General features: G+C 41.2%; 1 protein-coding gene across 1 annotated transcript; it reads left to right on the top strand.

Moving 5' to 3' along the window:
* Positions 1-20667: 20667 nt before the first annotated feature.
* Positions 20668-67366, top strand: LOC114443886 (matrix metalloproteinase-17-like). Its single transcript, XM_028418234.1, has 10 exons — positions 20668-20984; positions 38832-38964; positions 39071-39206; positions 48988-49274; positions 57789-57965; positions 58591-58693; positions 60180-60262; positions 60989-61141; positions 61482-61739; positions 67041-67366. The coding sequence occupies exons 1-10, from the start codon at positions 20850-20852 to the stop codon at positions 67364-67366; spliced, it is 1791 nt and encodes a 596-aa protein (XP_028274035.1). The 5' UTR covers positions 20668-20849.
* The last annotated feature ends 4723 nt before the right edge of the window (positions 67367-72089 follow it).

Below are 72089 nucleotides of genomic sequence, written 5' to 3'. Positions count from 1 at the left end.
AAGACGAGCCCTCTCTCTGTGCTTATGGCTGTACTCTACTGTAACTGTTCCCATTGTGTTGAGAAGTACTTCTTCTTTTTATTGCTTTTTCAACCTAAAACGTATTGATTTTGGACCAGCAGGTAAATTATGGACAAATTAAATAACAGGTAGAGAGTCATAAATGTTAATTGGTTGGCCTTTTGTCCTGGGATGCCTCTGTGATTTATGTTGTTGGGTTTTGGCATTCTGGTTTGACTCTTGGTGTGATCTAGGTCCCAGAAGGTTGAGAATAATGACAGCTAGCAGAAATGTCAATGAGATGAAAAAGCGTCCCTGAAGGAGTCCTACTGCTGTAATGTTCACTTATTTTTTATTATTTATATTATTTCCTGCTACATGCCTAAACTGTAAATCTCAGAGGCGGACCACATACTCTTTAGTTTGACCACACACACATAGTTGCAGTATGTTTACTAATAACCTTTAAACACATTTTCTAACATTTCCCCCCTGTGTTTTTGGGTCCTTCTTTTAAGTGTTATGCAGTTAAAATATACCTAAGTGCCTTCAAGTGCATGCTTCAATTGTTTCACTCCTCTTAGTGGAGGGTACGCAGTGGGGACATGTCATCTCTGGTGCTTTTAAAACCACTTACCAACGTGTGCGCTCTGTTCACAAATGTGAATTACTTAGCCATTAATTTCAGCTGTTCAGGAACATGCTATGCGGTTGTCTCAATCTGCACTCATCATCCCATGTTTTTCTCTCTTTCCCTTCTTTCCACTGTATGTCTTTTCTATTTTTGGTTTGTCATATAAAACTGAAAAAAAAACAGATATGGACACACAGAGAATGGTGAAAGTAGGGAGACGGATAGGGAGAAAGCTTGAAAATCACAGAGTGCATTCAGTGTCTTATAGTCATACATAGAGCAGAAAATAATCATTTCAGTCAAACTGCCTTGTGTTTGCGCACAGTGTTTGTGCAGGAGAGCGTTTTCCCTCGAGGTCTCAGCTGGATGTTCCATGGTGCATGCAGGAATGCCAATCGGCCAATCAGACTGTGACAGAGCAGCAGTTTTCGCCTGAGTCAATGGGCAGCATCAGCGGTGGTGGCAGCATCTCGCTTTTTACCCAGTCTTCTGTCTCCTGGTGTGTGTTGGTCTCTCTTGGCCTCTTGTCACAGACAAACAGCCCAGCTTCTCTGCGCCCTATAAAGAGAGGAACAGCTTTTATTCCCATAAAACATAAACTCCCTTCGCATTTATCCTGACAGGCTCCAAAGTCTGAAGTACAGGCAGAGCTCTTTACACAATGGCCCCTGAATAAGTGTTCCATTAAAAATGCAGACAGTGCTGCTGTAATTGGAAAGGCTTTTAATGAGGTGGACCACGAAGCCTGAAACCTGGAGTATTTTTTTAAGAGTTTCCATAGAGGAAATTGCAGTGTAATTTAACTTCTCATATTCTTTGTGTGCCATTATAGGATGTCACAGGTGAGCTTTTCTATCGGTGCAGACGTTGAGATGCACCCTGTGTCCTGTTCTGCTCAGTAGCAGGAGATGAACGCCTGTTAATTAGCAGCACTTTTTTCTCTTTGAGTTCCTGCGACCTGACTCTTATTGCAGGCATTTCCATCACTGCCAGATGATGTAACTGACACACCAACAACGTTTCTTAAATCATCCCTACTGTTCCCTCCTCTCCATGTTCTCCCTTTTTTTTCCCTGCCAGCCAAAGCAGAGACCGTAGTGGTCTCCCGCTTGCTCTGATATTGCACGCCAGCTGTGCCACATTCAACAAAGAGTGAGGTCGAAACCTGTCTGAGCCTCATCCTGACTGGCAGGCATGATGGCCCTGCTGGGTTTCCTTTGGCAGGAGTATTCTCTGTTTAATCTTGGTATGAAAAAAGCCAGGCTGTGAATACACAATTTCTGGCCTAAATAAGATGCAAGCGGCAAAAGATAGCTGAGAAATAACAGAGCTCTGACTCCTCTGTGTTTTCAAGAGACACATAGTTATGTGTTAATTAATGCAATAATCTATACTAATATTACTACTACACTAAAAATGTAACAGCTCAACAGTGATGGTTCACAACATTATCAACCCCCAACACACCTCCATATTCAGCCTTTCATGGCTTTATTGATCCCATGTAACGATGACATTGGCCAATATGATGATATATTCCATTAATGCAAACATATTGTTGTTTGTCAGGAAACACGTGCATATGTTCCGCTGTAACCCTGAACTGTATTTGGTGGGTGAATTATCGACCAAATTGTTTCTTTTGGATGTGTTGATAATAATATTTGAGCCATCTTAAAATAAAATAACTAATGTTACAATGTCAAAGCTGACACTGGCAACAAACTACCAAAGAGGAAACACAACAAGGCTCTGAGGATCTTTCAAGGTTAGGTAGTTTTTTTGGTAAGTTTTTTGTTTTTGTTTTTGTTTTTGTTTTTGCAACAAATTGATGTAGAGACACCATAATATGTAATTTAACTGGCCCTAGAAGACACGTTATACAAATGTTGACCCAGCACATCAAAATCCCGATAATCCATGCAGTTGGTATTATGACAAGGCTGCCATACATCATAAAATGTTTCAGTGAGTGTTTCTCAGCTGGCCGTTTAATTCAAAAGACTTGTAGTATTACAAGTTTGAGCTGGGATTTAACTGCTACAGATCTCAAAATCCTTTTTTCATTTAAATGAAAGTAAGTAAACTACATATGGCAGACTCCATAAATCATGTTTCGCCAGTGTGAGGGTAATTCCAGGCGACAGATTTATTACTGTTTTCAGAAAATTAGGCAGAAGCACCATTGAGCACTAGAAATGTCAGCAGCAGCAGCAGCAGCAGTGTGTGAACAGTGAAAAATTAGATATCAGCATAGGCAGTTCACAAGTGAAGCATGCACTGACAGCAATAATAGCCTGAAAGGTAATAGGTGATGTGATCTAATATATAACAGTTTTAGAACCAAGTCTGCATTCTCCTCTATTCCGTCTCCTCTTCTTCATCTTTCATATTTTTATCAGTAGGTTTCACAGTATGTCAATATGTTCTCACGACCTTAGTGAGAGCAAATTAAACACTTTCATTATTCATCAGAATTCAGGATATTTCCTTGTGGAGATGTCACACAGCTTGGGAGGTGAGAGCGGGATCTGTGCCTGCCTGCTCTCAGCTGGTGAGTGATATAAAAATGTCAGAACTAATCAGACACACTTATAAATCATAATGATTTTTTTTAAAGACAGAGCTGTGTAAAAACATTTGCAAGATTGATTTATTATAGACACACAAGACACACCAGCCATTTGCCACCTCTGCAACATAACGATTGGATACGGATTCAATGCCTTCAGCAGCCATAAAATACTTCCATTTTCATTAACCCCGAACTGAACCTGGAGAACAAGGAAGAAGGGACTTCAGTATGACAGCTGAGTGGACAGTGAAATTTATAGTTACAGCTTTTGGATGTTTTATTACTCTAAGTTTTCCCTCAGACTTCCAGTTGTAGTGTTCATAACAGTGATGATCTTTTTTTTTCCTGTGCAGGATATAGCCACACAAACACAGATGCAGGCATTAGAGAAAAACATGAACACTTATATATAACCTGAGTTCATCTTCCCTCCGCTCCCAATGACACTCCATTTAGCTGTTCCATTAAACACAAGTGGGCCTGCAAAACCCACTGATTTATTCATAACCCAGCTTCACTGAGGCTCAGTTAAAATCTGCTCTGAGAAATATTTTCCCAAACTATGGGCTGCACAAGGTTTTTAGATCCAAAAAGCAAAGTGGGGATTTTTTTTAAATACTATGATACTATGAAAGGTTTTTCATTGCATTTTTTTCAGCAAACAAACAAACATCATCAAATCAAGATTTAAAGCACCACCGCAACTTGTAAGAGATGAGGATGTTAGATTAAGGGTGGATCAGAGTGAGAGAGAACTCTTACATTACATTATATTACAGCAGGTTTGGTGTCAGTTTTCAATGTGCAAGGGGGTCCAACAGACTTCAAAGCAGCCTGTAGGATGCCACAAGACTCTATCCAACTCTTATGGCGCTGCTACTGTCACTGAATATAAAACTGTACTTCATATTGCACAGGACTTGTTACCACAGCAACCAAGATCTGAACTCTGATCCTTTCCTAAACCTATAGAAAATGATAGAAAGTGTTAGATAACAAAAGCAACCAGTGAAAACGAATGTTTTTACATGAGAATAAAACTTCTCTGGGGTCCTCTGGGGTAGGAGAGCTGTGCAGTGCAGGGTCACGGGGGAGGGGGGCTGGAGCCTGTCCTGAGCAATCTACAGATGACAGGTCAACCAAACAACCAACCACACTCACAGGCAATTTAGTGAGTGACCAAATGACCTCTTTAGAATATGGGAAGAAGCCAGAGTACCCTGAGAAAACCCACACAGGCACAGGGACGATGTGCAAACTCCGCATGAAGGCCCCAGCCAGGATCCTCTTGCTGTGAGGCGGCAGTGCTAACCTAAGAATCTTGAATCTTAAATGAGTCTCTAGTACTGAAAAGTGCATTATGACCATACTCCATACTGAAACATTTCCATGGTAGAAGTGAAGTTATTATTTCCACTCATTGTTAATCATGTTAGCTATCTGGCTGTATAAAAGTATTAGTAGTAAGAAAGTATTAATAAGAGTATGAACGAGGACATCCCCATTTTTCATTTTAACTGGATTATCATCTTCTTCAGCTCCATGAAATTGCCTAAGCTGCACAGACTCTGATACACATTTGTCTACAGGCACTCTCGTGGCCTCAAGTGAGCAATAGACAAGAGCTGAGTTATTTCTCTTTTCAGTCCAGACTTTTCTTCTTTTTCCTCTTCTCCCCTTCTGTTTATCATTTACTCGTTTACTTCTCCTCCTCCTCTAAGCAACCCATCCTCCATCGCCCACCCTTCCGTCTTCATCCACTCTCCCGAATTAATCTGGTTAATGGATCAAGCCCTTGTGCAACTGAGCAGAACAGGACCCTCTAAGATGCCCGAATGTGCACCAGCAGAAACCGGAACAAACGAAGTTCCACGGATGTACTGTACACACTCAAATAAATGTAATGCACACAAGCGACGATGTGAAGATCTGAAAGCCTTCTAAAGAAGAAGAAAAAAAACAGATTTACGTGTCCTGTGGATGAACTGTGTAACCCTGTCATAGCACTCCCTTAATTAGCAACAAGATCAGTGAGTGGCAGGGCGGGGCATTATGGGATTGACTATTACTCATCTGCTAAAACTGGCATCAGGGGGAAGATGCAAAGGAGAATGGAGCACCGAGGCTTTCTGCTTCTCCTGGATTCACAAAGTTCTTTCCATGTGTCCTTACTTTTTCAGCAACATTATTATCACCATGATGTCCAGTGGTCATAAAATGCTATTGGCCACAAGCAGTATTTTAAGCATTAATTCTCCATCTCCATTATGTCATGTCAACCTACAGTATTTCAAACTGCTTTGATCTTCAGAAAGAGTGTGAGGGTGGGATCACATCAATCATTGTATCATCAGCCTCAGTGTGATCTCTGTCTAATGAGCCCAGAAACAGCTGCTGACACATGCTTTTCTGAATAATAGATGTAATGGGCCGGTGCTTCTACCACTCATCATCTCGTAGGTTTCATCAGATTAAATTGGAAGACAAAAAAAAAAAAAAAAGACGACACATTACTGTTCAATGGATGCTTTGTGTGAATCCACGTCCTTCTTCTTTGGTCTTTAGTGATCCTTGTCATGCTATTGAAAATCTATATGTACATTTCCCTAGGGGGAGTGTGAATCATCTAGATCTGTGGGTGGATAAGTGCAATAAAATTATACAGTTATATGCACAGAAATGTAATTCTTCTGCACTATTTAAGTACGACTGGCTAACCAAGCATTTAACTTTTCATGGATGTCCAAGAATATCCAAGAACCGTGTACATTTGATGTACAGAAACATCTAGTCCTTTACAATCAAACCCACGTTCAGCATGTACTGCATCAAATGCGTCTTGTATCACATGCTTCACGCCACTTTATTAAAGAGACTCAGGGGTAATTTATGACGTATTGACTATTTTCATATCTGTCCTTTTAGAATAATGTGTTCCTGCATTCCTATACACTACATTGTCTTGCCCACAGGCTCTAAAGAACTCAGCAGCCTTTATCCTCATCTCTGGCCTTGGCTCTGCTAGCATTACTCTGACTCACCCTGGCTTCTTGTTGCTGTGATCACTGAGCTCTGATCATGTCCCTTTATCCGGTGTCCTCCAGCAACTTCAGAGCCACAAAATCCCATGTACTCACAAACTGAAAAAATGTATGTGTGCTTCAGTTGATAGGGGGCACTTGGGGCCATGCATGTTTGTATATATTATAAGGAATTTTAGTGCTGATTAAAGCAGTTTTTTTACTGTTGGGTAGGTGTAAGAAGAGACCTTGGATTGGATAAAAACAAGCCCGGTGCCTTGGTTACATCACTGCTATGTACTACTATGATATGTGTTCTGCATGCACAGACACACAACACTCATTAGTGTAGTGTTGCTGTATTAATGGTGATTTTGGTTGGAGTGTGTCTCCTTTCCCATTAGCAACAGATGAGTGTTAGAACCCTTTGTGTTATATGAACCATTTTAGAGACTAGCAGCTCTTTGTTTTGGTTTTTATTGCCCGTAAATTAATGTTGCTTTTTTCCACTTAGAAAATTACAATTTCCCAGCTTTGTTTAAATTGCAATGCTTTTACAAAGTGAAAACATATAGCACTACACTGCTGTAAATAGTGTAATGTATCCTCTTTCATTAAATGAAAGCACTTTGTTTAATTGACAGCAGTCAGTGATTTGTGCTGTCTGTTGAGCAGCATCCTTCAGGGACCGTTAGTGCGAGATAAGTACATCTTCTCTGACTGGCATGAATAAATTGTGCATCTCAATCAGCATTTCCACAACATCAGCAAACTGCAACAAACTCCCCCGGTCTCCCAAAAGCTCTGCATCATGTTGTTGTTGTTGGCTAACCATGAGAGCGTCAGCTGGCATCACAAGCACGCAAACATCCCGAGTCTGCTCAGCATCTTCATGCTGTTTGCTTATTACTTCATCTAAATCTCGAAGCTTCTCATGAGGGATCAATATTAAAGGAGTTTCGACTCTTGTAAACATCGGGACACTTTGTTTATTTCCTGTTCGTCTTTGATCCGTTCCATGCTTCTCAGTCCGTTTAAGGCAAACAAACAGAAGTTGATGAAGTCATTCGACCAAAATTACAATTGATCTGTTACAATGTTGATGGCAATGTAACGAGACCCAAGGGAGTAGAAGGTATGTCTTAGAATAATTGTGTTCTGCCTTAGAAAGACATGAAAATGAAAAGCTTCCCCTTAAATATTTGCAAACTAGGAAGGAGTGAGCATTTAAGGCTTTACTTGGAAAACATGGTCAGATCGGAGAGAGACTATTTAACATATTTAAACCTCAAAATAAGCACAACTAACCCGTAGGGATGTTTTTATTTAGTTATGATGGTACACAATAATTTGCTTTATATATTATTAGACACTCACAGGCAGATGTGATGCACATTTTTACACAGCTACAGCAAAGCACATTATTCTCATTCAATGGCTCCAATAACCCTGGTTGCTTTCATCTTCATTCCAACTAGCCGTCCAACTAAAAGCAAAACTGTGGACAATAATGCAATAATGTAGACAACACAAATTACAAGAAGGACATCTGTATACTTCAGCTCAGCTGTAGAAGAAGTAGTAAAAAGAAAAATATGGAAATAAATGTCATGCTATAAATGATAAAGCAGATTTTTCTTGGCTAAGCACGTAAGCGCTTACCTTGAGTCGTGTAAACCTGTTTAACTTTCAATTCCATTTTTCCTTCATTTTATGAAGTTATTGACATTATGCAGGAAACTCTCACCCTGAATTTTCATGACTACAAGAAGATGTCTTTATTACCTCCCTTCAACCCACAAGCTTGGTGTGTTTACTGCTATTATTAAGCTTCACTTTATCCATCTTCCATTATGTCAGTATGGATTTACCCATCTTGAAAGGAGTAAGTGCATTTAATACGTTGTTCCATTAGGATGTTATATTTGCCAGGTAACACAAATGAATTTCATTGACTAATTCTAAAGGAATACAAACAGTATTGTGTAGGCAAAGAGACTAACACTGGTAGATACATGTTTTGAAAAATCCTCTTCAAAGTTCAATGAGCTGAGGATTCAGAGCTCTGAATGTTATCAATATCAATATGAGGAAGGTGCACAGAACTTTAGTGTTGGGTCTAAACCTCAGGCTGAATTTAATTTCTCTGTGGGCCCCAGATGGTTGCCTTGAGCACAGTGTCTGATTGCAAAGAGTTGAAAAGGTCCTCCAGCCAACACCCCCTCCACCCCATGCACCACCACCATCCACCACCTGACTTCCCATGTATCTATCGTCGGAGTGAGAGGTCACTGCACATTGTCTCAGTCTCAAAAACTGTACAAGTTTGATTCTCATGGGAAAGTTTCTAAACCTTAATACCTGCGGATAACAAATATGTCCCACAGTTGAGGGTGCCTGGCTAAATGTCACCGAAAGTATGTGTGGAGAAAAAGAAAAATTTCAGCCTCAATCTGTCGTAGACCTGAACCAGGTGCAGTGAGTTCTGTACCTTTGCTGCCACGAATAAATATTAAAGAAAAGCAAACACACATATGTTGGCATTGCCCCTGCAGGTCATCAGTCTAGGTTTAAGTCAGAAATTAGAAATATGTTTTTGCAGCATTTTCTGCATCCTATCCACAGATGGTGTAAAACTCAGTAACTCGCTTCAGTGTTTTTGATTTTTGAAAAACTTTTGTGTTGTTTATTCATACAGTATTTGCACTGTTAGCAGCAAGTACCTGTATAAAACATTCAGTCAGCAGCCTCTTTAAAACTGCCTATTCGTGCAATAACCCTGCCAATCGTGACAGCCCTGCAGTGCATAACATCACGTAGATAGAGGTCAGGAGCTGAAGGATTATGGGAGTTCAACCATTGCAGCCATAAGACACCTCTGGGTGGTAACCCTATTCGTAGGTTGAATGCTAATTTGCTTTGCAGTTGGCCTAAACAGGAAGGTAAGAGGAGGAACATCTAGAAGTACTGCAGCGCCAACATGGAGGTGTGAAAACAACTTCTGCTTGCTTATTAAAACCTTGTTTCATTCCACTAAAAGTCCGTGGTCTGGTCTTTAGGCAGAGCTAAAGGACCAACAATTGCATAAAGGCAAACAAGTCTTTTACATTTCCAGCCTGATTACCGGTGCAGAGATGGTTTGAACTCTCTATACTTAAAAAAGGTGTGCAAACCAACAAAGCAGCAATTCTTCAAATAGATTCTTGATTATATAATCATTGGAGCTGACAGGAAACAACAGTATACCCGCTCCTTACAACAGTGGAGAGCAGCAGCACCTCTCAGAAAGCGCAACAGGCCAACCTAGAGGCAGATCTTAACTATGGGAATAAATTCGAGGAATCAGTGGGCACAGGCTTACCGAAAAACCGGAGCAATAAATCTTAATTTCTGCTCAGGAACACAGATGGTTGGTAAGAGTTTGGCATCAATAGCATGTATCCATGGACCCAACCTGTCTTGTGTTAACAGTCCAGGCTGGTGGTGGTGCTACATTGATGTGGGGGATGTGTTCTTGGCATGCTCTAGGTTCCTTAATACCAACCAATAATGATTTGAATGCCACAGCCGATCTGTCACAAAGCAAAAAATCACCTCCAACTGGATTCATGGCAAGGAATTCAATTCACTTCAATGGCCCCCTTCAGTCAAAAGAACTGACTCTATTACATAAATAGGACCAATTTTTTTTTTTTTCAGGCGGCGGAAAACCAAATACAAATAGAGCCAAATTTTATGTGCAATGACTGACAAAAGTACAATTTGTAAGAGCAGTGCTACAAAACCATGCCAAGACTGGATTAAACTGCAAGAAAATGTAGACATAGTGTGTTTAACAGTAGAGACCATACACTTCAGACCTGACACAGGTATGAGAGAAAGCAGAGGCTGAAATGATGTCGCTACAAATGGATAAACACAAAATTGCAGTATGCTGGAGGAAAATCTCTGGATTTCTCAGAAGATGGACACTGAAGCTTCACAATAGAAGAGTGCTGAACCAGATTGCACTGATGGTTGAACAGGCTCTAGTCACAAACCTGATCAGGAGGTCATCCACTGGCACCGGAGAAAGCAGGGGAAAGAGAGCAGAGCCAGATCACTCTTACTGTTGCCTCAGGGACCAATCAGTGGAACTGTTGACTCATAGATCAGATCTTATTTTGAAAACTGCTCTCTGAATCCACTATATCGGAGAGCAAAAATGAAAATCTCCCCTTTAGTTTCCGATATTGCGCAAATCTGAAACCTAAAGCTTAGTACTGTGATAGGACCCAGACTTACACTTAGTGGGCAGTCAGCTGTAACCATAAACCAGAGAGGTCAGAAAGTTCACAGTGCAAAGACACAATGTTATATGTCAAACATTGTGTCTCGAATGAGGAAATGGAGTATTTGGAAAGCTCAAAGCAACGCACGTTTATCTGAACTGTGTTCCTATGAATACATAATCAGGAAAAAGGGTAACAACAGTTATTAGTAAAGTCACGGCCTGAATCTCCTCGGCTTACTTTATGTTGCCTCAACAAATCAAAGCCATTGTTATTTGCCTACAGCTTTGAGAGAAAAACATCTCAGCAATGTCAACCTATAGGAATAAATTACATAGAAGTACAGATCACAGTGTTTGTATGAACAAATGACATCTTACATTCAGTCGGAAGGTGTAATCACTTCTTATGACCACAATATTTAAAAAAGACACAAGCTTTAAAGGTGACAAAAAGAACTAGTTAGCTTTCATTGAAGCTACAGCAGTGATAATCATTTAATGTCATCTCCCACTCTACCATTCCAGCTTCTGACGTTTACACCCAATTAATGTCTCTGTTAAACAACTGCAGTTGGACTAACATGCATAAATTCTTCTCTCCATCTTTCCTCTCAGCATCTCTAATGCTTTGTTATCTATACCGTAAGCTGAGAGCCAGCCTGAAACGGCCGTCGCGTTACCATTGAAGTCACTGGCTGCCTTTAATTTGTCTCGGCCATTCAAATTAGTGCAGGTCAGCACACGCTCATGCCTCAGATTCATACCTTGCATCATTTATACATTGTTATAGTTACATGCGTTTGGCTATAGGTAACATTTTCAGGGCTGGAAATGAAGCCAAAAAAACTGTAATTCAAATGTACTTCAAATGGCCACTGGAGGCTGGCTGAGTCAAGCTCCATTTTACAGCAGAAACACACTGTGTTTATAGTGTGGATGTTTTAGTCTTAATTAATTTAAATAATATTAAGTGTGTTCACAATATTAGGCCTTTAAATGACAGCCTATCGCACTGCTATAATAGTCACATCCGAAACTTCAAAATTGGAAGCACATGGCTCCTGTCACCATCTATGCAGTCTGTTGTCTGTGCATTTTCAGCAAGCTCATCTCGGCTGATTTGTACTTTGCAATCCAATTACCAGGTTCCAGCTACCCTCATTACAGTGTATAACCACAATTATTGTTCCTCATTTTGGAACTTTGGGAGTTCCCTGATAATTAATCGTACACTCATGAATTGGTGCTTGTTCTGTTTCATTATATACTGAGATTAATGGCTCACAAATCACAAGTACACAAACTATCCAGCAGTTTTATGCGTATTCAAGGGGTAATTGTTGCACAGAGACCTGAAGCGTGTGTAAAGGAAAAACTTGCCAAAATAGCTTAATGACAATAAACCCTGTTAGACACAAGGCAAAAATAGCTGTAAGTTGTTTTGAGAGCCGAGGTCTTTGCAGCCACTACAGCCTGTAATTACTTGGTCAGCATCTCAAACAGTGAGCTGGAATAAATGGCCATAATGGGACTAAAGGGAGATTAATTTAAGAAAGTAATCCCATGTGACACTAATCTTCTAAATATAAAGTACATGTTGTTTCATTTTACTTTAACTTGTTATTATTGTTTTAAAGGTCAATCTATCATGCTGAAAATTTGATGCACACAACATACACAGAGGGGAAAAATAGAAGAGGTTTGGCAAACTCTCAGGTCTTGAATCCCCTTCAAGTAGCCACCAGTCTACACAATGTCGTCATGGTGCATAGGCTGTGTGTTTTTATGGCAGGGCCTATAATGATTCTGTCTCTTTTGTTTAGCTTATTCTTGTAAAGTGTATTATTCTCATATTATATCCACATCTTTAATATATATATATATATTCATATATGTTACGTCTGAGGAAAGGCTGGGGCATAACAAGTCAGAAACTGAGATATTAAAGTTGATGTTAAATAGGTTTCCATACGTATTGTTTTACACTATTTCCATCCATTATCCATTCAGCAGGAAATATAATATTGTGAGAGATTATGTCATTACTTGGCAACCTCAGCTCTGACCGGATCAACACCACACTGTGGTCTTAGGATCAGAATTGAAACTTTATAAAGATGGTCTTGCCTCCTCCTTTCGCTTGTAATTTTGCTTTAATACTTTCACCCTCATTCTTGAGTCATTCGGTGAGATGACGGCCGTGTAGATGCTGGAAGCCAGATGTTCAGGCTCTCGAACAATTTCGTTCCTTATTGGCACTGCGTAAATGAAATTTAATTAAGTTCAGATGAATAATAAGCAAGTTTTATTTCATGAGCACGAACCGCAGCTTCGGTAGGGAGCAAGTGTGATTTATTGTTTATGAAGGACAGAATGCATATGGATCGAGGTGGGTGAGAGGCTGTGGTAAGGCTTCTCATACTATACGTGAGAGGGTGGTGACGGTGGCAGTAGTATGGAGCGTGCAAAAGGAGAAGTGGGTGAAATGCATCACTAAATTAGTAATATTTAAAAAACTGAGTAGTTGATTTTTCATAATACTTCTGTGAGGAGTTTAGTTCAGCTGGGTCGGTGTGTTTTTTTTTCTTAGACTATGGAAAAACATCCTCCTACACGCATGACCTCTTGTCAGTGTTTTGTTTTTCTAGGATGGCATTACCACACAAGCAAATGCTCCTCCTCCATTTTCTTCTGGACCAGTAATGGCAGAGTTCAAAACGAAAATCCACCAGTATTCCATGTCTGTATTGTAAATAATAATAGCAGGAAAGAATGGTGTGTAATTAGCAGCTCATCTGTGTGAGCGCCTGCTTAGTGCTGTAGCTAATGCGAATTCACAGCCTGACAGGTGTTATCCTTGACAGATATGTGAGGAGGACATGAAAGGCAAGACAGCATGGTGACTAGAACATCGAACCCATGATGCATTACTTGGCTGCTCCCTCTGTGGAGCAGCTCTTTATATTTGTCAAGGTCACGGCACCGTTGAACTGCGAGAGACCAGGCGATACCAACTAGCCCTTCCTATGGTGACACTTATTAACATTGGAGAAAAGTGAGGCTCACCCCATGCTGCCCTATCAGTGATAATAAGATAAAATATCATAAAGAACAGCCAACTCAGTAATGCTTTCCAGTAAAAATCGTTCAAGTAGCACATGTAATGATTCCTGAGGCATCTCTGAAATATTTGAAAAGCATTTTTTGGTTGGATCTTAGCTGGACTCTCATAGCAGTGAGTGTATTGCCATATTCAGAGGCTAAAGCGACTGTATGGACACACGTTTTTTTTAATCTGATTTGAGGCACTTTAGGATATGGTCCTAAATGAGATGACTGATCTGATCTGATTTGTGGCTGTGGAACATGAATGAGAACAGTCAATCCATGCAGCTTTTTGCTAATGTATCTTCATCAATCTGCACCCAACATGTGGTATCAAACAGTGCAGTAAAGAAGCACAGCAGCGCCAACAATGTCTCCCAAGACAGCTAACGTCAACAGTCCTGATCACATTATCTGTTCATTCCTGTTCGTCCGACTTTCCGCTTGACAGACATTCATTCTCATTTTCATTTTTCCTGCTATGAACCGCACTTGACAGATCTTAAGCGATCTCACAAATGTCACTTTTTTTCCTTCTTGATGAAACAGAAACCATGTGTGAGTGGATCGATGTGCACATGGATGGCGTTGCACAGTGACATTCACAGGTGCAAGACACTTTTAATTATGAATGTGAACCGTCAAGATGGGCAAATCTGATATCTGTGGCTTGTAATGTGAACAAGACCACTAATTCTCACTTTATCAGTTAGCAGCTCCATCGCAGTTCAGCAAGTAAATGACAGGCTGTTCAGCTTCCCTAATCACTGAGGCCTTTAGTGGTCACCTGTGACCTTCTTCACTGCCTCAGTCAAGTGTTTCTATTGTTACCTCAAGCCCATGTGATGTTGTGAGTCAGCTTTCGTCCACACACTCGAAGAACCATCATTAGGAGTGCTCAATGCCGTGTCTCTGCACAGCACCACGTATGAGTTACCTGACAGACAAACAAAATATTTACCTGTAGAAAGATATGATTTTGTTATTTTTTATGCTGATAGTGCCATAGTGTGCAGCTGGACTGACAAGGAGACTGAGAAAAAAAAAAGAATAACCTCAGGGTAGGTGTAAAATGAGCCCCAGGCAAAGTTTCAGAGAACCACTTCCAATCTAGGACACAACTCAACAAAGCCTGCGGGCAGGAGGAATCATCAGGATTACTCTCCAGTCTGATTAACATGGAGGGAAGAAAGGAAAGGTGTGTGTGTGCAGGCTATTACATGTGCAACTTCTTGGCCTCTCATTTCACCTTCCAATATATATATACATATATATATATATATATATATATATATATATATATATATATATATATATATATATATATATATATACATACACACAAGGATACAAGGAGAGGAAAGGAAGGAGACAGTAAATGTCAAACCTCCTGACATTCATCTTTTTTTTACACCCGTGATGTAATTTGTCTGTAGACAGCATACCCCCCCCCCCCTTCAGAGAGGACAATCACATTTCATTAAACCCTGCTGCAGCTTGCTTGTTACAGATTAAATCAAGGGGTCTAATCGTACGATCGCCACTAATCACAAATACATCTCAAGATCAATATGTATTTCAGAACCTCTCAGCAGAAAACACTGCAAAGTGTGTTGCATCTTGCACAAAAATCATATGCTGCTGGAAAGAGTCATGAATTATACATGAATATCATAGTGGTACAACTAAAACCTCCACTTTTCTTTCACATGAAGAACAACCTGCAATGAATAATGTATGATAATGCTAGAAACTATGCTTAATTGAGAATAATTGCCTCATTAATAGATAGATAGATAGATAGATAGATAGATAGATAGATAGATAGATAGATAGATAGATAGATAGATAGATAGATAGATAGATAGATAGATAGATAGATAGATAGAATAGTAATTTTTTCAACTGCTGACATCTAGACTCCTGCTGTACAAAAGCTTTTGAGCACTTCTCTGTAAAATTTAATGCATAACATATCCAGATACTTGTTAAGGTTTTTTCATAACTAGATTGAGATCATGAAGTCTCAGAAAAGGTCCGGACCCAGTGCTCTCCTCCTGCCTTTACTCTGCTACTCCTCATTAATCATCCATCAAATCCCTGAGCAGAGCAGAATGGAGCGGTTCACAGAAAAACAGCTTGATTGAGTAGGTTTAATCCAAAAGTTTATCAAAATTAGATTATGATGGCATTACATTGCAACCAATAATTGACTTACCATTTCAATCTGCTGTTGAGGAAAGCTGTATCAGCCATCTTTCTCTGTTCATGAAATACTCCCTACAGTCACTTAGTAGTGAAAAAATCTTTTACATAGGTACTGCTATGTTTATTTTTTGTGTCTAAATGATTAATAGAGACAAAATAGTTAACCACAAAAAGACCACAATGTCTGCAGACTGACGGTGTTTTTGTTTTGCCATTATCTTCCATGCTTTTGTGAGTAGTAATGGCAGGTCAATAAAAATTGATTTAGCTAACCTCATTAGCATCAGTTTTCTTAATGATGAGTGATCTGGTGTATACATTTCGCCTGGCAGTAAGTAGCCATTCCTATAAAAACGGTCACTCCAAACACAGGGTTGTCGTCATCCATTTATAGCATGACGAGCCATCTGATGCCTTCACATCAGTAAGTCCCCTTGTTACAGTAACTCAGCCTTTTATGTCCCTATTATTTGTGCGTTTTTACTTCAGGATCTGTCCTATTTAGTGTTATCTCTGTCTTTTGTGGAGTGAAACTATGTGTGTGTGTACTCATGCAGGAGAAAACATACAAACTTCTTCTCACTACAGTACATTGTCAGCTTTGATTTTGGCCATGCACATGTGCACTGGATGCACTTTGTCTTTTTTGTGACAGAGAGTTAGAGCTCAACTCACTTGACTTGAAGGCAACAAACTGTAAGCCACAACAGCAGTGTGAGCAGAATGTCTGTCAGCACACATGGCAAGTGTGTGTCTCACACACACACACACACACACACACACACACAGCCTATTAATACCTTCACCCTTCATGAGGAGGGCCTCCCACAGCTGTGCGTGTAATTGTAGTGAAGTGTTCATGAGTCAGGATCGGTTTGGAGGGCATACACGTGATGTCACTGTAAGTACAATCACCACAATCTCAGGGCAGCACATAAACACAACAGTCAGCATCTGCCTTAACTTATCAGTATCAGAGTATCATCTGAAAGTTGTGTTTTAGTTGAACTTTACAATTGTTCTGGGCTTCTGGGCTTCTTTTGCTATCCCTTAATTTAAAAAACACAATTATATGAATTATGGATTATGTCCCAAAGCAAATTCGACCCACACAAAGTGTGCATAAAGGGCTGAGGAAGACTGCCGGACGACCTTTTGTGTGTTCTTACTGTAGATTTTATGGTGGGCAGCTCTGAGCTCCTGTGGACTTACAAGAACTATACATCAAAGCCTGTGAGTGTGTGACAGTAAGATTGGCTGAGAGAGAGAGAGAGAGAGAGAGACGATGGAATTCATGCATTTGAGGCAGTGACACACGCCCCATGTAAGATTGATTAATTGTAACTCATCCGTTGCTGTTATTGATTTTACTGTCCGGGATTGTATTGACAATCCTCTAAACTAGAAACTAAACATTTTTTACAGTGAAGCTTTTGCAGGATATAAATGATTTTACTACATTCACCCATCCCAGGGGTGAGCATTTGCATTTAACCAGTTTAACGCTGTGTATTATTTATGCATGGCAGCGAACCCACGGGGGAAACAAAAACTTACGTGTTAAATGCACATAAAAGTATTTCTACAAGTCAGACAAAGGACACATGGCTCATTCCTCACTGCTCCACATAGCAGCAGAACCTGCTCAGAATGAGAAAAGCAACGTGATAAATGGACAGTGTTTGGATGGAATGAAGACTTTAGTATTTTAGTATAAATCCTGTACTGGCCCTGAAAGTTTAGAAGTAGATTTTTTTTTCTTTTTGCTCTTTTAAACTAAAACAAATGAAAATGTGGAAATCCTCGAGTCACTGTGCCAACAATCTGGGCAACACGCCATTGTCCGATGACTTGCCTCTTAGGGCCACTCAATGTTTCAGGGCTCCTAGTGTAGCCTGTGGACATTTGGATGACAGATAATAGATATTCAGACCAGGACTGCCTGTTCTCTGTGACTGAGTGATTGTTTACAGTCCGAGCAGTCACTTTGAAATGCAAGAACAGAGTTGGAGTTAAGTTTCATATCGTGCACTCTAAATGAAGAACCGTCTCTGTTCATCTGTTTAATAACAGCGTTACTTTTGTCAATTCTTTCCCATATATATGTTAATGGATTTAAATAATTGTGGCATTAAGAAATATTATGTGATATTTGTACGTAGCTTAGCTTGGCTTATCACAGACTGCTCCATCAAGCATTAAACTACATGTGTTACAATAGCCAGCCAACAAATTCAATTCAGCCCACGTCCATGCTGGCCGATGGGTTTTCCTATAATTACACGATCTGACCAAAGAAAATGAGCTAAACTTCTCTGGGAAATAGTCTAAATGGAAGATGGTGAAATACTCCAGGTGATACGTGCACGGCAGACTGAGATGAGTAAATGGATGTTTTAACCCTTTGTTAATATGAAAGTGAACGACTGCCGCCTGTGTTGCCAGCAGACGTGCTGTGAGGCACAATATGCACATGCTACAGTTATTAACTGTGTGTTATCTGACCGGTCTGAGTGGAAATGGAAGCAATAACAGCAAAAATATATTTCGCTGTCATGTGTTTGAATTACGTGTGTGTGAGAGCATGTGAACTATTAGAGCATGATGAATTAAAACGATCACATTTTCAACATACAATTGATCCGTCTCCCTATTAAACGGTTAAATATGCCACAGGGAGCATTTATCCTGCCTGTCTTTGCACTCTCTTGTACTTTCATTACCTGGTGGATATAAATGTTATGCAATGTTATTCCTTTTTTTTCTCTGTAGGAGAAAAGAGACGCCTGATACCACTGTTTCATATAATAATTATCTCTGCAGCTCAGCAAATTGTTTTGTGTTTCCTCTAATATTTTCTCAAATATGGTGAAAATAGGAGAGTGTAATGAGGGGTACAAAATAAAACATCTTTGCATATCAGAGACACATGCAGCTTCTCTGCTTCAGTGGCCTAGCTTCTTCTGATATTTATATTTCATTCTGTGTAATTTCACTTTATGAACATTAACTGCCTACATTCTAATTGGAAATATTTGAAAAAATATATTATGATTGTGGGAATGGATTTGACTGACACCTTTACATGTCCTTGTAGGGCACAAAGATGATAAATGATGCATAGATGATTTAGATTAACTGAGTTTTGGACGTAAAATAACTGAATGACCTTTAGCTGTGATCTTTTTGTGCTCACGATGCAGTGAAAGATCAACCGAGACACTGAGCTGACTAAAGTTTCAACAAAAGAATTGGCTTACTCTGTTTCTCCACTCACTGTACTGTACACTGTACATACATATGTTTAGTCCCCCTCAATCAAGTTGTAGCAGTGCAAACACTGTTTAGTGCAATTAAACAATTATCAAACACTTCAGCTTATTACCCCACAGTCATGTTCATTTTGCTGTGTCACGCTGAGTATCTAAATCCTTGTGCATTTGTGAATTTCAATCATAATTCTAAACAGAAACAACAAAGCCGGCAGAACAAACAGCAGTGTTAGCTCAGACTCTCCCCTGTGTTGTTATTGGCAAAAACCATCAAACCCAGTGCATTCTGGGTGTCGAAATTTTACCTCTTCAGCATATGGGGATACCGAAAGCCCCTTTTTCTAGTCATCAAAACCATTATTTTTCACCTTTTTCTACGCTATGGTGTCATAATCTCTAGTCTTTTGTTGTATTCTTGGTTTTCTGTCTTTAAAATAGTTTGTTATTTTTTTCTTGTTTATTTAGTTTCTTGCTTTTTGAGTTTTGTTTTCTTTGTATTTCCTGTTTTATTTTGAAAGCCTTGTTTCTGTGTGTCTGTTTTTGCTTTACTTCCTCCTATGGTTCCCTCCTTGTTGATTGCCTGATCATTCTCACCTGTGTCTTGTTAACCCTTGCCTTTGATGACTGTTTTTGGGTCCTCCTTATTGGAAACCCAACAATACAGGCCATCAGTTATTATGAATGAATAAAATAAACAACAAATTATGACTTTCCCAACAATGGAGGAAGTTCATTGAGTTTACTGTTTGAAGTAATGTTCATTCAGTATTATGCTGTTGCTAAAGAAACATGCTCACAGAGGAAGATGTCTGAGCATTGCAGTCCTTCCACTATGGCATCGCCTCGATAGCAGGATGCTGTTATGATGGTTTGCAGGGTATGAGCATGGGCCAACATGTAATTAATGCCCGAGGGGCCCCTACAGGCTTCTACCCACCATTGCCTGTGTGACTCCTATTTTTTGGAACACGTTGGTACAGCATGAAAAGTGAAGGCATTGCTGCTGTTGATCACAATGAGGTTAACTGGTGGATAGGTCCATGCTGCCCATTCAGGTCCTCAACTAGTCCAGCTATAAAAATCCATATGGCTTATATTATATTATTATTATATTAGGATGAAGATCAAAGAGAATCCAAGCTCCAGTCCAATGCAGCTACACACTTTTCCTCATGTATTGATAATGGGGGCAACGCTGATACATTATGATTTACGTTTACGTCCTAACCCCAGCTCCCCTCAAGACTCAAATTACGCACGGCGCGCGTCATGAATTCAGTAGTGTCCAAGTGGGCTGAGAAAGCCCCCCCCCCCCTCCTCTCCCTCCCTCCTCCCAATCCTGTGGGCCAAACACTCTTCTCTCCACTCGCACAGTGTGCGTCAACGAGCGCTCTCCTCTTCTGCTCGGGACAAAACCGCACGCAGCTGCTCCCATTCTCCACTGCTGGAGCCTGCACAGTCAGGAGCGGACATGCTGGGATATTTACCTCTGATGGACTTGCTGTAGGTGAAGAACACAACCAGTTTCTACTGATTATGACTACTTAGGCGTTAATTACAAGTGCCGTTCCGTGGACAAACTTGTGAATCTGATGCGTCCCCACCGCCGCCGGTTTTCATGTGTTTTATGTGTTTGCGCTCAACAGTGAGGTAGACACCTTCGGGAATATCTTACCGTCTCGGCGTGTGAATTGTTTCCCCGTGGATGCGGCTGCTGGGGTCGGTGTCTGAGCCCTGCAGGAGCAGCCTGTCATAGGGCATCATGATTTCAATGGTTTCTCACAAGTGGATGAGGAATATTTCTCCTGAGATGCTGCTGCTGGTGCCGCTGCTGTGGTTTTTACCTCTGAGTGGAGCGGCTCCTTCTGTGACTACCGAGCAGCTGGACATGGGGGTGGTAAGTTTTCTCTCATTGTTTTTTGGAGGGGATGGGAAGTTTTTCTGTCGGTTTCGGACGTGGAATATATGAAGTTTTGTGACATATATTTACCTAACTCATAGAAATGTGCAGTTTTACCACAGTTTTGGTGAGTCTTCCATCTGATCTGATTTTTAACCCCTCACAGCAGCAGCCCGGTGTCCCCAGGCGGGCAGACTGGGTGTGATTGGAAAATATAATAAGAAGGGTCGGAGCTGGAATGAGAGTCTCTGTAATTGGCTTCAATAAATAAATGTAAATGTATTTGCCTTGGCGGAATATCGACCTCCTGCACAGCGTGCTGACAGTGTATATATAACCTGGAATGGCAAACGGGGCTCGCTTCCAACACAGTGACACCCTACAAGCCCTATAAGAGGTTATTTCCTTTTCTCAGTCATGCCTGTGAAAGAGTACTCCAATAAGTCCCGTGATGCCAAGTTTGAAGAATAAAACAGGGTTAAAATGAGAGGAGAGGGAGCAGCAACATCCTGCTGAGCCAATTAAATAAAACAAGCAATTTGAGACAATTAGAACAGCAAGATATGAACCTTAAACAGGTGTGAAGGTTATTAGTGTTAGTAGTAAATAACACTGATGCTGCCTTGCTTTGTGTGTTGATAAATTTAAAAAATAGATCATCCTTCCAATGTGTTTAAGGAGAAGTAAGTCTTGAAGAAACACTCCAATCAGTGTGCTACACCAATGGCTGTTGGTCATAATGTTTCTTGTTGTATGGTTCTAAACATTGATAGATTCACTGTGTTCCAACTCTGTCTCCTTGCATCTGTCTCTGTTGTCAGCTGCCTTTTTGTCCTGTCTCTTTTAATTGAGAATTAATGTCGCAGATACTAATGCAGTCAGAGATATTGAAGAAACACGTCTCCAGCTCCACATATTCACCAGCATACAAAGAGACAACCATTTATGAATACCTTCAGACTTTGTGCACGGATGTGAGGTTGTGTTGGGCTTTGTTGGCTAATTATCGCAATGTTGCTTTATTCCCACTTTAATCGAGACACTCTCCATTTTCTGCTCCCTGTTGAAGTCCTCCTCATGTATGTTTACATTGGCTTTACACCCCATCATGCTCTGCAATATGAGCCTCTGTATTGGGAGCAGCTGTCCACGGTGGGGTTTTTTTAGGAACCTAAGAACCTAAACAAGGGGATTAAAGCAGCTCAAACCTGCAGAGAGTTGAATTATTCTTCAGCTGTGACCTTGCCAAGAAAATTTTCCTTATTGATTTATCTCTGAAATCTCAAAATAATGAAGAAAGTACTCATTATGGTGTCTCAGAATTCAAGGTGGCATCTTCACAAATGTTATTTCACTGCTCATCATTACAAAAACACAAATATTCCACTTACATTCCTGAAAAAAACAAGAAGATCCCCACATGACTGTGTTGCTTGAAAAGATGGTGATGTGATTTCAATATTTAAGTCAGAAGAATAAGCGGCTGGTAGTCGTATCAGTATTAGTGTTTTTCAGATACAAACGCTGTCAGTTTAATGAAACACAAACAAACAGAATTAATAATAAATGGCATTACTGCAACTCTAATGCTTTTGTTTGAAGAGCAGCTATATTGGATTTTGACTTTGGGAGTGTTAAAAAATTCTACTGGGAACGTGGTAAGCCAGCTCAAATACATCAGTATCACCTTAGACCCACAGTGTGTGTGTATTGTGAGGCAGCTTGATCTCAGGTTGTGGATTTGGTTTGAGAGGGGTTCATGCTGATCACCAGGCAGACAGACAGATGAGGGCCCTGCTCCCTTGCGACTAGCTGATTGACTTTTAAGTAAGACTTCTCCTGCATGGATGAAATCGCCCTCAGCTGTTGAGAACAGGTTTAAAATTGGTTGTCAAGGAGTTGAGTGGCTCTCCCATCTCAGCCCAGTTGTGGTTATAACTGCTTATACGTTTGGGAATCGTTCCTCCAAAAAACAAAAAGAAAAACGGGTATCAACCCACAGAACCGTATCCTGAGCTCTGCTACTCCACAGTCCCATCACACTTCAGAGCCATCACTCGGCTATTAGACAAGCCTGAACGTTGCTGAATGCATCCGTCTCCCTGTTGTAACTACTGTACAGAATGGCCGTAATTAACTGCAGCACAAACTTAAGCACAGCTCTGAGCCATCCACTTTCCAGCTTTACTGTTATCTCGCCCAGTACATCACTGCAGAGCACCAATTTGCAGTTTCAGCATTTGAGGGAGCTGCTACACAACAGCTACAATGTAATCTGCACAGTGTTTCCCCAAACATGCTGTCATTTTACTCCTGATGGCTGCTCTGCCACAGAATGGAAGCGCTTGTCTCCAGAAACAGTACTATATACTTGCTGCACATGACAGACAGACAGAGTGAAAGCCCAGATCAGCTGCTGCCATAATCACTATGTAATCTTGTAGAACTTCAAAATGTCCCTTTGTAGCATGTAATCTCCTTCGATGCATAATTTTTTTAATGTGCTGTAACAAATAAAACCACATGTGTGTGGTGTGGGCCTGATGGGACAACCACTCCCTGGTCAGTCTGCTTATAATTCTACTTTTGCTTCATAATTTACTCAATGAGAAAACCATCTGGTCCTGTGTCCACTGTGCTGAAAAAGAGAAAAAGAAAAGGAAGAAAGAAAACGCCACCCTCCTCCACCTCTTCTTCTCCCTCCCTCCTAAACCTCATAATACTGAATTCTAATGCAACTAGCCTACCCGGCTCCACCGACGCCACCACCACCACCACCACTCCTCATTAGCTCTCTCTTTGCCTCTCATGAGCGCACGTCTCACCAGTATCATATTCTGTCCCCTCAGTCTTTCAGTCTCCCTTCCTTTCTGTTTTTATAGGAGGCTTTCTTTCTATCATGGCTCCTCTGATTATACCTAGATGCCCAAGGATAGAGATGTGGGCTCAGAGAGAAAACGAGCAGAAACAGACGAAGGATTGCTGCTCTGAAATCTGTAATCAACTGGACCCGGCTGAGACAAGATAGCACATACAAAATAAAAAAGGAAGAAGCTACACTTCATCTCTGGGATGTGATGACTGCCTTAAGCTGTTGTGCCACAAAAAAAAACATATATTTCTCTTCCTGTTGGATACGTTTCGTTCTGCTGTTCCACCTCCATCATGCTGTGTGACCTATCTGTCTGTGTAGCACATATCACAGGGCTTACATCCAGGACAAGGGCACTTCTCACTCACACAGAAGGGGAGAATATTTCATTGTGTAATGATTGACCAAAGAGCACAAGAGGCAGTCAGTGTGTAATACATCACACATTCACAGCTTCTCAGGAGGATGGGAACACTGTGGAAATCTACCAGTCCTTCAATTTTGGACTGATCCGATCTGTCATCGCAGCTTCACTAAGTTTTGAAGTTCTCCCGACACTTCTGAGCAGGGAGACTGTGTCAGGGTTTATAATATCTTTAGAGCCCAATTCAGCAAGAATCTGAAGGGCCCTGACACTTTATGGGTCACCATGGCAGCAGCTGCAACACTTCTGCATGATAGTTTTAGACACTGTGACAACACTTGCGACATTTAGATGGATTCGAGGTTGAGACTTGTTATTATTGACAGGAGAGTTTGTTGATTAAATGGAACCTAAGCTGCAGTTGATGGATTTCTGGTCTTGTCTTTTCAAAGTGGTAATTATGTCTTACTGAGGTTGTGAGTCTGGCTGACCTGGGGGCCAACAGACATCGATTGTGGCTCAGATCTGATTGATTGCATTTCAGAAGGATGTCTAAATCAGTTGCTTATGCTGTAGCTGGGCTGTAAAAACAGGAGGAATTTCATAAGAACAAAGAAATATTTCAGCTAGGCATGTAGGAACACAAATACATCAGCACAAAAAATAATGGTGCTGCCAGATTTAGGGTGAGTTTTGCCAAGCTCTGAGTTCTCAGTCTGTTTGCTGACGTGTTTTGAGTTTTTGTTTAGTGGTTTGTTACACCGTAATCCATTTTACTAATCTCCCAAAAACATGGATACTACCCAGCCAGTGTACTGTGAAGCAGTTACTAGTTTCTGGTTTGATGACAACAGTAACCAGAACTGATGTGAATGGCTAAAATCAGCCTGTGATCGACCGATGCTTAAATACAATCATTTATTCTAAGAATACCAGGTTCCATGTTGTTTTGTAAGCAAATGATGCAAAATGCATTCAAACGGCTGCTGTTTAAATATAACATTTAGGTTTAAAGTTGCTATTTTTCGTTAAATCGTCTCAGCCTTTGTAAAACCAGCAATTACTGCCTTGAGGAATTTTTTTTGTCTGTGCCTTTTAATACAAACATTAACAGTTTTTTAATGCAATTGAAAAATGATCAAGTTGTGAGTGCTGTGACCTAAAAACATACCAACAGAGTCTCATCCACGGTGGTAAAAGATTTAATATTGTGGCAGAGTGAATGTTGTTTCCCCTCAACAGCACTGCACGCGATAGCCCTTTTCCATTGACATCAACTGACTTCATTACTTGTGCAGGCTCCCCATATAGAAAACCTCAAATCAACTCCATGTGGACAGTTCTATTTTAACTTGAGAAGTCCTGCCTTCTCCTCTTGTCTTCAACCAGATCAAGGTTTTTTCGGTTGCCACAGCTATTCAAAGGGCCGACTGTGTCTTGTAATTACAGTGGTTTCTGGTGTTATCCTGGCTTGCATTCTGCAGCCCGAAATAATCTACAGTCCTGCCAGCTGAACTGCCAATAGACTGCTTTAATAGCACGATCAAGAAAACCAGAAAGTAACAACAAAGCTACTCTGAAATTGCTTGCAGAAATTGGCAGAATTATAATAACTTTGGCTTTGTGCGTGTCAGTAAAAGTTACTTGTGCATTGCCATACAGTGTGTGTGTGTGTGTGTGTGTGTGCATGATTGCCTGCGTGTGTGTGTTGCTGCACTCTTTGAGTTCGCCTCTACGTTGCAGTCGTCATTTCTTAACAAGTGGAGCAGATGATTGAAGGAAAAGCTGAAGGGGGTGGATGAGGATGGTTGCTTATCAACTCTGGAGTCAACTTCAAAACCTATTACGTGTTTGTGATCCCATTTCTGTGAAGGTCCAAGTAAAATGAAGAGAATTACAGGAGTGGGAGGAGGACCAAAGACAGATTGAGTGGGTGGCAGAGATGAGCTGCGTCTCCATCCAACTATCACTGGCAATTAGGTCTACTTTCTCTAGTCCAGCGTTGACACTCAACTTCCTATCAAGTGAATATAATGAGCCTCTAACAGTCTGCAGAATTTCAAGTGGCACTCAATGATTGTGTGAAATGCACTTTATTTGACTGTGTGAACTGCAGCTTGGACGCTTCTTAATTTTTCATTTGGGGTTTATGTCAAGAATAGAGCCTGCTGTTTTAGGCTGCAGTTTAAAAATAAACACATATTGAGGCGGTTGTGCACATGTACAAAAGTGCGTGTACGTACCGCATACGCACGCTTACTGTTGACACGCCAGTTGCCCACATTCCTCGGCTGAAGTGAGAGAGAAGTCTTTGTGAGGATCACTATAGTAACGCAGCTTTATGTGTCGGGAAGGACAGTCCATCGTGCATGTATGTATTCTGCCTTGATCTACAGCCTACAGCCTTGATCTTTTAAAGGCAAATACAATAATTGATTCCATTTTTAATACCTTCATACTGAACAATCGTATTAGTCGATATGATTGAACTTTGATATGAACTTTATTATGTGTATGTTTCCTTCTTACTGCAAAATGGATTCGAATGATTTTTTTTCCTTAAAGGTCAGAAAGATTAATAATGATCCATGTGTACTGCTGAGTTTCTGATTTTCAAACAGTTATGAAGTGCAGAATGACCTTTTGCTGTGATTTCTGGAATAGGATGCAATAAAAGAAAATGTTGTCAGGGGTATTCATACTGACACACAACATGTGGTTTTCCATGTAGAGCTCATAACAACATTATCTTGGAATTATTGCAAGGTACTGCTGCTAGTTTGTGTCCCATGCAAGTACAAGGATAGCATAATGTGATGAATCCAGTAGAGGGCCCACTTAAATCTAGCTTCTACATGTGGACTTATGCTTCTATAACATTTTAGGCTTTATAGACAATCTCCCAGGTTGTAACGAATCAGGCTACACATTTTTGGATTAGCTGGGAGCATGGTCATAGTTACCAATGAGGTATCTGAAGTCCAGGCCTTGGTATTATTTCTGAAGTGCATGTAATTAAAGTTGCTGCGGTTGTTGCAAAGACGTTATAGAATACCAAGATTCACTGCTACTGATTCACTTTGTCCTGACTGCTGGCATCAGTAGTGACTGGGTGGATAATGGGAGGAGTAAGTGCTTCTGTCACTAATATAATATCTTTGATCGATGAGGAGGTTTAACTGCCCTTATCTGGGGAAAAAAATAGCTCAGTCAAGTCTGCTGACACAAGAATTTTAGATGCACATCATGGTGTTGTGGTATGGTTGCTCAAGGCAGGTAGATGTTTGTAATCAGCATGAAAAACAGCGACTAGTATAGACTGTAATTTCCTACACATTAATTTAATCACTAGGACTCAGGCTGATGTATTTGATTCTCATAGGGACAGACTCGCACTGGCTTGTATTCTTTAGTGAGTACCTGTCAGGATCCAGTGTGGGTGTCTGCATCATTATTCCCCAAAGTCTCTGTTTCTGCATGTGCAGGCTTCAACCATCTCCTGAGTCTTCAAACTAAACTGGAGTCAGTGTCAGAAAGCGTCTGCTTCAAGATGCTGGAGTTATATCTAACACAGTAGTGTTAGAGTTTGTAGCTGTTGGTAATATAATCTGACAGATAATTAAGATGGGCACAAAGAGTTTAAATGTTTACAAATGACACTGAAGCTTCTGTGGGGTCTAATATAAACGCAGTCTGACAGATGTAGAGAATCACACAGAAACAAGCCGAAGAATGACTGCAGGAGTCATGGTTAAGAGGTGTCAAGTACCACGTTGGTTTATGTGTGTAGCTTTATGGCCTTCTCCTTTATTCTCACCATCAGGAGACACTGGCCAAGCTTCATTCAGTCCCTGTGTCTGTTGGGCTTTGGCTCTGTGCCACGCAACATCGCTGCCCACAGAGAGAACAACTTCAAAGAAGGTTCGGGGGCTTTTTCCCTCGGTGGAGCCACTGGAGCGTATGCCTGTTAAATTGAGCTCCAGTTTCAGGGTTTTTTTCCTAATTGGCTTCATCAGTTTGTTTATCTTTAATCTCCTGTGGACATTTTAAGTCTTTTTCTTGTTTGCTCTCCAATCATCTCCCACTTCCTCATCTAGTCATTAAAATGACTTTCCATCCATCCTTAGCATTATATGTGGCATGTAAAATGTCTCATAACCCTCTAACAATTTTCCTCCCCGATTTCAGTGGCTTTATTGGAATAAATTATGGTTGCCAAAAATTTAGCTTCGTGATGGAATAGGATGGAACGTGAAAACGTTTCAGAAATGAGGGGTCTTTTGGCACAAATTAAGCACATTTTGCTCCTGGCAAATAGAATATTGTTGTGCTTTTCATCATTTTACTTCTTAAACTAAAGAATCATGTCATGGTTTGTTTAGAACCCGAGCCGATTTGATCAGTCGTCTCTAGAGACGATCATTTTGACTTCATGCTTTCTCAGATTTGGCACACAGTCTCTCAGTGTCTCTTCCATTCACTCTGTGTTCTCCTCTGAGCATGTGCTGATGTTTTTCTTCTTTGCTCTCCCACTCTGCAATGATCAGTCACAACTTGGGAGTATTCCCATGCCAACAAAAAGACATGCACTCCACAGGACCTCTAAAGGTGTCTTGTGATATCAGGCAGAGACAGCGGATCTTTTTAAGCTCTGGATGCTGTGAGGGTAGAGCCTCTATGGATTGAATTTGTACATCTTGCAGATGGCAGATGGTTGATAGGGTTCTTGGGAATTTGTAGGCTAAGTCAACACCTCATGTTCTTCATTCTTGACAGTGGCAGGGTGCTGAAAGAGGCTGCTGCACTCGGGGAATGTTGTTGCCATGAAGAGGGTTTCTTGGTCTCCAACAATGTTTAGGTAGTTGGGCACAGATCCACGTGGATACCAGGGACAAAGGTTTCCCAGCAGAGCATTGCCCTGAGCTTTTCAGTGCCTGTGCCAGCTTGACGTTTACCCATAGTGCACCCTGCTGCCATCTTTCCCTTGGGTAACTCAGCTATCACAACTTGGTCCCTGTCAGAGTCACTCAGATTTTCACACATCTTAATTTTCCTGCTCTCAACACATCACCTTAGAGCACTGGCTGTTCACTTGCTACCTAATACACCCCCACTGCCTGACAGGTGGCACTGAAACACAATAATCACCTCACCTGTCAGTGGTTTTAATGTTGTGGCTTGTCTCTCTCTCTCTCTCTCTCTGTTGTTTTCTCTGTGTATTTTCTCCTCTGGTGTCTCTTAAAGTCTCTGTCTCTTTACCATCCTCGATACTCCCTCCAGGGACAGACAGGAGCTGAGCCTCAGCTCTCTGTACAACCAGCTGTTCCTAAGCCAGGGATTAAATGATTCACTTACAGTCACATTTTAATCCTCATTGTCACGCTCTCACACATATACAAACATTCAAATTAGGACTGACTTTTTTTTTTATTTAATTTTTTCCGCTCCTAAGTGTCTAGGAAATGACATTCACACCTCCAAGTAAATGGGAAGTGGCTATCTGAAATAACAGTATCCATCAGAATGCACTGCATTCTTTCAACAAGTCAGACTTGTGTCGCATTATATGCACATTGTGTCTGCATCATGGGCAAAAACTGCTTCCTGAAGTGAAGTGATTGAGTGTTTCAGCAGCGTGGTGTGTGTGCCATCTGCTTGCAAAATAGTGGGGTGGTAACTGACTTTCATTATAAGCCATTCTTTTCCTCCATTTCTTCTCTTTCCTGTTCCACCGCATTCAGTCACAGCAATGTGGTGAAATTAAAGCTCCTCCACATAATACATCTACAGCAAATATTTAAAATGTGCATTTCTGTTGACTGTTCTGTGGTGTCCACTCATAAAAGCTCATACACTGTAATCTGTTGGACGCCTACCTCTTATAGAGGCTTTGTCACATTGTAGCAAAATTGCTGCTATTGGCCTAATCCATTGTCATTTTCTCTGAAATATTATGATGTGTGTATGAATAGTGCTAAATATATTAACTGGGCCAGATAATTTGAGGTATACAAAGAAAGTCTTGGTGTGGATGTAGGTCCATTCAGTTACATGAGGCTTATTGTTTATCATTTTCACTCGGTAATACCCGGATTCTTGAAAGCAGTGAGTGGTTTAAGCTGGATTTAATGTTCCCACGTATCTACTTTTTGTTTTTACTTCTGCAGCAGGATACTGATTATAGCAGAAGTTGTGAAAAACTCAACTGAAAATATGCATGCCTTATTAGAGGCGAAGTGGAAAATGTAACAAATACAAATTAGTTATGACTTCCAAATATACTACATGAATTCGGTCAAATGCAGTTTAGGTGTTTATTGCGGACATAAAAATCAATCATATGAAATATCACCGTCACTTAAAACGATTGATTCTTTTCTAACTTTCTAAATGTCCAAGAGAACAATCGTGGAACCACCAACACAAGTCTGCTGCAGTCATCTAGCTGCTTAAAGAGACAGCAGGATGACCTTTCCAAAACAGCAGGCAGGTAATCTTTGACAACTTGTGGCTTATGTGAATTTATGGCCACTCCTGTCAGTTCTCCACTTAAACCTGTGAAACCTACGGGCGCAGCAGTGGTCTCATTTGCATATCAATCAATGCTGGTAAAACTGCAACCACATAAGCTAGAGCAATAATTCTTTTTGCATATAAAACCGAAGGAGTTAGACTTAAATATGAAATATTACACATATGAAAAAGATGGCACCACAAAAAAAATGTAAAAATATGTTCTGGTGGACTTGGTTCTATGGCAGGTCATATAGGCCTGAAACCCACAAAAAGTGCTTTTTTGTTTCAAGAACCAGCATAGTGTCTATAAGCCTACAATAGACAGGCTAACTGTCCAGGGTATGGATGGATGGATGGAGTAGCAGCACCAACAGGAGAAATAGATGTGGTTTCCATAAATATGCCTTTATTCATTTTATTCATTTATAGCAGTAACGAGCCCTTTATGTCTACATTCATGTTGGGGAAGTTGCTTGCAATCTGCTCCACTAGATGCCACCATATCCAACTGACTGGTCCTTTTAACTCCAGCAAATTATTCAATGGCTCAAATGTTGTTAGCTCAGACATTTTTTTGAGGCCTTCAAGTGCTGATTTTTATAGTGAAGCTTTATATTACTAAAACGCCTGTTGACCTGAGTGTAGCTTTAATACATGAGCCTCTCAAATAATGGCACTCCCCCCATCTGCTCTCTCTCTCTCTCTCTCTCAGTACAACAGCACATCAATTTTAAAACATTTATAAAATCCAAATTATTATTAGTATTAATTCAAAGAGTAATAAAACTAAACTGCCAGCCCGCTTTTGGAACATATTTGTTTATATTAAGTGTCCAGATATGGCGACTAATAAAAACCAGAGGGAGATCAATTGTTTATGAGTTGCTAATGTTTTAAAAAAAAAACCCTTGAGCCTCACTTGGAGGAATTTAAATGAGCGGTAGCACAGACTGATGGAAACACACAGTGGAGGAGAGAGAGGTCACACTCAGTTTAAAGCAGTGAGAGGAAAGGTGAGTGAGGGAAATGCATTAAAGTAGATGGATGATTCCTAGGCCTGGATTAATTCTCACTCGTATACCGCCTGGCAATCCAGCCTCAATTTTCTGTTCGATTTAATGTGTCATTCAGGCTGCATGTCAACCCCAATTTCCCTCTCTTTCTATCCCCCCTGTATTCTCCCGCTTTGATCTTATCTGTTTGCACAAATGAGAGTAAATCCTTCATTTCTTCAGTAAATTGTGTTTACTCTCAGGATCTGCCTTTGGAAAGGTTTCAGGAGTTTCTCAGTCAAACACTCTTAGGCAAGCTTTCGTTCCTTGGATCCTATATCATCCCAGTGTAATACTTTAAGCAAACCACCTCTCTGAATAAGCCGCTGATGTAAAATGGGAAGATGTTACTACTGCTTTGAATAATGATAGCATCTCTGTGCCTGCTGTAAACGCCAATGATAAATCTAAGTTGAAGGAAATGTCTTCACTGGAGAGCAACAAAGAAGCAGAGGATGATGTGAGCCATTTACATCTGTCTAATGTTATTATTGGCGTGCTCATCTTTTAGTCGGAGTTTTTCAAAGAGTGAAAAGATGAAGTTGTCTGTGCAGTCGAGACTGTTCAATAATTAAAAATCACTTAAGAGTCTTGAATTGGAATTGATTTAGATGACCCCTGCATGCGTCGCCACCTTAACTTAGTAAAGGGATTAGGTACGTATAGTATATATATATATATATATATATATATATATATACATATATATATATATATATATATAAAGTATAATTGACAGCATCCTTGCCATCAGCACCATCTCCACTGTGTTTCCAAAAGATTTGCCATAACTGGTTTCTCCACCTCATCCTCTGATGGTACCGATGTCGTTTGACAAGCATACAGTGGGGAAAAAAAGTATTTAGTCAGCCACCAATTGTGCAAGTTCTCCCACTTAAAAAGATGAGAGAGGCCTGTAATTTTCATCATATGTATACCTGAACTATGAGACAAATAAATGTAGAAAATCACATTGTAGGATTTTTAATGAATTAATTGGTAAATTCCTCAGTAAAAGAAGTATTTGGTCACCTACAAACAAGCAAGATTTCTGGCTCTCACAGACCTGTAACTTTTTCTTTAAGAGGCTCCTCTGTCCTCCACTCGTTACCTGTATTAATGGCATCTGTTTGGAGTCTTTATCAGTATAAAAGACACCTGTCCACAACCTCAAACAGTCACACTCCAAACTCCACTATGGCCAAGACCAAAGAGCTGTCAAAGGACACCAGAAACAAAATTGTAGACCTGCACCAGGCTGGGAAGACTGAATCTGCAATAGGTAAGCAGCTTGGTGTGAAGAAATCAACTGTGGGAGCAATTATTAGAAAATGGAAGACATACAAGACCACTGATAATCTCCCTCGATCTAGGGCTCCACGCAAGATCTCACCCCGTGGGGTCAAAATGATCACCAGAACTGTGAGCAAAAATCCCAGAACCACACGGGGGGACCTAGTGAATGACCTCCGGAGAGCTGGGACCAAAGTAACAAAAGCTACCATCAGTAACACACTGCGCCGCCAGGGACTCAAATCCTGCAGTGCCAGACGTGTCCCCCTGCTTAAACCAGTACATATCCAGGCTAGAAGTTTGCTAGAGAGCATTTGAATGATCCAGAAGAGGATTGGGAGAATGTCATATGGTCAGATGAAACCAAAATAGAACTTTTTGGTAAAAACTCAACTTGTCGTGCTTGGAGGAGAAAGAATGCTGAGTTGCATCCGAAGAACACCATACCTACTGTGAAGCATGGGGGTGGAAACATCATGCTTTGGGGCTGTTTTTCTGCAAAGGGACCTGGACGACTGATCCGTGTAAATGAAAGAATGAATGGGGCCATGTATCGTGAGATTTTGAGTGAAAACCTCCTTCCATCAGCAAGGGCATTGAAGATGAAACGTGGCTGGGTCTTTCAACATGACAATGATCCCAAACACACCGCCCGGGCAACAAAGGAGTGGCTTCGTAAGAAGCATTGCAAGGTCCTGGAGTGGCCTAGCCAGTCTCCAGATCTCAACCCCATAGAAAATCTTTGGAGGGAGTTGAAAGTCCGTGTTACCCAGCGTCAGCCCCAAAACATTACTGCTCTAGAGGAGATCTGCATGGAGGAATGGGCCAAAATACCAGCAAAAGTGTGTGAAAACCTTGTGAAGACTTACAGAAAACGTTTGACCTCTGTCATTGCCAACAAAGGGTATATAACAAAGTATTGAGATGACATTTTGTTATTGACCAAATACTTATTTTCCACCATAATTTGCAAATAAATTCTTTAAAAATCCTACAATGTGATTTTCTGGATTTTTGTTTCTCATTTTGTCTCTCATAGTTGAGGTATACCTGTGATGAAAATTACAGGGCTCTCTCATCTTTTTAAATAGGAGAACTTGCACAATTGGTGGCTGACTAAATACTTTTTTTCCCCACTGTATGTGTCAGTGTCCATCAGCACAGATACACGTGGGTATCTGTGCTCTTTGCTGTTTGTGTGATTACTACATCTAGTCTGTAATTTCTGAGACAACCCCCCCTGCCAGACAGACACAGAATACACAAAGGAGCAATCACACACACAAGTGTGTCTGGCATTACTTTCTTTCAAAGAAGTAAAACAATATAAAGATTTATGAAGTCATTCCAAGTCCCTCAAGAGTTTAATACTGTGCATGTAAAACAGACACATCTTCTTATTGTAACACTTAAAATGAAGCTTTTGATGTTGCCAGGCTTGCTTTATCAGTAGCTCCATGCCTGTTTTTATGACTCCTGCATTGTGCGCATTAAATGGAACATTTTCTGCAGCTTTTGTCTTAACAAGCAAAAACAAAAGTCTTTACATTGTGTCAGCTACAGTAACGGCACCCAAGAGGCAAGAGGAAGTTTTATTTATCCCTAATTGGCATTAATTAATGGACTCCCATGATGGTATCTCAAAACTTTTAATGCTACAATGCACACTTTGAAATGAATCCCCCCGTCTTCTCCTGCCTCTGTGAGGTTTCATAACCTTTCAAAGCGGCCCTCTACAGATCTGACTTCATCCTCAAGATATTAAGGGACAATGTAAACACTATAATGGACCGTGCTACTTTGTGACCCTCTTAGAGTCAATGGGGTCGCAGGGTTAAATGTCTCCCAGTGACTCATTTCCTCTCACTGAAGGCTGGAGATGGAGGGTAGCTGGCAGCTGTTCATTAGGACTAAACAGGGAGTTATTGTGGGACAAAGGAGGTCACATGCACTGATGCAAAACTCATTCTGCTTAGAGACTCATTATGTGTGGCTGTTCTGGCTGACAGGCGTGTAATACAGGCCCAAAAAAGGAAGTGATGTCACAGATTAGTGTGAGACCAGCAGTTTCCAGTCTAGTAGTGTGATACTGTACAAAGTGGATGGTGAAGACCAATATAGTTTGAAGGAGTATCTATTTGCAGAGGCAGTTGCAAGGGTTAAATGTAAATGAGTGAATTTTTGCAGAAGATGCTGCTTTTCTGTATCCAAACTTTCTCTGGATTCATTTTTTGGGCTTCCAGATCCTACAGATCATCCACACAGAAATGCCCAAAACAATAAGCAAACTGGCTTATTTTTGCTTCAGCTGGCAAAAAAATAAAACTGCACAATACAGCCAACATCTGGTAAGAAGTGGAACAGACGGTTTGTTTGCTGAGCCTCAGCTTGTTAAAACCACCGTTTAGTCCCATCCTGCTCGCTCTGATCACCTGTATCTGCTGAACCTGCAATTTTGTTTTGTACATGTTCTCCTGTAGTCTGACAACAGAGCACCGGGGCAGCATTTTTAAGATTTGTTGAGCAAATGGAAATTCTCCATTATAATGTGAGCTTAATGTAGAAAGATGCAACAGAAATTCAAATGTTACCAGCTTTTGTGTGGGAGATTTAAAAAAGTCTTTTCATTCACAAAAAACACAGTCACATATGACCAACATACATAACTCTCACACTCTTGTCCTCTCCTATATCTTTCCTCAAACTCAGCCACCCTCACACGGCTTTTTTTGTCTCACCCACCTCCCCTCCACCCCACCCCCTCCCCTTCCTCCTCCTGTTTCAAACTCCCCGATAATAACTGATGCATCAGCAGTTCAGTTCGACGCTTCAAACTCTGCGCCCACATTAATCAATGTCTCGCACACATGAAGCTTGATTTTCTGTTCCAGCGCTATCTTCTCCTTGGCTTGAACAAGCAGCTCGATTGCAGAAAAGACAAGGAAAGGAGTGGATGTTTCGCTTTGTTTTCTCTGTTCACAGCTATTTAATTAGACTGGGGGCATTTTTTGTGTCAGATAATGCAAGCTCTGGCTCCAGCAAGCCCCAAACTATAAATAAACCCTGATATGCTACCAATGCCATACCATGCTGTGAATGATACAAAGTCTCATCAGGTGAAGAAAGATGTCAGCTCCCAGTGCTTTATTAGGTTGTTTATATACCCCTCTCCCTCTCTGTCTGAATTAATGTTTCTATATATTGAATTTATTTTAATGTCTTTTCCACTTCAGACCTCCCTGTATTTGAGGATTACATGGACCTGGGTTCAGGATTACTCAAATAAATTATCCTTGACACACAGATACTGTAGCACAAACTGGGTGTATATATCAGACCTCATAACAACTTCTCCATGCTTCAGTTATGAGCGTTTATGTGCCTTGTCCCAGATAAATTATTGTTTCCCTGTAGGCATAAAGAAAATACCTGAATGTTTATGTGATATGTGTGCTTGCATCTTGCAGAGAAACACTATCTTATTTTATTTTATGTTAAGTTTTCCATCACAATCTATTTTATCTTTAACTTACTAACCCAGTGTGACTAGTGCATCCTCTGATGGATATCTGTTGTCTCTTTTATCCAACAAACACAATCGGTGTATCCATAATGTGGAAAATGTAAAAAAAAAAGAAGAAGAAAAGAACGCACATTAAAGATGCGTGGACTTTTTGAAATGATGAGACAGAAAGTCGCATCAATCATGTTCGTGCTGAGGAGAATTTCAGCGCTCCTGCAGGAGGTGGCACTTGAGAGGAAGTTGGCTAATTGTATCACAGCTAAGAGCAACAGTGCAGCTGCGTGTACTTCAATATGAAGTGTGGAGACGCTGACAGGCTAGCGGGTATGGACAGTGATTGAAATGATGTTATTTTGCACAGCATTGGAGGTAAATGGCACAGATAAAAACATATTCCATTGCTTTATTTGGGAGGCTTTTAGTGAAAGTCAAAGTGAATGATAACCTAATGGGATTGCATGAGCAGGTCATTTGAGCAGCAGATGGGTTAAGTGATATGGACCCCCTGGGCTGGAGCTAGCACAGGGGGTCAAGCCCCCACTTCAGCAAGCATTTGCCTCGCTGAAGGCATTAAATACCAGCATCGGTGCTGCAGCTAAGCTAATGCTGCATCGTCGCTGCTTATTTCTGCGGTTGTTTTTGAATATTGAATTTAGAATGTTACTTTACATTCATGTACCCCTCATACAGCGTCGCTTCTTAGCATGCAGTGAAGTGTGCGTCTCTCTTGATGAACACTATATGTGGTTCTTTTGGAGATTCAGACAGGGAGAGGATGTGAAGTTGGGACTGTGTGCTCATTAAATCTGAACTGACAGGATCCCATGATGCTAATGTCAGTAGATGCTCATGAATGATATGCAGACAGGCAAATATTAGAAATAAACAGTTGTGGCTTTGAATCCTCTGATGCGGTTGGCATCAAACCATAGAAAGATGACCCAGTTGTCTCAGGTTATTTTTGTATTTTTCTATCTTATGAGCTAAAGCAAACTTACCTTACAGTGCTGGCATTGTCCCTAGCAGCACTGGGTTGAACTCAGGTTGTTTCTTTATTTCTTACTTCTTTACCGTTCTGGGAAATAAAGTCTTTTTTCAAGCACAACAAAATACAACAATCAAAACAGGCAAACAGGATACAACTGTAGCATCGTACGCTTTAAAAAAAGGTTCTAATTTGTGATGCCAACTGTTAGACGTTATGTTTGTGTGTGTGTGTTATAATTAGAGATTAAAGAAGAGACAGTCTGTGTGTCCTGTGTGTTAAATCAGAGATTTGAAGAGGATATATTTTTGTGTATGCTGGATTCTTCCTGCACTATGCACTCAGTTAAGTCATTTATCTGTGTGTTTCTGGGCGAAGAAGCATCATTATTTTGTAGCTTATTAAATTTGAGATGCATTTTAAATCATTTAAATGCTTCTACATCTCCATTCTCTGTTTGCACTGATGTGTCTTTATCTTGGAGCCGTCACTGTGTGCTGCTGATGAGAGTGAAAAGCTGGGAAATAATTTTAGAATATTATTATTTTCATTGCCCTTAGGTTTACTCTTTCTCAGTTTTAATATTGCTACGCCGTTCATGTTACCATTTCAAACTTGTTGAGGATCCGCTTCGTTCTCCTGCAAACTTTTCTCAAGCCCTGTGGACAGATGGCAAAGCCAAGCATGAGGAGACAAATAATCAGGCAGCAGAGTGCTTCGCTAAAGCTAAGTCATTCAGTTAATGGGATTTTCCCAGTCTTGTCGGTACAGAAGGGATGCCTTGCTATCGATCTGTGTCACTCACCTCTGATGAGTGCTGATCAAAAACCTATTTAAAATCCGCAGTGTCTCATTGGCTGTTGGATCCTGAGGATGGAGGAGGAGGAGGAGGAGAAGAAGGATGGAGGAGGAGAAGCTTTCGTAGAGCTGAGGCAAAGCAAGGGGGGGGGTTAAAAAGATAGCTTGTCAATGCAGTAGTCTCTTGTGATATTTGAAGGGCACAGATGTTTGCTAGTGGGGTTTTTTATGAATGCTAAGGGCTTCAATTATTTATGTCTCTGATATTTACCTTTGGGGACACATTACTTGAAATGACATATGTACATTGATACAGAGTATCCACAGACGGTAAACCTGAACAGGTGTCCCAACGTCTCCGCAGCTTTTGGATAGCTGGAGTCCTTGAAATGCCTAGAATGAACTCTGATGATCTCTGTGTCTACCGTTTCCCCTTTCCAGGACTGGCTGAGTAAGTTTGGATACCTCCCGCCCCCTGACCCAGTGACGGGCCAGCTTCAGACCAAGGAGGCCCTGACCAAGGCCATCAAAGCCATGCAGAAGTTTGGAGGACTGAAGGAGACCGGAGTGTTTGGTATGTGACGAACTAAGGATATAATTCACCCCCCTTTAAGATAAAACACTAACTTTAGCTTCAATAAGTGAAATCTTCCCCCTCTGCTCTTTCATCTCTCCTTCAGACCAAGCCACCCTTGGTCTAATGAAAACACCCAGATGTTCTCTGCCAGATGTGTCAGAGGCTGAGGGGACAATGGGGCGCAGGAAACGAAGCTCGACTCCACAGAACAAATGGAATAAGAGACATCTGTCTTGGAGGTAGGGAACCCACAAAAATACGAGGTCTGCTGTGTCGCTGTGATGAAATGATATAATTTATGTTTCAGCATCATTTTTTTTTTCAAATAAGTACATAGAGACTGCTGCACTTCTGTTATGATGCAGTCCAGTATACAATTTTCCTCCCCATCTGTGCTTCCTTTGATATGTTTAGATGAGAGGACTCGTCGTCCAGCCGGAAATCTTCAACTCTGCAGATCAATTCTGCCTCAAAGGCAAAGGAATTTCATAAAAGTGGCATTTTGATTAGAAAGACCTTTAACATACTACAAACAAGTCAGAGGTTCCTCTGGATTCTTCATGACATTTTTAAAATGAAATGTTCTCTCATGCTTAAAAAACATTTGCATACCTTTAGGAAGCACATCACTGAGTGCAGCCATACTGCAGTAAAAATCCAACAACAATCTTAAATTGATTTATGGATCATAGTGGATTTAGTCACTAAAACACACATGCACCCTGCCTCCGTTTAGTCTCACACATGCATTGTGTTTAATCCTAAATTACACTGTATTACACATTATCACACCCTCTTGATTTTGTCATTTAGGCCCCATTCAAGGATTTGAGCTGAATACCTATTTCAAATCTGGCTATGACACACGCAAGTCCGCTCTCAAGCGGATTGTTTGTGTAATATACAGAGTCTGTTCAGGGCGCATAGGACCGCAGGTGCGCATGCGCCGTATGTTTTTTTTTTTGTCTCATGTCGCTTGTTCTTTCGTTTTTTTCGGTTTCAAAAAGCAGTTTATGTCTTTGTAGCCCTGTCGACAATAAACTCGGGGGAAACATCGTAGTTCGATGGTTGTTTACATGCGGTTTTTGTACGCAACCCAGACATGCTTTTCCATAAACCGGAAGTATCACGTTGCTAGGGGGATTCGCTAGACGCATTTGCATTCAGACCTGAGCCAGATATATCCAGATTCGCGTTGTTCAGACTCAGAAAAAAGCTGTATATATCTGGATACGGCCCAAATCCTGCTCTAGCCGGATTTATTTCGCCGTGTGAATGGGGTCTTAAAAGACCAATCCGCTTTTGTGTTGTTGTGGTGTGTTTGGTGGGAGTAGGAATTTCAGCTTGCCTTCTAATACATGACCCAGTTTCTCAAAAAAAATCCAAACTGTGCAGAATATTGAGTGCATCTACACCAATGACAGATGCATTAAATATAGAACATGTAAACCAAAAGGAGTGTGAAAGTTTTTCCCAAGTTTCGATCTAAGAGTAGTTCTAAGAGTTTTCTATTGGTTGTTTTGAAGCATCTAACTTGACCATAACCTGCCCTTTTCTTGCGAGAATCAAGCTGTGAACCTTTCAGAGCGCCTATATAGACTCCAGTAATGTTGCTGTAGAAATGACGTGTAGTTACATCATGAACAGCACGATAACAGAAACACTTGATCAGAGTCTCGACGGAGCCTCATCCATCTGACCCGCTCATTCTTGATCTAGTGTCTCGATCAGAAGCGAATAACCTTACGACAGTATGTTTAAGATGAAACATTTATAAGATTAGTGTGATACAGTTAGGCCTTTGATAAAATAATAATCAGAGAAAGCAGAGCTGTAACATATGTTTGGTTGATTTACTCACACTATCAGTGAACTGGTGTGTGGGCTGAATATGAAATACACTCACAAATAGAAAGAATAGAAAAAAAACACTGCACGCACTCCACAGTATGTATTCATATGGTGTTGTATGTATTGCCTTCCTTCTGGTGGGCTGTAACTTTGTTTTCTTTCTTTGAACTGCTGCCAATCATGCAGCGTGCTCCTGTCAGCTCCCTGCACTCAAATAACACAGCCTTGTCCTCAGTCCAGTCGGAAAATTCACAGCTACTCAGATTTGTAGAACAGCTGTGGATTACGCGCTGGCTTCAGACAGATTTTCATAAGGTGCATGTATTCAGTAAAGCCACCATAACAAAGTGCAGATACTCCGCATAGATTGGTCTCTGTGGCTGTAACTCTCATGCTGTCTCCTTCTGTTTTCACATAATGTTGCACCATTTTAGAAACATTATTTTTATCATGTAATATTTCATAGTATTATCTGCTTCATTAGATTATATGGGTGAATAACAGGCTGACTAAATGGAGATAATGTGCAAAAACACTTAATGAGTCAGATGTAATCTGACAACCATAATAAATGGTGGAGTACAGATCCGCTGAGGAACACTAAAGAAAACATAACTATTTATATCTTTGCAGTACATATTACATCAACAGTTTTTAATTATCTTTTTAATTGTTCAGCCAGAAAGTCAGCGCGTACAAGTGTCTATTTATGTTTTATTATTAAAATAGAACACACAGAGGATATAATACAGACAGGAGGAATCCCCACTGACTCTTGTGTTTCCAGCTTCTGTTTAGAGTAATATATTCCAACAGAAAGGTGAGGGTTTAAATTGTTGTCATAATTTTCATCATGATATTGTTGCCATAAACTCCTGGTTATGGCCAAGTTCCTTCAAAGGAGTAAAAGAAGTGCCAAAGTGCAAATATGTGCAGTTACTCACACTCTGCTGTGTACAAAATGGGACCAAACTGTGAAACAAAGGCGCACTGAATGACACTTCACTGCCCTCTCATGCGTCATTATGTGTCACTGTACATTTTGGGAACATTTTTTTCCACAAAATAAGCAGGTAAATGATGAGTGTGATGTCTGAGAGCTTCGGTGCCGACACTGAGCTTTTAATCCCAAACTCAGCTCCTGCTTATACCTTCCGTGTGCCGACATGCCGCTGCGCGCTCAGCCAAGTATGTTATAGTCGTCCACAGCGAGTTGTGTAACAGCTCACTGTTAGCTCATTATCTCATATTGTTAGCCCATTATCACAGCAGACAGCCTGGCAGTCATTAGCAGCCCGACTGATAACTCAAACAGATAGGTGTAGCGAAGCTGTTTAGAGGAGAGAGAAGAGATGAGGAGGAGGATGGGAATAATGAGGGGGAGTGAAAGAAGAGAAGAAGTAAACATGGAGAGGAAGATTGTATCTTTATGTGGTCAGAGGCGTTGCGTTTTGGAGTTGGCAATCTGTCAGTTCGTCGGTAAATTAAATATCTCACACACACTTCCTGTGTGGACTTCTTCAAATTTGGCACAAATGTTCACTCAGGCTGAAGGAACCTGCGCTTAGATTAAAAAGCCTCATGTATGAAACAGGATGTAAACATGGATGTAATTTTAGTTCCTTTCTCCAAGTGTACAGTAGGTCCACAGTGGCATCGTGCTCTTTACATATTGCAGTGTATCATTATTGTAATTATACCCCCAACATCTCAAAGACATTGTTTCATAAGACCTGCACTTCAAACCCAGAGGGGGTTATTAACAAACAGTGGAGCCATATTCAAAGCTGAAGGTGGCTTGTAATGAGAGTATTATCCGTAGCCAAAGACATATATCTGCAACAGGGGTCCATCAAAATATCATAGCTCACATTGAATGTTAAAAAAATGCCACAGCTGTAAGCAAAGGCACCTTTGTGTTCCAGTCACATAGCTCTGGGAGTATAAGAAGTAATAACGCAACGCTGCAAGCAGTAATGGCCAGACCATAAACCACAGCATGACAAATGGTTTTTCATTCTCTTGCTCCTTTGGCACCACATTAGGATATATATAGTTGGGTATCAGGTGATTAAAATATTTTGCAAGCATAATCAGCTATAAGAACCTATAGGAGGATCATATTCATATTCTGGTATCTTAGCTCATACTTATGATGTTCAACGACTTGAGCATGAGAATAGACAAACTGCTAATGAATCCCAACATTACATGGTGTGTATGATGGTCAGCATTTTCACTAAAACGTGGTTAGCTGTAGGAAGACATTGTGATTTGGACAAAAAAATGGCCTATTATTCTTTGTTTTCAGCAAAGTGCAGGCTACAAAATCTTAAAAGTTCTGCAAAGCCAGGCAACTACATGACCTTCAGTGTATATAAGTAACTTTCAAGATTGAAAATTGAAAATGTGTTTATATGAAGTTCAGTGTTGTCTTCTGGACCCAAAATGAATTCCCATTAAATAGTAGCTTGTTGAAACCCATCTAGCCAGGGAGGTGTACACTGGAGTTTCTCCTTCTCCCCTTGCATTCAATACCTCTAACCTAATCCATCGTGTGTGTGTGTGTGTGTGTGTGTGTGTGTGTGTGTGTGTGTGTGTGTGTGTGCGTGTATGTGAAAGCGGCACTGCCACATAAGAAGTGTTTGTGGGCATCATAGTACATGCTGTAATTCCAGGTTATTAAAGTCCTCAGCATTCATCTTCCTGTTGCCATTTGAGACCATAAACCTATGAAATTGCTTGGTAGAGCCTCAACAATAACTATAAGGCCATTATCTTTTTAGAAACCCTTCATCAGATTTCACATCAGTGCCGCAGACTTGGTGACTGTATAATAGACAGGACACACAGAGAATGACAGATGAGGGAGATGCAGATTGAAAAAAGGAAGAGAGAGATTTTTGGAAAGAGGCGAGAGACTTCATGCCGAGCCTTTTTAATTTAGCGTCTCTCATCTTCAGCGTGAATGACATGCTGTGTGTGTGTGTATGCGCCTCTCCGTTTGTGTGCGTACGAGCAGGTTTTGCTAATGCACAGCGTGAGTTTGCGTCCATGTCTGTGAAATGTGCTCATGTGTGTTTCTCCGATGCTACATGTGTGCTTCTACAAATGCATATGAGGCTGTGAATCACCGTTGGCACATGAGCTTTCAATTTGCAGGGTAATCAGCTTATGTCTACCGAGGGTAGCAGAGCACAGGAGGTGAATGTATTAGACGTCCGCGCCTGTGTGTTTGCGTGCACTTTTTAGCATCACTTTTGATGTCAGCTCATGTCTCCGCAGAGCGGCAAAGCCACAGGAGGTAAGAGCCTGCTGAGGTGCTGAAGGCGGGGGGACAGTGAAAGAGTCTTAGAGGTTTCTTCATCTGTTTCTCTCCCTCTCCCCCACAACTTTGCCAAGCCTCTCTTCTTTTCATTCTGCAACTCTCCACCTGAATCACCCCTTCTGTGTCAGTGTGTGGTAAGAAATATGCAGAAATTAAAAGTCAAACAGGTGAAATGTAATAGGGAATTGTGCCTCTGTGTGTGTTCAGGTGTGCAAGCCACCATTTGTGTCTTTATGTAACAGCTTAGCTTAATACAAATTTGCAGGCAGACACATTATTACCTGTATGTAGTTTGCTCCTGCTTATTTCTGAAATGAAGGGTGGTAATCGTGGTATGGAATTAAATAGGTCACAGAAATGAAGTAAACCTAATCAGCGCTCTGTCCATCCAGCTAGTGTCTAAGTCCATATGACTGGGTTCATCTTCTATTTGTTGCAGAAAGTTAAATTGGTTTCATTTGATCCTAACAGTTCATTGCTGCTTTTATACTCATGGATCTTAAAGCTCCAGGACAGAATGTTTGTCTCCCTCTCTTGGCTATGAGAGTAATTACACAAAGCGGTCAGCCTGTGTGTAACAGGAACCCATCTCACATGGGGTTGCATGGCATGGTGTGTCGCGAGTAATACAGTTTGTGTAATAAGCGAACTCGAGCTAAGCAAACTCATTAATGAGTGACTGAAAGCACACTGTGATTCCACATTGATCATACAGCAGCCCCCATGTTGGTTTCCAGGAAAGTTAGAAACATGTATGCATTTCTTACTGTAGGCTGGGACTAGTAGTGTTAGTAGTCTTCACCCAATACATCCTCATAACTGCCAGACGTCACCCGATGATTAGACTAATACAGCTGCATAAGTGTGCCTTACAGGTCAGTGAGGTAGGCTACCTCCCAGGCACCATGGTGGACTTTCACTCAAGAGTTTTTTTGTTTTCAGTCACATTTGGGTTTTGGCAATAACACGTACTGGTTAAGGTTAGATTTTGCAAAACAGTGTAAAGGCTTAGGTAGAGGTCGTGAATTGAAGGAAGCATTTCCTTTCTGCAGTCGCCATTTTTGGTTGCCACAGTGACGGTTCCCACACTTAAAAACACATAGAGATGTGATCTGAGAAATAAGCACACATTTCTGTCCTTTTGGGACAGTAAGGTAACCCCCTTCTTTCTTTTGCCCAAAAGAGACTTCATCATACTCCCAAGACAAGAGATTTAAAACTCTACAGAGTAAAACTAAGCCATTTATGACACAGAACAGAACCTCGTTTTGCTCTAACACAAATATTCTTTATTATAAACTGTAATAGAACAAAACACTCTTAAACTTTCATTTCTTTAAACCCTGAATTATCCAGTGCTTCATGTTTCACTGGCGTTTAGGAGACAGTCCCCCCTCTCTCTCTTTCTTTTACACCTCTGTACTCTCTTGCATGTCTGGAACAGAAGCCATGAGGATCATTTTTGGTGGGTAAGGATACAGAGACATCAGATACCGTGTCAGAGATGGAAATGTGTCTATGTGATCACTGATCCCTCTGAGTGCGGTAGCCCGAAGAAACGCTGAAACTTAAGGAACTCATCATTGTCATGGAGAACAGGCGCCATGATTCTGACTAAAGTTAGAACTGTGGTGAAGATGAAGCCATGGGGAGTTGTCAGAAAGATTTCTGCAATAAGAGAGTCCCTGTGTTTCTCCTTGTTACACTCTCTTTTGTTCCCCCTCCCTCATCATGCAGCACGCCTGTTTCTAACTAATTTTAATCTCTCTTTGATGCTCCATCTTCATTATCCACTTCCTGCGTATTTCATCCTGTTCATTGTCTTTTTTGTGTGTTTGAAGATTGGACATGTACAGTGTGTACTTTGAAAATACAACCATAAGTTGCACCTGATGAAACTAAGAAAAAGATTAGGAGTATACTCTTCCAGTTGTTGCTCACCGACATTGAGTTTAAAACCAAATACATTTGTCAGGAAGTGACAGCAACATTGTCCTTCTCTGACACGTGGACAAACACACCGCTGTCCAGCCTTCCTTAACCACCACTAATTACCACTAGAGTGGCTTCTGGGAGGTAAGCATTAACTATCAAACCCCTGTGATCAGCTGTCACCGAGCCAGACTCAGGGTTCAGAGCATTGGACAAACGCAGCCTCAGACCACTGGGTTGGTAGACGTTTGGCAGTACAGTTGCTTAAATAAAAAGCTGTGGCTAGATTGAATAGTCTTTCTTCTTCAAGTACTGCCAAAGGTCTTACAACCTTAAGACAAGTAGCCCAAAGGAGCTCCTCAGGAAACAAAAACCACCTTTACAAATCTTTACTGTTAACATTTCTATCATAACCGGGCTGTTAAAAGCACCAAAACAAAACTGCGGGGGGAGAAGCTTCTATCAAAAGAATGAGTCACCAGTGCTCGACAAGAAGTCCTTCATCATAAAGAATTCAACTATGAACTGAAAGAAATGTCAAAAAGATGATTTGTTTGACAAGAACTTGGCTTTCATTATGCCAAATACAACAAAAGACGAAGCAGGAATGACAGAGGACTTTGTTTCTAGTGACAGAGCTTTAGTCTCTGAACCTATTTGTGACCTAAATGTTTACTATGATTGGCACAGTGAGAGTTTGACAGTCCCGTAAGTGGATCAGCCTGTCTGAACTGATCAAAAATAATCTGGCTTTTGTTGTGGCATGAGATCTGCATATGCACATTGAACGACAGCTGAAAAAGAAGCCTTTTTTGGCCCATATACATTAGATTATGTATGTATACAGCTATGTTTAAGGAAGGAAAGGTTTAATACCACTAACCAGTCCGCAATCTGAGGAAAGAGAATCTGATGTAATGCAGGCGTTATGACACTATACCTACCATGTAGGAGCTGATCCTCCTAAGTCTGCAAACAAATGTGTGCTGGTGTATAAATATATATTTAAAAAGGGGATTAAAAGACTCACCAAAGTGGAAAAAAACGTAGTGGTATCCCATGAGTGCGAGAGGATTAATTTATAGTTTATTCAGGACTTAAGGAAAAGTCACAGCTCAGCTGAAGATCGGCTCCCTTTGGGTTCACTCACCTTCAGCTCTCCCTGCAGCTCTTCTTATTTAACATATCTTAAATCATTTTTCTTACTATGTTCTCCCTCATTCCTGTGCTCCTGTCTGTCTGTCCTTGTGAAATGAAGCCCTTATGTGTGACGTCTTGCCCCGTGGCGCTAAACTTTGGGTCTGTCTGCAGCAATCGATATGTGAATCAATATGTGTGCTGGCACTCCTTTTTCTGATTGAAATATATACAGTGTTACACAAGTTACATTTGTCAATACAGCCTTGCAGTTAATGGAGAAGCAGGAAAACCTTGAACGCCTATAGAGATGTAAGATGTCACTGACGAGTAGGCAGTTTCACTGCATGGTGTATGTTTTTTGTACAGTTGTGTTTTAACCTTTTCCTACTAACTGTAGTATCTCTCATTTATGTCACTTACTGATTTAACGGCTGCAAAATGCCTTTTGTATTTAGCTCTTTTGTGTGAAAAAGAAAGCAGAAACGCATCACGGAGGAGCAGAAAGGGATGAGGAGGAGGCTGGTGGGTGAAAAGAGAGTAAAGAGGACGAGAGACAATGACAGTGAAGAACAGCGGAAGGAGCGGGGATAGACGAACTTAGCATGAGGTCTGAGTGGCTTACTGTTTATCCTCGATTTCCTTTTCTACTGTGTTTGTCAGATGGAAATGACATAAGTCATGTGACGAAAGATAGAAAAGTAGTCAGAAGATTACAAGCTGTTCCCAGTGGCTGATGCCGCAATCTCTCCGAACGCACTTTGTATTCTAAATTTATTATCAATACGTCCGAGCACCTGAGCATGAAATGCAGAAACGGATAGAATCGCATTGTATGCAAGCAGGAGCCTTCATGCAGAGGCAGCATTGTATCGTTGACCTTTATGTTTTTGTGCTCGACAGAGCAGCCTCCACCCTGCTGCCGTTTTTACCTTGAGTTTTCTCCATCTGTTGGTAGATGGTGCAGGTTTATCTTTATTTGAAGAAGATGGGTGACATATTTGGACCCATCTGATAGGCTGTGTGTTTCACTAATGCAGTTCAATGCAGTGGATGGCTGTGCGTGATGGTGAATGCAACATCCTGCGTATATCCTGCTGACTCAATGGAAGCAACAGCATAAAGCAGCTGCAGACCACAGATACAGTATGAATCACATACTGTATACTAATTACTTTACTGATCTTCACTCCCAGTTTAATTGCTTCTTCTCACCAGGGAGTGATTATTTAAAGTAGTTTATCTATTATATATACATATATATATTATATAATACATTTTAAGATTATATTGTAGCTGAGTATGGAGGCCAATAACTGCCAAAATGAAAAAGTTAAAAAATGACATAATTAAATAATGACTTATTTATTTTTGCTTTATTTCTGTTTCTTTTTCTTTTAAAAATTTTAAGTCTGTTTATGTATTTTGTCAGCTCTGGTTAGAATCTGTAGGTAAACAGGCATAATTTGAACATAACTCCAACAACAAGAGCAGTACTGGCACTGGTGTCACATCTCTTCATGCTAATCTCTGATGTGTCACACTGAGACACTTGATATCCTCCTCTGGCCTCGTGTCCTTTATTTCTTTCTTCTCTGAAGTGCCCTCTCCTGACTCCACTTCTGCTTCGTTCTTCCTGTCAAGTCTCCATCCACTTTCCTCATCAGCCAACTCATCTACTTCATATTTACTCCCCCATGTCCTCAAGTCTCTTCCCTCTTCTCTATCTTGTTGTATTTTATATATTATTCCTTCTCTCTTTCCTTTCTCAGAGTGAGGACCTTTCCTAAGGATTCAGCCTTACTGGGCAGGGACACAGTCCGGGCCCTGATGTACTACGCCTTGAAGGTCTGGAGCGACATCGCGCCGCTTAACTTCCACGAGGTGGCGGGGAGCGACGCAGACATTCAGATTGACTTCACAAAGGCCGATCACAATGATGGATATCCCTTTGATGGGCCAGGGGGCACGGTGGCGCATGCGTTTTTCCCCGGAGAGAGATTCACAGCTGGGGATACACACTTTGATGATGATGAGGCCTGGACCTTCAGATCTCCAGGTCAGAAAAGTGACAATTATATTTAAGATCCATGTGGTGACAGGAGCATAGAGAATGTATGCTTGATCCTCAAAACAGTATGTGTGTGTGTGAGAGCGAGAGAGAGAGAGAGAGAGAGAGAGAGAGAGAAGTTTTTGGTATAAGTATCAGTATAAGCATCACCTGTTTACTTGTTCACGCCTCAGTGTTGTGAGTGTGATGAACTCTCAGTGACCACTAAAGCGGAGTATTAACCTGAATCACATTAATTACTTCCTGTTATATTATATTCCAAACACAGTCATCAGCACACAGGCTCACTGATTGTGTTTTTCCTTGGAGCGGAGCGGGCTAATAGATTAGTTTATGTGACGTCCTCCTGGATGATATGGCCAAATTTATTTCATCAGACAGTTTTCAAAGAGCTCGATTACCCGCTGAGGGAGTTCTACGAGTTTGAAATGAGGACATAGTGACAGCGGCTCTAAATGGAATTCAATCAGCTTCGCCAATCAAAAATAGATGAGCTCACATTAGAGATACCCGTCATTCTTTAGGCCGTTCTACAAAGCACAATGCTGTATTTTAGTCCCAGAAGCGCTTATATTGACTGATTCATGTCCTCACTTGTTGTTCACTCATTCACAGAGCACACTGTATGTTCTCTGAGCATTCGCTCGCCCCCTCCTTGTGTTGTTTGTGTTCTTGTTGTCTTATTAATACATGTAAAATCCAGACTCTCTGTATTCTGTGACACAAAACGCAGCCAAATGGTGAAGTCCTCCTCCGTCGTCTTGTCACTTACCATCATCCTCTTCCTCCCCCCCCTTTAAAAACACATAACAGAGCGCAGTTAGCAAGTGGGAAAGGGTGGGGAAGCATTATAGGTCCACTCATGCAGATGTAATAAGCGGATGGAGCGATGTAGTCCACTGAATGCATCGTCAGACCGTCTCATCACGGTCACATGAATGACAGCATAAATCATTAACTCTCCTTTTCTCTGACTTGCTTTCTTTAATTTGTCTTTTATTTGGATGGCTGAACTTAAAATGACCTTGCTCCTCTTCTCTGCTCTGTTGGTCCCCTCTTTGTGAAATTGGATGGACACTAGAAAGTCAGAGGAGTACAGATGATGTAGTTGGCTAACAGCCAAAGTCTTTCCAACCGTTTAGAAAAATAAAATACATGTTCTAAGTTCGACCTATGACAACGCAGACTTCAGTGTGCAATGGTCAAAATGAGTGGATTGCAGAAGCAGAGGGATCATTGTGTGGGCAACAAAGTAATTACAGGTTGCAGTAAGCTCAGTTATTCCAGTAAAATGTTAAAAATAAAAAAAGCAACTTTTGATTTTTCTAATTATATCTGCTGCTTCTAGCTAATTGATGTCTGTATTTCATCTGACTGTATTTCATCTTAAAAAAGAAAATAGCACCTATGCAGAGGAAGAGTAATTGTTACCACCACGCTGTATATACCACCATCTGCTAAAAAGTCCCCGAAGCCAGGAGATGAAGGAGTGCCAAAAGTTTTGTGATGTGCGAGCACACCATTACTCCTCCTCTAATTCCATGTGAAGCCTTTTTTTCTTTCTTTCCAGGAGAAACTGAATTACACAACTTGGCAGCATGTGTCTATTTCTAACTCTTCCTTACCTGAGCCTCAGCCTTCATAAATAGACTATATGCTGTATGAAAGACGAAGTCATGACAAAATCTGACATGAATACTTTTTTTTCCAAATCTGGAGGCAAAACAAACACACACAGAGAGAGAGAGAGAGAGAGAGAGGCCTGTAACTATGCTGTCCTTTATGAAGCAGCACTAACAATGTGAGTGATTTTGCTCCACAGACAGAACAACAGTAAGTCTGATACACTGTGTACTTAGGGTGATGTGTGTCTTGTGCAGTGCACTGTATGGAACAGCTCAGATCTGCCGCATGCACATGACGCACCAACACTTTATGTGATGTTGCTTCATTATGAGGAAGGTGTCTCCTGTGGGCCACCATGGAGGGGGGGGAACAATTCATCACTCTGCTCTGACAGGTAGTGTGTGTGTGTGTGTGTGTGTGTGTGTGTGTGTGTGTGTGTGTGTGTGTGTGTGTGTGTGTGTGTGCTCCACAAGTTGCTCAAGATTTAAGTCAAATCGTCAAGTCGGTTTTAGGCACACAGCTTGTGTTATAGTGAATGTGAATAAGTCAGAAAGATAAGCATGTTATGTTTGGAGGTGCCACAGTGTAGCTTGCTTATTGTAGCTAACATTTTCTGGTAGGCATAAGGGTGCTATAGAAATGTAAAGAAAGTTCCTGCAGTCAAACCTACCTGATGTTTTGCCTATAGTACGATATGTTGTGTTCAGGGTGAATCATGGGTCAAGTATAAGTTAGTTTTTACACTATAATGTATGATTTGTCGAGCTTTATAAATATTATGCAGAACAGGAGGTGGAAAATCACAAATGAAGAGCCTGAAATATCTGAATTCTTCAAACTTTACACAGCCATTCATGGCAGGTGAAGCTTTTGATGATGTATAGCCTGCTTATCCTGTCCACATTTGCATTTCGTGCAGGTTTTTCATAAAACATCAAAGACCTGGCTTTTTGTCACTGCATGATTTATTGGCTTGTCACTGACAATAAACTGGACTGAAAGTCAAGCTCCGTGGCAGACAATAAGTATTTTGACATCCTGAAAGTTCGCATTGGGTCCTGATAGCGTTCATGTCGAGGATGAACTTCTAAACTCGAGTAATAAGTGTCGAAAATATGAATCTCTGCTGGCTGTTTGCTGAAAGCTGTTGTGAATTTGACCTTAATATTTGCAGAGGTTGTGCTCCCTTTTAAGATGATTTGACACAGAATGGCCTCATATAATATGAGATACATTTGTAACATCGACAATAACACTTCCAGGGATGTAGAGGTGAACTACGCGTGGGTTAAATTGCGTAATGTCAGCTGTTTCTCCTTTTCTGTGCATAGTTTTTACTACACAGATGACACCGTTTATGGTGAATTCTTATTATTAACGGTCATTTATATTGCACTGCTATATTTTAAAACAAGGTTTTAACAACATTTTAAATTGTTCTTTTGAAATTTTGACCTCAACTTGAAAAAACATGAGGCTTTTGCTTTGTGTGTGTGTGAGTCCCTCAAACCCAGCTGGTGATCCTGTGATGGGGCCAGGACCTGCATGGAGTTCCCTCTTTTTTTTTGTTTTTGCGCTGTCAGTGCTGTGAACCATATGTTTCAGGACAGCAGCTCAATCTGCTCCAATTAGACCTCCCACCAGGCTCCAGCAGCGGCAGGACAAGCAGACGACGCCGCAGCGCAGCCTGTGCGTGCGTGTGTGTAGAGTGATGGTGGCAACAGCTGCATAGATGTAGGGTTAGATAATGGGAGCGGTGCAGCAAAGTAGGTAGAGGTCAGAGGTGTTATTCAGCCAGTCAGCAACAGTAATATTTATATTAACAGCACGGTTTTAAGTACTAACTAAGTAGATGATGATGATTTGGGCAGCTATAAATAATTCAGAGATGGTTGTAGCCACTTTGTTAGTACAGTCTAATAGCCTTCAGTGTGGGAGAGAGGATGGTTCTGCGAATCATTGCAGCTTCTTAGATGTTGAGGGATATTTCTCTTCTCCGCTGTGATAAATCCCCTTAAGGGTGATTTTTCAACATCTAACATTTTCATCTGTAAAGCAAGCAGACTTCTATTTTTAACTATCACAAAAACTCTCTCCAAAATGTCTTTAATCAGCTCCCTGAAGAAAGGCACCAACTGGTGCTGGAGTGAACTCACCTCTTTATTTTCTTTCTTTGATTTGCCTTCTTTGTCACACCGAGGCTGTCAGACTGATGCTTCGAGGATCGAAGAAAGGAACAAAAAAAAAAAAAGCTAATTAAACAGCTCTTAATTTCTTCACGTCACCCTCTGCCGGCCTCACCTTGCTGCTGTCTCACACTCCTCCTCCTCTTCCTCCTCCTGCGTCATCCTCGGCTTGTCTCTAAGGCTTTGCTGCGCTGTTGTCCGTATCTGTGCTTCTACACATCCACAGACTGCGCTGCTTCCAAAAAGCTATCAGATTTACAAATTATTTGTTCTCAACAACTTGTGTTAATCCCTTGAGAATGTACAGACTTGTTAGGTCAGCTCAGGAGCTAAAAAAAATGAGTGTTGGTGCTTCAGCAGATTGTAGAGCTTTGTAATCATCTTTAGAAAAATGAACTTTATCTGACAAATCCAGAGCTGAGTAATTGCCTTTGCTAATTCCCTTCCCCCCCCTTCTCCCGGTGCATTGTTCTCAGCGGGGTCCCTAAATCTGGGTCCACGAAGGCCATCTCCTAATGCGTACAATGATGCAGAACAGTGAAAATTAAGCACCGCAATTTAGCCGACCAGTATCATCACCCCCCGCTGTGCAGATTGATGGCTCTGGCATCCATTAAGAGTCGTGAAAGGTGGAATCTCAGTGAGATCAAATAAGTGGAGGTTTGAAAGTGCTGTTTTTGCTTTGACAGGCAGCAGATTGCTTCTATTAATTATCACTCAGCCAGCAATATGCCTCTGCAAGCTGATTACCCTGACTGAAACAAAAGCATCATTAAGCAGGTGAATTTTTCATGACATTCCATTTTTCCGCATGTGTGTGTGTAAATGTGTTCATCGAGCAGAGGCAGAAACCTCTTACAAAACTTTTATCTGTTAGGCATACGGAGCTAAATTATCATTCATATATACAAAATATGTGGCAGAATAATCTCATGTTATAAATTATGGCAACCAAAAGTCACAGATTACACAGATTAGAAGTTGTATGTGTTGCTTAAGGAGTATTGAGAGGGCAGAGAGCAGACAAACAGAGACTTTCACTGACCCTGTCTCTGTTGCTCCCTGGTTTGTTTATTTGTTTTTTATGTGAGATGGGAAGTTGTGTGGTAAAATGTAGTTACAGCCTTAAAAAGAAGTGAGAACAAGGCAGAACCTCTGTGGGGAAGAACAGAGGACGTGTCAAGGCTTAATCTTTGCTTTAATGCGTTACCAGCTGCAATCTAAAGTCTTTATGCTGTACAGACTGATGCTGTCTGTAACAGAGCCGACAATAACAAACTGTTCAAGTACAAAACAGAACAGAATACTGGAAAAGAAAACAATGCTGCCGAGCAATTCAGCAGCAGAATGAGAATCCATAGACAATAAACAAAGATATAACAAGTACCCAGAACAGGAGGGCAGAGTGTGTAATCCACAACATACTGCTGTATATCCATTTGAGTTACTGCACTTGTTTTTTGCATGCTCTCCTCTTAAAGTCCTCAACATGTGACCTCTGGTGAAATTAATGGCAAGCATATGTGTTTTTAAAGGTTAATGACATGTTGAATATTTTTGATAAATACCTTGTGTGACCGCAGAAAGCAGCCACACTAAGGAAATGAGGGGTTAAATATGAGTCTCTGGCTGCTGAGTTTTTTCATTTAGTTGTTTGTGGTCACTAAACTTCACTGGAACAGGCTCGGTTTAGGCTCGCTGAGCATGCAGGATGGATTGTACTCTTTTTGGTCTACTCTGTAGTATCAACAGGAAATTGTACATTTAGTGAAAATTCTCTTGCCTATTTTAAGCTTTTGTGTGTATTAATAATATTCTATTTGAGTATAAATGACTTTATATTGGCATAGAATGCACATCTGAAAGGAGCTAAACAGGCGTGGGTCCAAAGCAGAGCCCACTTTGGCACTGGAATGTTTTCATTTTAGGCCGGACAGACATCTTCTAGACTAGAATCAAGACATCTGAGTCCAGTGATCAGCGTTCAGGAGAAGCTCTTAATCTCTATTCTCAGCACTCTGCGATAAAAGCATTTGATGTGATTAAAAAAAGGTACTTAATGGGCAAATCTGAACTTACCAATGAAGGAGGGGGATCGGTGTTGTGCACTAGACCGACGTTTGTTGGCTGCATTATTTGTTTGTTGGAAAGCAGATGTATCGATGAGGGGCAGTGGGCAGGAGAAGAGCTGCTTCATGGAAGGGAGGACATCACCGCTGTTGAACGGCAGAGGTTGGTAATGATGTTGGATTCATGCTTGAGAGGCCTGGACCAGAAGATGTTTGGGAGGAGAGGCATGTTGTTGGCACTGATATTTGGAGACTCACTCTGGTCTGATTTTTTTCCTCCCACATCGGATGGACCAGAGGGTGTTGTTGTGGTGCGTGGTCATGGTGGACAGGAGGCTGGCGGTGAGCCACCACCGCCATCACTGACAGGCCGACCGGTGCATGGAGTGTATCGCCCGCTGAGCCTTTGTGGTGACTGAATTAAATTAGTTGTCTGTGAGTCTACTCATCAATGATGGCACAACACAATGTGCTGACTGAATGCAGTCAGTCTAAATGTTTGTTTTATTCACATCTTGTTGTGCAGTGTCACAGCATATTGGAAATTCAGTAATTGCAGTATTGACAGAACAGTTGGCTCGTCAAAGTGTTAAGTGGAGATTATTAACTTCATCATAACAGGCTGCAATACATAAATTAACTCTACACCAGACGAATATTTATTCCATTTAACTGCAAGATGTAAAACTATGAAAACATCAAGGCTCATTCAAGCTAATACTGCACATAAATATATGGCAGAAATATAAAAAGGCAGATGTGACTTGATTGGGCAATACCAGTGGCATCACAAAGTAATATACACACTGTTTCCATATCTTTTTAATTGTATTAAAATAAGCTTAAATCCTTAATGGGTGCAGTATTCCAGGAAAGAACATGGCACATAAGTTCACCAGTTCCCAGTATCTCCTGCAGATTCACGTGACACATGGTTAACACACGGTTAACACAACACAAGGTTAAAATCAGGGCATTCACATGGGACATCTTCTTGACCAGAATCAAGTCATCTGAGTCCAGTGATCCTCGTTACTCAGGCCTGGAGAAGCAGCGGTCAGGAGAAGGTTCAGAGATCTACTGACTAAAGCTCTTAATCTCTATTCTCAGCACTATGCGATAAAAGCATTTGAGTTGATAAAAAAAAAAACTTAATGGGTCACTGGTGAATCTGCAAGAACAAAGATTGAACCGCTAACAATCAAACAGTCTGCAGAGCTACACAAAAGTCGACTCTGTCTCTCCCTGCCTTCCTAAATGAATCCAGTTCATCCACACAATTCTCCCCGGTGCAACTTTGTCCGCAGGCATTACATCTATTCTGTCAGCTTCCCATGGACCATACTAAATATGATGACATGGTACATACTCTGCTCTGAGCCCCCGTCCTCTCCCTCTCTCTCTCCCTCTCTCTAGCCTCCTTTTGTTCACCTGCACCATGTGCTCCTGTAGATTACAGTTTGCATTTACCTCCTCAATACCCCAGATGAATAGTGTAAGCAGGAGTGCATGTCCCATGCTGAGGCTAACCTAAGGTTAACTGAATGCAGGCTTGAGCTGAGCCACCGAGGAACTCTAAGCTAGCTTGGCTGGACGTGCTAGCTCTCCATAATTTTGCAAATGTAAATCTCCAAGCCCCAGGTTTTGTCTTGCTTCACAGAGAAAGAGGGAGAGAGAGACAAGGAGGTTTGGAGGCTTTTTCTTTTCATGTTTCCCCTGAGCATGGAGGGAAATGTGCTTTAATGGCCTGAAGCCTCTTTAGGTGTCTATCCGCACTCAGATTTTGATTGGCGGCTCAGGGACTCAGGCAGTATTACCATAGTTATCTCAGTACGCCACATGCCTAACAGCAGTCAAAGCGTCCTGAGCTGCCTGTCATGCCTCTTAATTTGCACCATAAGCAGATGAGTTGAAAAATACCTGAACGGGGTACAATTCAGGACGCAGACATGACATGGCTCTTTCCAAAGTCATGGCCAGAAATCCTCCATGACTTCACAACATGTTCGATCAGCTGGTGGCTTCTGGTAACACGTGTGTGTGACCCTGCATGGTAGAAACAGGGCTGCTGCTGGTAGTTATTACAGTCAGGCTATTTGCTCACTTATTTTGTCAATAATTTATTTTTATGTTTTTTTTTTTCTTTCAAACTTCTCAAAACAACAGCAAATTCTCACAACGCAGGAAATTGAGGCAGCAAATGTTTATTTGTAAGATTGTTTGTCATTAATTTAAGGACCTTTGTGTGGGCTCAAAGCGGACATAGAATGAAATATTCATCATGTTTTTATTACAGTATAATCATTTAGCTTTCATTAGCTTTATTACTTTCAAGGGAGTAGGTTCTTTTTTTTATTCTATGTGGTGCTGCCTAATTCCTACAGTAGTCCAGAATGGACAGACTGAGAGAGTCTGTTGTTTTTATAATGATCTAATGCCTACTGCACACATTTGTAAAGGAAAAAAACGTGGTCCTTTAACTAACAATTGAGTTGTTTTGCTTCTTAAAATCGGTTGCTATATATATCACTTCCTATTGTAAGCTACTACACACCATGTAACATTGTCTTGCTGTCCACAATAATGCAGTTGTAGTGTGACCCACTCTGTGTCTTCCTCAGACTCTCATGGTATGGATCTGTTTGCCGTCGCAGTCCATGAGTTCGGTCACGCCATCGGCCTGGTCCACACTTCAGCCATGGAGTCCATCATGAGACCATACTACCAGGGTCCCGTGGGAGACCCTCTGAAATACGATCTACCATATGAAGACAAAGTCCGTGTCTGGCAGCTCTATGGTATGAGGGTACATGTGGACATGTGTGTGTTGTATGTGAAAGAATGTGAAAAGGATTAGTATGGTCTTGATAGTGAAGGATGAGTGAACTTAGCAACATGGCGGTAAGCATTAAATTATTCATTTGATTTATTTATTCATTTATAATCTCAATAAATAAAAAATACTGACTGTATCAGCCCTTCACCTTATGAAACAAGCTTCTAATCAATGGTGTGAAATACCCGAGCCGAATGTGCATTCACACAATCCTCCTCAAGTGCCCATGAGACATAAGCCTCTGCTGCAATTACTGTATAAGTCTCAGTGGTGGAAACAGCCGCCCGTTGGTGATGGCTCTGTAGACCATAGACACAGCTGCGAAGGTTATTGATTTTATGGAAACATGGGATGGAGTTAATTGGACCTCATTACAGCTTCATGTGGCCGCATCACACCTTGCCCTCATAAAGGAAGTGGCAGGGTGAGGAAGAGGAGGGTGATATGCAGGAGGAAATGTGTGTGTGTGTGTGTGTGTGTGTGAATAAGTAATAAGTGAGGAAAGAAATCAATCAAAAAACTGAGTACTGATCAGAAATGAAAGGAATTAAAGAGTAACCTGAGTTGTGATTTGCCCCTCACTCTAGGCGTAAGAGAATCTGTGTCCCACACAAACCAACCAGGCAGCCCCTCTCAGACAGCTGAGCCTCCGGTTCTGCTGGACCTCCCTGAGAACAGATCCACGTTCCTGTAAGTAGGAACTATTCTCTTTCATGGAATAAAATTCTCTGGTGAATAATAATAATCAATGAATAATGTCTTAGCTGTGACTCTGAATCACCAGCGTTACAGCCAACCTTCATTCACAGTCTGAAAATCCTTTTCACCATGACCCCGTCTGTGCTGTGTTGGCACTGGAACAGATTGTTTGGAGCGGGGATACAGGCTGGGTGTACAGTCATGGTACAAAAACAAACTGTTTGGTATATTGAGCTGAAAATTGAAAAAACTAATTCCAGGACCTTGAATGTTTGCGTAACAAGCTGCTTTATTAAAGTCGCGGCAATAAGCTGCATCTATAGGTCTCACACAGGTTGCTGTTGCTACGTTTATTGGATCTCATTATAGAGACATTACTGCTTTCCTGTTTGTGCCTTGTACACTGGCATAATTACATTGTGATTGCTTTTTTTATTTTATTACTTTTTTTCTTCTTTTCTTTGTGGCACAGCGAAATGAATCTATGCAGAAATACTAAACATTTTTGGAGCTTGATATAAAGTCGTAAGGTACAAACAAATTAGCCAGGAGTCGGAAAGGGAGCTTGGTAGCCTGCCCATCTAATTAAGTAATTCCCTAAAGAGACTCAGGCAGTGATCGGCCTGTAGTTTTTAGGTTGTGAAGCATAATTAGACAAAAAAAAGTCTATTTATTGCTTGAGTGTACACCCACTCACAATCGTGCATCCAAACAACTAGGCTCTGACCTTTAAGTAACCCTTAAGTGGCCCAACAAAGGAATTTATTGAGAATTTGTTAAATGCATGAAAAAAAGGTTGCCAGAGTTGACCAGGCAGTGTTGTTGTGTTTAACCACCTCTGATCCCCACTTTGCAACTTCCACTGGCCTCATTAATGACTTCTTGCTGCCTTCATCAGGCTGTGATGTGTGGAAAAAGCTCGATTAGGCCTGACAAGGCTCCCTAATACCGACCACTAGGCTGAGGTGTTGTGCTAGTAGAGCTCTGAATAGAGACCTTTGTTGGTAATATAAGGTCTGGCTGGCTCCCACTCACCGCCTCGTGGTGCTAATGGCTTCATCATTGGCAGGCAGGCCACGTCAGTGCTTTAAATCACTTAAAAAGCTCTGTGATAAATGCACCCAGGGATCTCACCGTGTCAGTCCAATAGCCTCTCCTCTTTTGTTTAGCCTGGTTTCACAGATTATTGCAGAGGCAGCCGATAGCTGCAGATGATGGTAAAATCATGAAGAGAATTAGCTGTGTAAAATGAGGCCTGTGTGTGTGTGTGTCATTAAAAGCATCAACTTTTCACTTTGTTTTAAATGTAACATCGATTTAGAGGATAGATGAATTACAGGAACACAGAAGAACATTAACCGTGATGGCAAACCATTTAAAGTGTCATAAATGTCCAGTTTAACACAGCTGCCTCTTTATTTTCTCTCTTTTTACAATGTCCTCTCCTCCTACTCACTTCACATTTCATTGCTCTCAGGCTGGCACGAGATGCCCCAGACAGATGCACCAGTCACTTTGATGCCGTGGCCCAGATACGAGGGGAGGCCTTCTTTTTCAAAGGTACAACTGCACAAAGGGGAGACGCAAAGGCTGCAGAAAGAAAAAAAAACTCACTAAATGATCGAGAAGTAGAAGAAAGAGAAAAATTAAAGAAAAAGATAGGTGGATGAGAGCGAGATGAGAGGAAGGCAGCTGCAGTCGCCCGACCGAGCCAGTAGAGCCCTGCTGAGAGACTGCAGTCCAGAAATTACATCAGGCTTTCATGCTCGCCCTCTGGAGGGATGACCCCTAGCCCCCCCACTGACAACGGAAACAAGAAGCAGACTCGACTCGCATACCTTCAGCAGTGGAAGCAATAGGAAAAGTTCAGCAGACAGTTTTTTCAAAGTTTATAATCATTGATAGACATTTAAAATGAGTCACCTTCCAGTTCTAAGCAGCCAACATGATACAGTCAAGTTCATATTTACATATGTTCAACTCTGTAATGTGAAGTCTGTACTTTCAGATGCATAGATTTTGTTTTCCTCTGTCGCTTAACTGCTGCTGCCGAGGTTTCTAGACTAAAGGAGCCGTCCTTCATGACACGCAAAGGAACACATAGGAAATTCTCCGCAGGTCAAACAGTGTCAATAATTCTACATTTGACCTTTGCATTCTACAAAGGCACGGCCTTCAAAGAATGCAACCCTTTGAGGGTGGGAGAGGGGGAGAGAATTGAGACACAGCTAGAGATCAGTCAGAGTGTGATGGTGCTTTAATTTGAAGTCTCCTGTTCCTTCCCAGGGAAGTACTTCTGGAGGCTAACGAGGGAGAAGCACCTGGTGTCTCTCCGTCCTGCTGAGATCCATCGCTTCTGGAGGGGCCTTCCAACCAACCTGGACAGCGTGGATGCTGTGTACGAGAGGCCCGGGGACCACAAAATAGTCTTTTTCAAAGGTAATCAACTTTTGTAAAGTAGAAGAACTTTTTAAACTATATTTTTTAAATATCATATTAGATTTGATTGAGCACAAATTTAAAATGCTGGATTCATCCACACTAGAAAGAGACAAGATGAAAAAAATCAGTTCATTATTCTCTCACAGTGTGCTGCTGTGAGTGAAGGAGAGTTGTTCCAAAAGTTTGATTTAAAAAAAAAAACTGAAAAGTAAAACAAAGAAACAAGGACACGTTTTATATTTGACTTTTAAAAAGATGTTCTGTATAATTTTCCTTGACACTTGGCTTTTACACACCTTTTATTCAGTCTCACCTTTTTTCAATGTATTTTCTTTAGGTCTGAAATACTGGGTATTTAAAGACAATAATGTCGAAGAGGGTTACCCACGTCCAATCAGTGACTTTGGTCTGCCGATGGAAGGAGTGGACGCCGCCTTTGTTTGGCTTCACAACGACAAAACGTACTTCTTCAAGGACAGTCGCTACTGGCGCTACGACGACCACCTGCGGCGCATGGACCTGGGCTACCCTAAAGACAGCACCCTTTGGAAGGGGCTGCCGCCACAGCTGGATGACGCCATGAGGTGGTCAGATGGTGAGTCAAGGATCAATAATATCTTAGTGAGCACAGACATTATACAGAGGTTTCACTCCAGCTCTCCATTTTGATACTGTTTATCACAACTTCTAATTATGATTCATAAGCATTTAAGCCTACTAAAGCATTTAAATTTACCTTATTTATTAGTCCAAATTAACTCCTGCCTTTCATAGATAAGACATTTCACCTGAAAAAAAATCAGCTAAAATTTATAAAAAATATCCTCATGTGTGTGTTGCATTTTCTATTTCATTTAATTTTATTTAATTTTGGCAGTCCTTGCTTGCATCCATGATTTATTGGCGTAGCTGCAGTGTGCAGATTAGAGGTACATTTGCATTTGTTTGTTTTCATGTGTCAATAGAGTTTTTTTTTATTATTTTAACCTCTATCTGTTATTTTGACATAGCACACATGGGTTTTTCTGCCAAACACTCTGTTTCACGTTCACAGAATCAAACACATCCAAACCTTGGAGCTTGCCCAGTGTAATCACACTGTGCAGCTCCACTGTACCAGCTGAGTGTCAAGGTCACAGTCATCTGGTCACGTGCATGTTTAATGGCAGCCCTAAAAAAATGGCCATTTGTACAAACTGTACAGTTTTTTTTTTCAACTTTTAGGCTCAGGGATGTTTTAGATTTTTTAAATCTAAAAACATACCCTCAAAAACAGCCTATTACTTACTACTTTAAGGGCCACTCTCAGTGGGAGCCAGGATTTCCCTAATGCTCCCTGCAGCGCAGACGAATGCTGGAAGTCTTTCTCCCTATCAGGTATTCAGTGGTCTGTGTTCTGTCTTCTAAGGTGGTAGACTCAAAGGTCTCCAAGCTCTTTGATGAGTGCACCCCCCTGTGTATGTGTGTGTGTGTAGAGGGAAGAGGGCCAGCCACACAGTTTTCACTTAGCTTCACCCCCGGCCTTTATCAAGCACAGCCTGGAAGGGTAAACTTGGAAACCTGCACGCACAAATGCACATAGACAGAGCATGGGGCCTGGGAACTGGAGCCACATCAAAGCCTGTTCTGTGTTTGTTTCACCAGCTCAGGATGAGTTGAGAGGGAGAAAGGAGACACATGGAGAGAATAGAGTAATGCTACAGCAAGAAGGAAAGAGGACATACAGCATACAACATGTTTGTCACGATGATAAAACGGGAAGTGGACGAGAGGGGGAATCCAGAAAAAGACAGGATAAGTGGAGTTAAAGACAGCGGATAAAAAGGAAGAGATGTCTTTACTTAGAGAATAGATCTCTTAACCCACAGAGAAGGGCAGTAAAGCTGTAAAGGAATGAAGAGTGGTTGCTATGGAGGGAAAAGAGGACATTAACGCTATTATTTCAGCCATAATGGTGATAATAATCTGACATCAGTATGGTTCTCATGAACAGTTTAGCATTTCAGTATAGAGGGAAAAAGGTATAGTAAAATGTAACTTACTGTACATGAATATTACCTTAAACCAATACAAAGACATTCTTAGAAGCCTGTTAGTGTAATTGTAGTAAAAGGTTAAGTGATTCCCTCTCTTTGCATGGTAAAATATTGAATCGTCAGCATTTAGAAAACACTTTTCTACTTGAGTGCCCAACTCACACCTATTTGCACACCTTGTCTCACAATAATGGTGAAGGCTGACTTTCAAGTCGGTCACCTAGCTTTGCATTAAGAAACAAAACATAGGCGTACGGAAGGTCCGGGGATTGAACCGCCAACCTGATGGTCTGTGGTTTAGAAATCCTGAAGGACATTTGTGCTACCTGTCACATGTGAGCCCAACTCACAAAAAACACTTTTAGATAAGATAATATTTGTGTTTATGGAGCTACTTTATATTTATGATTTTGTGCACACAACAATGAAATTATACTCACTCACAAGTGTTGGTGTAGCCTGGTAGTCCATTGTTAAAATCCCTAAATAAACCATTTTATGGACTTACAGTATGTCATGTTAGCATTGATAATAGCAAGAAACAAGTCTTTGAAGCTCAGGCGGACATGAATGAATGTATGAATATATGAACAGTACTGATAAAATGCTGTGAGAGCTGTTTGGGCAGGAAAACAAGGTCTCCTCTTCACTCAAAGATCCTGGAGGGTTATTATCCCAATCTGAAATGTATTCACCAACTTTTGACAGCTCTAGGACTTTTTCTCTCAAAGGAGAAGAAAGAACAAGTTGAAGAAGACAAAGTGGCATTCAGGCCTACAAGCTCAGTTCAACCAATAATAGTGACAGATGGCAAAGGAGAGCGACTTTGTGTGTGTGTGTGTGTCTGTGTGAGGTTCAAAATTACTTTTAGACTTCAGAGAGAGCAGGACATGTTTAGAAAGTAAAAGACTTTATGGTCAGTCTCAGAGAGCTGCTTGTCACTGAATGTCTGCCAAAGCTACATGCAGCATGATTGTTTGTCTGATGTTTTTACATGTGAATTCATTCATTCATTTTATGGTGCATTGGCACAGTGTGCGTTGGTGGTGTTGTTGTAAGCACTAATACAGATAGGCTGAGACAGACACACACACACTTTATCGACCCCTAAGGGGAAATGCAGGTTTTCAGTAGCAACAGTAGAACAGACAGCATAGCATGCATAGGGTATAAACGTATAGAAAAGCATGGTGATGGTATAAAAGCACAGATGTATATGTGTGTGCGCTATGCTGCAGCATTGTTTACTCCCAACAGGCTGCAGCCAAGCTGCAATATATTCTCATGCTTATCCACAGGAAATGGACTATTATAGGTGCCATGTGAGCTTTCACCCACTTGCAAGATCAGCACAGTTGCCACATCAACTTATGTTGTATATTCTTCCAACCCAAAAAAAAGTACACATCCGTAAAGTACCAAAAAGCATTTATATTAAGAGAAACATTAGAGTCACAGCTGGATCCTACTCAGAGTCCTGCTCTTTCCTCCAATCCTTGAAGAGGAGCAATGCCTGCACCTGTGTAATATAGCAAAATAATATCTTAACTCTAGAGGTACATAGAGCTGTAGTCCTTGGAGCTGAGCTCCGAGTCTATTAACAAGAGACGTTTCTTCAAGCTCCTGCATTTGTTTATCTCGGCTGAGTCGTTGATGACTCAGCAGAGAGTTATCAATCATCAGCCGAGAGTCGTTGATGAAATGAAAAAGGAACAGGTGTATGGCGAAGGGTCTGTCTGGGATTCAAGGCACTGATTATAAATGTATAATAACATTTAAACTAAAGATCTTGGTATTTATCCTTCATATTTTGGATTTTGTTCCCTCTTTTGCAAAGCCTTCATTGTTCTGTCTAAATCAGAAATTATATTTGGCATGTTGCACGAGCATAAAGCAACACGCTTTTTAACCGTGCATGTTTGTGTCTCGCGTGTTATCACATCTAAGAAACACTGAAGATCACACCACAGAGTGGCATTTTCATCAATAGATCACGCTGCCAGTTCCCATTTTGGTATGTTGGTGACTCTAATTAACTTAAGCGCCCTGCGGTGAAAGGACAGTAGCAGCGGGTATATCAGCAACAATCAACTGACACTGTGCAATTAGGGTGTCAACAATGCCCATAAGGCGTCACTGGTCAGCACGCACAGATGACTAAAAAACAAAACAATCCTTGATGTAAGTAACCCAATTTACTTATTTATTCTTGAAAATATATTGTGTAGAAACAAACAGCACAAAGGCAGAATCTGGTTCTATCGTGCATCTGTGTAGTATTAATGAGGCGTCACACTATCTAGTCAAAGAGTATAATTTAAGGCTTGTTTGTGAATGCTCCTCCTGGTGCTGAATTATCTGTTGTCTTCCATTGAGGAGGCTTAATCTCACAGCTATCATCATGGGCAAAGTTATTGGCCACAACACAACTATTTTGCAAGTATACCATCTTAAATAAGTTGGAAAACTTTTAACACCATGTGAGGACTACTACTAGTCTACTGTCATTTTGATCAGCGGTCCCCAACCTTTTTGCACCACGGACCGGTATCATGTAAAACAATACTTTCACGGACCGGCACAGAAAAAAAGTGCATAAAGAGACAACTTACTCTTATGCTTAACTAGTGGGAGCCTTTGAGCTTTCTCAGCAATGAGGCGGTCCCATCTAGGGATAATGGGAGACATGACACCCGAAGTGTGTTTCTTATGTCCAGTCCACTCCGTAATTTTGTTTTGGCCGTCATTAATTGCTTCAGTCGTTCTTGTTCATGTTTTCTTCCATGGCTTGTCTTTTAATGCAGGGTGCTCGGTCTCGCAGTTTTGATGGCTTCGTTGCCTCATTTGCGAGTCTGTCGCCACATCACTCAGAGCGGACTTGGTGTGTGAGAATCACCTGTTGCAATAAATCCGTATTTTAAATAGGACTCCTGATATAGTCTTTTAAATGCGGATTTCTTTTTCTTTGAAGGGGTAGGCTCCTCTTCTTCTGTCTCCTCGTTAGGCCTTTTCCCCTTTCCGAAGAAGCTCTCCAAAGACGTTTGTTTTTTATTCATGTTTGCTGCTTGTGGGCTTAATTTTGGGGCCGTATCCCGTGACCGAGACAAGCGTCTGGGCAGGTGCTTAAAGGCACAGGCGGATGAATCTGATCGATTTATAAATGAAACAGCTTTCAGACTCAGATAATGAATAATATATGTTTTGCTCAGTCTTTCTGTGCGGCCCGGTACCAAATGACCCACGGACCGGTACCGGTCCCCGGCCCGGTGGTTGGGGACCACTGATTTAGATGGTGTCTAGTCAATCACTGCAAGTCACACATGTGCAAACTGTGATAACGTCTCCCCCATCCATCCTTAAAAAATGTTAGTGAACACTGGTGTAGAAACAAAATGTGTCTATTCAAATATCGTGTGTGTGTGTGTGGGGAGATCAGGTTGGAGTGCCACTGCCGAAACTTCCTAGTGGCAAATGGAGTTGTTAAATTAAAATGAGAAGACATGCTTTCCCATGATGGATGTAAACCTGTGCACACCTACTCATAGGCTCTTTTGTAATTCCCACCCTGTCTCAAATTATTCCCCCCGTCTTGAACAGGTGTCCTGTGCAGTAAAGTAATAACAGTGTGAATGTGTTAAACTTAAACACTTTGTGTCCTGGTTCAGTGATTCATGAAATTAAGGCCTGTGATGTTTTATGTGTTCTGTGCTTGTTGTGTATTCCAGATGAGAGCAAAGACAATTCTGTGCCTTCAGTGAATAATAAAGTAGGCTACAGCCTGGTGTTGTATTTTGTTATTTGTTTGTACACACACACACACATACACACTAATCCTAATCCTCTCCCCTCTGTCTCTAAAGGCTCGTCCTATTTTTTCAAGGGGAAGGAGTACTGGCGTGTCCCGGGCAGCGACATGGAGGTGGAGGCAGGATTTCCCCGCCTCATCGCCAAGGACTGGCTGCTGTGCACAGAGATGCAGTCGGACTCTCCAGACACAGAGCCCAAAAGCACGGGGACGAGAGTCAAAGTGCACCGACACCCGGACCACGCAGAGAACGGATACGAGGTGTGCTCCTGCACCTCCGACACCGCCTCGCCTTTAGGCGCCCGCCTCTCCCCGTCCCCCATCTGGCTGCTGCCACCTCTCTGGACGCTCTCACTGGCCCTGCGCTCTGAACTGCTATGATGCTAAAGCATGGGGACAGTGCTGTATACTGCAAGAGGGCCGGTTGAACAAACCAACAATTGGATAATGTTGTTCTTCTTATGTGATTTTGTATCTTTTTGCCCTAATTTTGCTGTTATTTATTTGGTGGGTAAATCATTCTTACAAAGTTTTTTTTCATGAATGATCAAACCGCCACATCTCTACAAGGAAAGACAAATAGAAATGTATCCCAAGAGTGCCAGGAGTGATTTCTTTCTCTTGATGTGTGGCAGGTATCTAGCAGCTAAATCATTACAATCTGAGATGCAGGGAGGTGAATATGTGCCAACAAACACTTAACTACAAGTTTCATAATTTCACACTTACCTCAAGCGGTACCTAGCTGTGGAAATAGTATGATTTCTACCACCCCAGTACACTTGAGATGAATTTCACTTTTTGTTGATTTGAAAAACTCTGCTGTAGTTCTGTGGGTAATCATAGTTGTTAAAACTGTTTTAAAGGGCTTTTTAGCTCCTATTTTATAGTAGGAGCTCCACCAAGACAAGAAGAAGCTGTAGTGATGTCCAGATAGAAGTGTATGCAAGGAGTTAGGTTGTCCACACAGCTCTAGAGGATAGAGGTAGTCAAACTAAACTAAAACTAGCTCTCCGGAGGTAATCAATGTTTTTTTCCTTCATAGACTGTATATACAGATGGATGATGTGGTTCTGCCTCCACCCATAGTGAACACTTTTATTGTGAGGATTTGAAAAAGAAAAGAAAGGAAATCCTCACAATACAAACTAGGTAATGGTAAGCCATAAACTATCTCTGGGAAAAATCTATTTGAGGAGTACTTTTAGTTAGCCTTGCAATGGGCTCGCATCCTGTTGCAGGAAGGGTTAAATGTTGTTGGAATCTTAGGTCCCCACCAATGTCAAAAGCAAATCTACACCCTTGCTCTGTAGTACGGGACAAAGTGGGTTTTTATTTGGGTCTGTGTCTCATCCAGTAACCTTTAGCAGGTAGGGTTTATGACCAATACTGCAGTTGGCCACCAGGGGGCAATCTAAATTCTTTGGCCTCAGTTCTGGGGAGCTGTCACACTATCCACTTTTTATACAGTCTTTGTTTTCTTTTAGTTATCAAACATTTTAATAAACCTCACCATCCACACACTCTATGTGCTGTTGTACAGGCAAACTTGTAAAAAAAAGTGGTGATTACAGGTTGTTAATAGCAGGAATACAAGGACTTTCATTGGCCAGTCACCACTTACCTCCTATAGTGACAACGCCATTTAAGTGAAGATCTACAAGATTGCTACTTGTGATGAGCATGAATGATTGAACACTAGAGAGATGCACAGGTGTGTAGGTGGAGGGGGGGTCTTGACTATAAAATAAGGAAGTGCAGCTCATGGGTTGTGAGTTGGGGTCCTTGCACTTGGTTTAGCAGCATCAGCATCCCCGGCTCCAGCCTTACGGTCCCTGAATTAATTCTTTCTGTAAAGATATATTTACTTATAGACTGATATATTTGAGTTGAAAGGTTCTGCAGTTATTGCATCACCAAATGAACTGTGTACATTTTAAGCTGTGTTTTCTAATGTAAAATATTTTTGTAGAAAAATTAAAAGGAATATATATACACCAACGACATCATTGGCTAGTTATTGGCCATGTGAATTTGTATTAGACAGATTTATTTTTTTAAGCACTCATGTTGGCCAAAGTGTGTAATTATTTAGTGTTATTGAAAGGGAAGCCAGACTTGAAGACAGATGATGGTAACATGACAGCTTGCAGACACCAACTGGGAGCCGCTCTCCATCTCTGTGATGTTCTTAAGCATGTTTTTCACTTGTAATGGTCACTCAGGAATGCAAAACACATCTTGTCAATCGCACTTTGAGTGGATATTCTGGCAGGCGATTATAACCGTGTTTTCTGAGAAGAGAGTATCAGAGTGAAAAAATGTCACCTAATCCAAAATGATTCAGCAGCTCACAGACTCAGCAGTCAACAGGATGTCAAGCCCGATGAGTCTTTGCAGAAGAGTACTTACACAAAAAGAAGCAGAAGTTGGTCATTGATGACATCATCATGCATTAACATGTGCATGTCTGCAACTGGCTTTGTGTTTTGTGTGGATGTTTGTTGATATATTCCACCCCGAAGTAACCCCACCCAAAGAATGCATACCCATAGATTTATGTTTGGAGGTAAAATGAAGTTTAAAAGTTTAAAAAGTCATTCATTCACTATTTCTGCCAAGAGCAGCATTTTTCCTTCCCTCCTACTCTTGACACACTCCAGTGCTATTAATTAACTTGTGTGGCTCAGCAGCCATCAGGAGAGCACCTGCACCCACAGGCAAATGCAGCAGGGAGTCTGTGTGTGTGTGTGTGTGTGTGTACGCTCTGTTTGACAAGATAACAATTAACAGTGCAACTCAATTTTGTAATATTATTGGAAAAACCAGTACATCATCCGTGGAGCATCTTCTGCTTGCATTTTCACAGCTTGGGTCTCCAGATGGGTCAGGCAGAACCAATCAATCACTCTGTAGCTAAAATATTTAAAGCTGGGGGGAAGTTGTTGCTAACATGACACGTTACAGCGACATGGTTTACCAGAAGAGAGCACGCTGTCCTGCCAAAAAAAAAAGAGGAACAAATGGTCAGAATGTGACTGATTACTATAATAGACTCATGCAGCGGTTAGAAACAGGCAAACTGAGAAATTGCCAGCGAGAACACACGGAGACAGACAAACGGATGTAGAGATAGAGGAAAAATGAAATGTCATCTCTAGAGAGACACTGGCAAAGATAAGAAGACGATTTAGCAGTAAGAACTTAATCCACAAACCGCATCCACACAATAGTAGCTCATAAGGAGTGTTCAGTTTGGAGGTCTTAGTCGTCTTTTAACCATCTTAAACTAGCTTTTTTAGCCAGATTATCCCAAATATTTACTCTGGAGGTGAAACATGAGATGAGTGATGTTGGGGGAAAAATCGTTCCCCCTAGTTCGGGCTGCAAACAGACTCGGAGACAGAGACAGTTCAAAGTATACATGAGAAAAGTCAGTACATTCCCACTGAATCTAACATAGTTTTCTTCTAACAAGTGTGTAATAAGACTGTGAGCACACACAGTACACTATGGCTACCCTGTAGGTATATTGTCTGTTTGATCCCACGAATCAATGCAGGAGATGATGTTCCAGTTGTGGATGTGTTCATGACATCGATGACATCGCAGTGAGTTGTAGCGGCTCTGTCTCTGCTTTCTACTCATTGATGTTGCAGATAACTAAAAAGTTCTCCTTCCCACCTCCACCCCCCTCCTACATGTTGTACACCAGCACCGCCTCTCTGCTAAAACTGAACCACATTTTGCATGTAGGTGAGACACTCTCTTGTTGCGGGTGACAACACACAGTGTTACAGAACAGGCTTTCCTTTGCCCCCGAGTGCCCTGAGTTCAAAGTGTGACAGTGTGGAAATTGAATGTGTCTCACTGATGCCCCCTTTTTGGGATGTACACCAGTTAAAATGGCAGGTGGGGCCAAACCTTGGGTTCCCCAATAAAGACAGGGGTGAGTTTAAGGTCAGTGGTTAAGTCTCCAGCAACAACAAATGCAAGCCTATATTTCCCATTAGTGACCAAAGCAAGATTCTGTGTGTGTGTGTGTGTGTGTGTGTGTGTGTGTGTGTGTGTGTGTGTGTGTGAGAGAGAGAGAGAGTGCTTCCAAACAGGAGGGGGTTTTCATTTGGTGATGTGAATTCTGAACAAAGCTCTCTATCGGACAGTCTCTTTATACCAGTAGTAGTAGTTTGGCCAACCCCACACAAAGACATGTTTATTTCTGTGTGTGTGTGTGTGTAGGATGGCCCTCCATACACAGAGGGGCGGTGGTCACGGGGGAGAGGAGCAGCTGTTGTTGTGGCTGTCCATTTTGCATTTCGCCTGTCCTCATGCACACGTAAAAGTGCTCGGAGCTAGATCCCTGAAGCTGGCACAGGTGCAGAATACACAACACAGACCTCTAAGCACCTGACAAGTAACAACGTTACAGTCACCAGAGATGTTGCACACTAATGTTTTTGAAGCAAAATATCAAAAAACTGTAAATGTTTGCAAACATTTATTCATAAAGGACCACGAAAGATTCATAATTCTTAATATCTAACTCTCTCACACCTGCGCCAAGCATCAGTTAAATGATGTTCCTTACAAATATGTGCATTTATTTACATATCTAAGTTTTTTTTTTTTTACAGGAAATGATACTCGAAACCTTTTGCATCTTTTATCACTGGTGGAGTTCCTGTAGTCCTGGTGGGGCCAATCAATCAGTCTGAAGTCAACCAAACCAAAAGCTGAAAGATTCGCTGCGAGAGCAATTTCCTGCAAAACTAGAATGTGCTGCGGGCTGCTGTGAGAGAGGAGGTGATGGGATTACAACTGTGAGCTGCAACTCCCAGCAAAAATCTGTCTTTCTAAACACTCACAAACTATATTATTTATGACTCATTCAGATGACTCCGATAAATAAAGACACAGTAGAAGCAGTCCCACATTTGGTCATTCATCTCATATAATACTAATGGAATCTGTGAGTTAAAGCACCAAATAATAAAGTAGACTGACCTAAAAAAATATCAATATCACAATATTATCACCACTTTACCAGCCTTTCTAATAGGAAATAGAAGCTGATGTATTGATCTATGTTATCTTCAAAGGCACT

This window comes from Parambassis ranga, chromosome 12 (genome assembly GCF_900634625.1).
Source record: "Parambassis ranga chromosome 12, fParRan2.1, whole genome shotgun sequence".
NCBI lineage: Eukaryota > Metazoa > Chordata > Actinopteri > Ambassidae > Parambassis > Parambassis ranga.
Note: the sequence above shows the minus strand (reverse complement) of the source record. Positions and strands in the feature narration are given on the sequence as shown.

Coding starts and splice junctions, on each gene's coding strand:
- LOC114443886 (XM_028418234.1), top strand. CDS start 20,850: ATGATTTCAATGGTTTCTCACAAGTGGATGAGGAATATTTCTCCTGAG. Junction 60,263..60,988: donor GGAGGCCTTCTTTTTCAAAG/GTACAACTGCAC, acceptor GTTCCTTCCCAG/GGAAGTACTTCTGGAGGCTA. Junction 61,142..61,481: donor CAAAATAGTCTTTTTCAAAG/GTAATCAACTTT, acceptor TATTTTCTTTAG/GTCTGAAATACTGGGTATTT.